A 72,089-nucleotide genomic window follows, 5' to 3' on the forward strand; every position below is an offset into this window, starting at 1 on the left:
CATTGGTAGATGTCCGATCAATATGTTATCGTTTTTTTTTGTACTCCCTCTGTTTCAAAATATAAGAACGTTTTTAACACTACACTAATATCAAAAACGTTCTTTATATTATGGGATGGAGGGAGTACTTTCATGTTTAGGTCAGATGGATATGTTAGTTGACTTAGAAATAACTATTTCGAAAGAAGCAAAACTGATATGTTGACTGATTCAAGATAATAATGAATAAATGGACTAAATGTCACTTATTTGCTGTACATAGATCACAACATCGTACTACGCGCATCTCCGTGGTTTCGCGAACAGTACGAGAGGGTTCTTCCTGTACACGGTCAACCCGTTCTCCTCCTCAGCGTCCACCTTGCCGAGCGGCGGGCTCCAGTCAAAGGAGAAGAGCAGGTTGGCCAGCACCAGCTCCACCACGGCCGTCGCGAAGTGCACGCCGGGGCAGCTCCTCCGCCCGATCCCGAACGGCACCAGCGCGAAGCTGTCGTGCCACGGCTTGAAGTCGCCGAGGTCCTCGCCGTGCTCATGCCGCTCGGGGACGAACTGCGCCGCGTCGGCGCCCCACGCGCCGGCGTGCGCGCCGATGGCCTTCGCGTTGACGAGCACCCGCGTCCCGGCCGGTATCTCGCAGCCGTGGACCGTGCATGCCTCGGTGGTCTCCCGGGGCACCAGGAGCGGCACCGGCGGGTGCAGCCTCATGGACTCCTTGATGACCAGCTTCAGGTAGCTGAGCCCCGGGAGATCGGGTTCCCGGACCATGCCGTTGTCGCCGACCACGCTGCGCACCTCGTGGTGCGCCTTGGCGAGGATGTCCGGGTGGTTGACCAGCTCCGTCATCGTCCATTCCACCGTCGCCGCCGACGTATCGGTCCCGGCAATGAACATGTCCTTCAAAGTTACGTAAAAGCCAAACTTTTCAACGAAATGCTTGTGTGCGTGTGCATTTGTTCTTATTGAGGTGCACGAGTACGTACCGTGAGGATGCCTTTGATCTGGTCGCGACTGCTGAACGTGCTCCGGTGAGCCGGGTCGGCATGCAGGCGGAGGAGCACGTCGACCAAGTCCTCCTCCTCGTCGGCGGAGGAGGATGCTCGCCTTTTGAGGTGACTGTCGATCACGCTCTCGTAGAACGCATCGAGCTGGTGGAAGTTCCGCTCCAGACGCCCCCGCAGGCCACGCGGCGCGTCCAGCCACCTGAGCCACGGCACGTAGTCGGCGACCCAGAAAGCACCAAGAAGCCTCTGCGTCTCCTTGAGGACAGCACTCGCCTCCGCGCCACCTTCGCCGCCGTCGTCGCCGCCGAAGGCGACACGTCGCACAATCTTGTTGCTTGCGGCGAGGAGAAGCTCGCTGAGGTCCACAGCAGCGCCGGCTCCGGACGCGTCGGCCACGGCGGCGACGAGCGCGGCGGCCTCGCCCTCCCTGGCCTCGCGGAACCCGCGCACACGCGGGGCGCCGAGGAGCTCGGACAGGCAAGCGCGGCGCGCGGCGCGCCAGAAGGCGCCTTCCGGCGGCGCGAAGGAGATGTTCTGCAGGCCGTAGGAGAACCTGGCGGCCGCGTAGAGCGCCGGGCGGCCGGACATGGCGCGGTCGTTGTGCTGGAACGCGGCGCGCGCCGCGTCGGCGGAGGAGACGACGAGCGTCGGCACGGAGCCGAGGCGGAGCAGCATGAGAGGCGCGTCGTGCTTGGCGGCGAGCGCGGCGAGGGAGTCGTGCGGGAGTGCGCCGAGCTGGTGGAGGTTGCCGATGAGGGGCAGGCCCCTCGGGCGCGGGATGGAGGGTGAGGCGGAGTGTCTCTTGCTTGGCGCGAGCAGTTGCTTGAGGAGGAGGAGGAGGGTGGCGACGACGACGACGAGGCATGCCAAGAGCTCGGGAGCTTGGAGCGACGCCATGGCAAACTGTTGTCGCAGAGTCGTGGTGGTGCGGATTGAGGCCGCCGCTGTCTAAAGCGGCTGCTTACTCCATACATACGGATAATCAAACGGAAATACTAATGCCCATACAAGTGAGCGGTTGCATCTTGCCCACACGCGTGGATCCACGTCCGTTTGTGGTTGCACGAATCTTAACATGTTTGTGGTATCACGTAAGATTGAGCTGGTGTGTGGGCATTCATCCGGTCGTCCACACGTCAGTTTCAACACACGGGAGGGCCGGTGTGTGGGCGTTTAGTAGTTCGTTCACACGTCTTTTTTCACTCACGCACAAGGGCTGGTGTGCGGGCATTGCCATCTCGCCCACACGTCCGTCTTCTCTCCCACACCCAAAGCTGTCAGTTGCCATGTGTTTTGCAGTATACATGGCAACTACGCTAGTGTGCTTGTAAGCAGATGGCAACTCTATTTTTTTACCCGAACATGTCAGTTGCCATGTGTTTTGCAGGGTACACGGCAACTGCCCTAATGTGCTTGTAAGCAGATGTCAACTCTCTTTTTACCCGAAACATGTTATTTTGCCATGTCTCTTTGTAGCGCTACACAACAACTGCCTAGTGTTAGTAGGTGGCAACGCATAAGGTTTTCAAATCATGGCAACTGTAGTAAATCAGACCATACATGACAACTGCCTAGTGTTAGTAGGAGGCAACCCCTAAAGTTTTCAAACCATGGCAACTATAGTAAACCAGACCATACATGGCAACAGCTGCAGTTGTCCAAAATGGCGTCTGACACTTGACATGAGATGGCAACTGCAGTTGAGCAACCATGGCAACCGTAGTTGTCCGACATGGCAACTGCAGTTAAACGGACATTGAAGAGGGTCCAGACCATGGCAACTTGTGAGGACGCGTGGTGACTGTCGGGGCGTGCGAGACCAGTGAGATAGGTGGCTGAGAGAGGTCGTGTGGATGTTATCCATTTTGCCCACAAGTAGGCGTGTGAGAGGGACCGCGAGGAAAAAAAAACGTGTGAGCGCTAGTTGTTTTACCCACACGTAGGCGTGTGGGCTGGTTCTTTTAGATACCACACAAAACATGTGGCCAGATCCCTTAACGCCCACACGTGTGGGCGTTATCGGCGTCCTAATAAAAAATGCTACATCTACGTAGACCTAGTAATGTTACATAACTTGCCTTATCTAATCTCTTCGGCCCCCTGATTTCAACCGGGGTAGGGCCCCTCCCCTTATTTCGAGTAATGCTAGACCTACATGCTGGTTGTTATGTGACTTGGCAGTTTTCTAGATACATTCTTTTTTATCCATTTTGATGACAAGTATTTTCGGACGGAGAAAGTATATGACTTGTCAGTTTTTAATGGGGTGTTAGTGAGGGGGCAGGGCCCACCCTGAAAATCAGAGGGGGAGGGGGGGGGGGGGGAGACGTTTGGTTTAGGCCAAGCAAGTTTACGTAGGATACGTAGAACTCTTTCGTAGGTGTAGCAATTTTGCCTTATTTCCTCTAACCAAAACGTGCCACCAAACCAGTTAGGTGAATTACGTAGGAATCTTTATGTAGGTGTAGCATTCTGATTTGACAACTTGGTGTACTTGCCGGCCGGATGACACTTGAAAGGTACTGCTTCTGTCGGATATGGAGATTTCTCACTAACCCGATGTGTACAGATAAGTGGCTATATCAGCAGCCGGGATTACATAAAAAATTGTAATGAGGCTAAACAAAAGAAATTAGACATGTGCGCATCCACGCGTCAGCTTTGTTGACAACAACACAAACTCACCAGAAGCAACCATAGGTTGGGCCATCAAAGTCGACCCAGCAAATGCCCGTCGTTGTGGCCAAGACAATGAGAGGAAACTGTGCTGCTCTGCATTTGAAAATTTTATAGAAGCGCAGCACAGTTTCTTTACAAGTTAAGTAGTAGTAAAATGCAACAGGTTTATTCCTCGTTTTGGCATTCATGCAATGCACAGCAATGTGCAGTCTGTACACACTCACAGTTCTCGCTCTTGAAGCTGCAGAACCAACTTCTGTTCTGGCAGGCTAGGAATCTTTTTTAACCGTTTTTTGAAGCGCACACCGTAGGACAATAGTTCTACGGTAAATTTTCATTAATAGTAGTATGTTACATGAGGTAAGGAGAAAAAGAAGAAAACTACAAAGATCCTATCCAGAAAAGGGAAAACAGATTAACCAACTCCGGTTTTGGGGAACTGAATCATCAGGTTATTAGAATGTCTGAGCTAACCAAGCCTCAAACTCTGCAGAGAATTTGCTATTGATCTTAATACCTAATAACTTGAGCTCCTGTTTGAGAGTGAACGGCATTGTCGTACTTACAGAGTGCTTTACAGCCTCTCTGGCTCAGGTGTGCCCGGTGTACATATACTTATCTAAGAGAAAAACCTTGACGAACAGAGAATCTGTACTCACCAGTAATCATTGCAGGAGCACAATCCATCCTTGAAATGGTGAAACCTGTTCCTGTCTCGAACAACAATCTCCCTGTTGTACACCTTGGAGATCAACTTCGTGGCGGAGTGGCAGTCCACGCACACTCTCAGGTTCTTCGACAGCCGGATCGTTGCGCCAGGGCGCGACTTCATCAGGCCAAACGCAATGGCCAGCTTCTCGCTGTGATGCGAAACGGACACTTGCTTCTCAGATTCATCAACATCTAGCCTTGCGTCAGCTGTATTTGGGACGTACCCCGCCATCTTGATGTTTTCAATCATCTCATCCACTTTCTCATATATCTCCCTCGACTGGGGGTGTTCGCTGTCTTCAGCAAAGAACTCGAAGATCGTCCCATCCAGCTCAATGAGACTGCACCCAGGAATTTTCTTGATCCCTCTCTCGTTCATTTCCTTCCGAATCATAGCTGCCTCTTTCCATTGTCCCACTGATGCATAGGTGTTTGATAGAAGTATGTAGTTACCACTGTGACAGGGATCTAGTGGGATGATCTGCTTCAGGGCTTCTTCTCCGATTTCAACATTTTTGTGAACCGTGCAAGCAGACAGCAGTGCCCTCCAGACAACTGCATTTGGCTCAATTGGCATATTCCTGATAAACTGGTGCGCCTCATCAATCAAACCTGCCCGTCCCAACAGATCAACCATACAGCCATAGTGCTCAATCCTTGGATGGATGCCATAATCCTGGGTCATACTATCAAAATGCCGGCGACCCTCCTCAACTAAGCAGTTGTGGCTGCAAGCTAGGAGAACACCAATGAATGTGACATCTGTAGGCTCAATATTGGCCTCCCGCATGGAAGAGAAGAGCTCCAGCGCTTCTCTGCCTCTTCCGTTGCTTGCCATGCCCTTTATCAAGGCTGTCCACGTCCAAGAATTCCTCACAGGCATCGACTCAAATGCCTTGACTGCATCTTCAATGCATCCACACTTTGCATAGAAGTCCACCAGCGCAGTGCCGAGAACAACTGTAAGGGGCAAGGCCTTTCTCCTTATGTATGAATGCACCCACTTGCCCATCTCAAGTGCACCCAGGACAGCACAGGCAGAGAGCACACTGACCATGGTTACGTCATTCGGGTTCACCTCGGTAGCCTGCATCTCATTGAAAATAGTAAGTGCCTCTCGACAACGGTCGGCTTGAGTGTAGCCAGAGATCATCGCGCTCCAAGCAACCACATCCCGGGAGTGCATCCTGTCAAACAATCTGCGCGCCTTATCAAGTTCTCCACACTTGGCATACATGTCAACCAGCGCAGTTGCCAAGTTTCTGTTCCTCACCATTCCCTTCTCCTCTGCATAAACTCCAATCCGCTCGCCGAGCTTAGAATCACCTATTTTTCCGCATGCTGTGGCAACACTCACCAATGTGACTTCATCAAATGGTGCCTGAACCTCAAGCATACCCTTAAACATCTCCACTACCTCCTTCCAGTCTCCATTCTTAACGTACCCCGCTATCATCGCATTCCATGTAACCACACCCTTTTCCTCCACTGTGTTGAACAGCACCTGTGCCGCTGCGACATCCCCACAGCTCGCGTACATATGTATCAAGCTGTTCAGCACAAACTGATCGGCCATGAACCCAAGCTTGACAGCGTACGCCTGAACACTGCGCCCTGTAGCCAAGGCATACATCCTGGCGCAGGACTTTACGGTGTTAGCAATGGTGTGCTGGTCGGGGCAGACGTTGGCAGCAATGGCAGCATCGAGCATTTCGACGAACAGGTGGAGGGCATCCTCCGGGTGGCCCGCGCGGAAGAGGGCACGGATAAGGATGTTGTACGACCGCGCGGAGAGGGGCGGGTGGGGGCCTAGGCGGAGCAGGCGGATCGCGTAGGAGAGGTGGGCCGCGGTGGTGGCCGGCGACGGCAGCGCGGTAGCCTCGAGGAAGGAGTGGAAGGACTCTGGCGAAGTGGTGAGCTCACCGGACTTGAGCAGAGCCGCGTGGAGCTGAGGCACGTCGCGAAGCGCCGCTCGGCGGGGTGTATAACGCACCGGCGACGGCGACGGCGCGGCGGGGAGAGCCGCCGCCGAGACGACGGCGGCGGTGGCCATTCGAGCTCGCTTGAGCTTAACCGCTTAAGCGCACCAAGCCAATCGCTGCTTGCCTTTCTTACTTATCCAAGCAGCAACCAATCCGTGCGACTGACGCGTGGTCCCCACACATAGTGGTCCCACATGTCATACCCATTTAAACTCCAGATCCGCCTCTCTGCTCTTCCAGTCCCAGTCCCAGTAATTACCATGGCTTCTTCCTCTCCAACTCAGCTGCTCCTCGGCCTCCTCCTCGTCCTCCTAGCGTCCGCGCGCGCCGCCTCGGTCTCGCTCCCGGCGCTGCCGCTCTCGACGACGTCGCGGTGGGTGGTGGATGCGGATGGGCGGCGCGTGAAGCTGGTCTGCGCGAACTGGGCGGCGCACCTGGAGCCCGTGGCCGCGGAGGGCCTGTCCCGGCGCGGCGTGGGGGACATCGCGGCGCGCGTCGCGGCGATGGGGTTCAACTGCGTGAGGCTCACCTGGCCGACCTACCTCGCCACCAACGCCACGCTCTCGTCGCTGCCGCTGCGGTGGTCGCTGGAGCGCCTCGGCCTGCGGGAGTCCGCCGCCGGCGTACGTGTCAACAACCCAGACCTCCTGGACCTGCCCCTCATCGACGTGTTCCGGGTAGGTGGTTGCTATCACCGCTTTAAATAACCGAGGTTATTTATCCCCTGAGAAGCCAAGATTGCATTTGTTTATTCGGATTCCTGCGTTGTTCTAGTTTCGACTTGATGTCGGTATTAATCAAACCTTGTTCATTTAGCTAGTATTCAAAGTGCAAGAAGCAATGGTCAAAGCATAATATTCTGAAATGGATGCTTACATATATCTTACTACCACCAAAGAATTGGCAAGTGTTGCTAGTGTTGCGAATTGGAAGGTTAAGTTATGCCAAAATTGAACATGTCTTTAATGCAACCTACAGGTTCTTTAAAGAAACAAAAATGAAAATTCGGAATATATTTGTTGCTGCTAGAGTGCCAGGTTAGCAGTGAACTGAACTTCACAACACAGTATGTCAATTATAGACATAAAGTAAATAACTGTTCCGGGGGGATAAACAAGAGAAATTATATTATCGAAAAAAGTGTATGTCATGAATCAATTTGTCTGTAGCTAAAGCAGCTGAAATTAGCACTATTTTGAATAACTAAAACTTGCTTCAGAAGTCCAAACATTGCATATTAGAGGAATTCTGAAGGCAAATAATTCATCAGAACTCACAAGGCTCGCCAAAGAACATCAGGGTATCCTTCTTTTCTCTTTATTAAGGACACCATCTGATGCAAGATGAGGGATAAATGCCAATATAGAAATAAGTGATCATTTTTGCTATTTCAGGAAATGTCATCGCTCTTGTTTAAAATATTGTCTTCCATTTTATTCGCCACTGTTTAGGTTGAACAGAGGTATACCTACTAGTCACCAAATTGATGGTCCAATATGAGGGTGCCTTGCAAGTCACAATGCTCTAGTGAGCACAAATATTGCTTGTAGGATTTGTTTGGATGATGGGGATACATGTCACTTCAAACGAATGGATTAGGTGAGCTGGTTCTTTTTCCATACCAGCTATCTAGTTGGGCGTGAGGGTCTATCGGGGAGGTATCTAGTTAGCTGACATGGTAATATAGAACAAATGATCTAGTTACCCAACCTGTATGTTTTTCTTGTGGCACACTAGTACCAGGCTAAACATGAAGTGAAAACAATATTTTTATTTTTGTCTATCAAGGGGTAAATCAATTATGATTATGATCATCCTTCTGATATGGGTCAAACTTAATAGGAAGTGGTGTCAGCTTTGTCCAGCAACAGTATTATGGTCATACTTGATAACCAAATGACCACTCCAGGATGGTGCTGTAGCAGAACTGATGGTAATGGCTTCTTTGGAGACAAATACTTTGACCCTGAAGAATGGTTGAAGGGCCTCAGTGCAATGGCAACAATGTTTAGGGACACAGAGAATGTTGTCGGCATGAGTTTGCGTAATGAGCTTCGTGGCCCCTACCAAAATGTTAGTTTGTGGTACAGGTACGTTACTGAGCAAAGGCCCTCATGAGTCATGCTATTGAGAAGGCTTTTCTATATAACTGATGATATTGAGAACTTGTATTACATTCTTTAGGTATATGCAACAGGGTGCTGAAGCTGTGCATGCAGCAAACCCTAATGTCCTTGTTATTTTGTCGGGCCTGGATTTTGATAACAGTCTCTCCTTCTTGTCCCCAAAGCAAGTTAAGCTGTCATTTACTGGAAAGTTAGTCTTCGAACAGCATTGGTATGGTTTCTCAGATGGAACCGATTGGGAAAATTGGAACCAAAATGATGCTTGTGGAGTGGCCGTCGAGTCCATAAGGACTAAAGGACTCTTTCTTCTTCAACAAGGATGGCCGTTATTTTTCTCTGAGATTGGGTTTGACATGTCTGGCACGCATATTGCTGACAATCGTTATCTTACGTGCTTCTTGAGTGTAGCAGCTGAAATGGATCTGGATTGGGCTGTTTGGGCTCTAGAAGGGAGTTACTATATCAGGGAGGGTATTCTAGCTTACGATGAAACATATGGTTTGCTAACATGGGATTGGTATACAGCTAGAAACCCCAGCTTAATTGAAAGGATCAATTCTCTGCAATCTCCATTTCAAGGTTTGAACTTTACCTATCTCTGTATACCTAGCGACGTCGTCAGACAAAAAATTTGTGCTGTCTGTTGCACATATTTGTCAAACCGTTTGTTTGCTGAACCAACACATAAGCCTTTCATGGTTATTCATTTAGGATAATTTACCAGTATGCATTTATTGGCTTTCAAAAATGATTGTAAATTGTAACTGCTATTGATGCACTTCGATGATGATATATGTAGTAGCCAAATAGTCAAGAAAGACTAAATTTACGCAAAGTATATTGCCAACACTTTGATAGTGGGAGAATTTATTTTAAGTCAGATCATAATGGATATGCATATATACTGCAGGTCCTGGTCTACCGAGCAGTCACAAACCATACAACGTAATATTTCATCCTCTAACCGGGCTCTGCGTGTTGGTGGAATCTACGAATGTTCTTAAGCTGGGTCCATGCCATGAATCGAACGCTTGGAACTACACCTCCGCGCATGAGCTTGTGCTGAAGCACACCGGGCAATGCCTTGAAGCCAAGTCTGTGGGTGATACTGCAAAGCTTGGGACTGGCTGCAGCAAATCCTGTTCAAAGTGGCAGCTAATATCTGATTCAGGAATGCATGTTTCGTCCGAAATCACTAAGAATGGGACCAGAGTGTGCTTGGAAGCCGGTCCTGACGGCGTCATCACCACAGATCAATGCAAGTGCCTGACTGAAGATCCAAGTTGCGACCCTGAGAGTCAGTGGTTCAAAGTTATATCGAGTAGTAGAGGCATACCAGGTGAGGCCTCTGTTCTGCGGTTGCCATCTCTTGGACCCTGGCCTCCAACCTCAAGTTCATCGCGGTAGCGACTTGAACACGCATCATGCATGTATCTAGTTGAGGACAAAGTTGTTCAGGCCAATTCGACGATCGTAATCTTGTGATCTGGGAAGTTACACGCAAAATGTCTGCAAGTTCACTTACTCTAGTGTGTATAATGTGTCACCCTTTAAGCACTTTTCTTTTTCTGTCAAAACAAACCACTTGTATGTTGCTTACGTTGTTGGATTCAGAATAAAACTACAGAGAATCTAGTGCTTGTTGGCTTACCGTTGTTTGGTTGAGTATGTATGTCACTTGCTGGCCACCGAGGCAGTCTAGGGTTGGATCTGAGGTTGCAATCGTGCTCAAAGGGAGCCGTGAGGAGGAGATAGAGCTTGAAGAAAAAGGAAGGCGTTTCACAATTTTTCTTGTTATATTCCTCCAAAAAAGAAAAACTGATTACCTTTATTCAGCTGAATGACAAGGAAGCAAACTCAAACCAAACTGAATCCTAAAGAACCTAACGTTATATATTCTTTTTTCTGCCTGCATCCGTTATGTCCTCAGAACTGAATTATCTAATAGCATGACTATCCTAGCCGTCCAATCATAAATTGAAGGACGAGATTGCCTGGCATGAGGACCAGAATTTAACATTGATATTCGAGTTCATGAGGCGAAAGCTGAAAGATCTAGTAGGATGCTAGCACAGGATTGGATTACGGTTGAAACACAAAATTCACGCTGTTAATCAATTATACGACAAAGATATTATTTCTGAATTGTTTTCATGTAACAAATCTCTTGTGATGAGAAAACTGTTTCTTCGTTCGATGGAAAAGAGTCTTACAAAAAGATCCAGACCTCCATCTCAAAAAAATAAAAATAAAATCCAGGACCTGGCCATGTGTGTTTAGCATTCCCCTTAATTTCGTCCAATTTTGCACTGCTTAAAGCAGCCACGGCATGAACAGGAAGGAAACCCACTTTTCCTCTGCTTGCTCAATTACCACGTCTCGCCTTGATTTGCTCTTCCTCAGCTCACGGACGCAAATCCTCATTCCGGTTGGCGACTCTCAGTTGATCTGGTTCGAGAGGTAGGGAAACCACACGTGGTTTGCACGATCTGGCAACACTAATCCAACTAATAACACAATTCTTAGATTAAAAGCAATCCTAAAACGGCATTGCCCTCGTACTTGGATTACCGGCACCGGCGTGAGGTTTTGGACGACCTCGTCATAATCACAAAGTGAATACATTATGCATGCGGGTACGCTTCTTGATTGCTTCTTGATAAATTCATTCAGACACGATTAGTGCTGCTATTAATAATCGGCTGCGCGTAATTTGGACTTCACACCAGGTACTGCGTTCGCGAAATCATTTCTTTCCTTTTCAGAGACTCGTATTGCTTCTATTTTAAAAAATGTGATGGATTATGGATGGGCTTAGGCCCATATAAGACAATAATCCCTAGTTAATCTCTAAGGTCTATGCATGTGTACAGCAAGTGGTGGAAAGTGTGGGAAGTTTAGTACCATACTGCTGCAGTAAGAAGAGTGAGACCTCTTTATAAGGGCTGCTCCATCACTTGCTATTGGGAGCTTGAAAATAGGAGTTGTACACACGCGCTCCTCCTCCGCCGCCCGCCATGCCGCGACGCGACGCGACGTGGTTTGCCGGGCCGTCATACAATGCATCGCTAAGGAGCTGGAGCTCCTGAAGTGTGAGTTACCGGACAAGTTTGTCCGCGTTGCATTATTGCAAAACACCCTCCTGGATGGAGGAACTTTGCTACTTCTCTCAAGCATTTGAGACGTAAACTTTGCTATTTCTCTCAAGCACTTGAGACGTGAATTCTCTGTTGAGGATGTCATTGGTCACTAAGTGTTGAGCAGAACTCGAGAGCAAAGAACTCACACGTGAAAGGGGCAGAGGGTTCTTCTAGCACCTGGATGGAGGAACATTGAGCAAACAAGTGCCCAAGCAACAATGATGGGGCATCTGGGTATGGTAATTTGTTTACCATACTTTCAGTTTGTTAGTCCACCCATTGATGGGTTGACACTGGGGCCAATATGCATGTGTGTGCTGACGTGACTATGTAAAAAGGGGTTTAAGTTAGTATTTGAGTCTAACAAAGTAGTCATATCTAGGTATGGACTATTTGTTGGAAAAGGATATGATTGTGGTGGTTTGTTCCGCCTTTCCCTGGAGGATTTTTGTAATAAAGTCGTGAACCAAATTCATTCTAATGTGAACGAATGTGAGATTTGACATTCACGTCTTTGTCACATAAATTTCGGTTGTATGACGCGGGTAGCTAAGATGAATCTAATTCCGAGTTTCACTTTAATCAAAGGCTCTAAGTGCCATGCGTGTGTGCAAGCAAAGCAACCTCGTAAGCCTCACAAGCCTGCAAAGGAGAGACACCTGACACCACTAGAGCTCATACATTCAGATCTCTGTCAGATGAATGGTGTGTTGACTAAAGGTGGAAAGAAATCCTTCATGACTCTGATTGATGATTTCACTAGATTCTGTTATGTGTATTTGTTAAATACAAAGGATGATGCTCTACACTACTTTAAAATCTATAAGGCTAGAGTTGAGATCCAACTTGAGAAGAAAATAAAACGAGCCCGGTCTGATCGTGGTGGAGAGTACTTTTCTAGTGAGTTTGAGTTATTCTGTGCGGAACATGGTATTATTCATGAGAGGACGCCTCCCTATTCACCCCAGTCAAACGAGGTTGCCGAACGGAAAAACCGTACTCTAACAGATTTGGCTAACGTTATGTTAGATATATCGGGGTTATCCAAGGCATGGTGGGGGAGGCTGTATTGACATCATGTCATGTGCTGAATAAAGTTCCCATGAAGGATAATGAGACTACTCCCTATGAGCAGTGGGAAAAGAAAAGAACTACATTCTCTTACTTACGCACTTGGGGCTGTTTGGCGAAAGTCAATGTGCCGATCCCCCAAAAGCATAAGCTTGGACCAAAGACCGTGGAGTGCGTTAATTTGGGCTATGCTAAGAATAGCATTTGCTATAGATTTCCAGTAGTGAAATCTGAGGTACCTGACCAGAAGGTTGGTACAATTATAGAGTCTAAGGATGCTACATTCTTTGAGGATATTTTTCCCATGAGAGGTATGCAAAGAACTTCTAGACTGGAATTTGATGAGACTCCTGAACCTGCCATTCCGATGGAATACTATGAACACAAAAGTGATGGAAGTTTCACAGAGGATGACGAGGAAGCTCCTATTAGGAGCAAGAGACAAAGGACTGCAAAGTCTTTTGGTGATGATTTCCTCATGTATCTCGTGGATGATGACACTCCCAGTTCCATTTCAAAAGCTTATGCATCTCCGGATGCTGACTACTGGAAGGATGCGGTCTGTAGCCAGATGGATTCCATCATGGCTAACGGGACATGGGAGATCACTGATCGTCCTTATGGTTGCCAACCATTCGGATGTAACACTATAAAAAAAATACACTTCCGTGATGATACGTGTTTGTCACGGTAGGTCATGTTTTCTGTCATGCATGTACATCCATAATGATTTTATGACAGAATCAAGATAGTCATACATGTGATGTCGTAGAAGTGTTGCATGACATTACCAAAATTATCATCACGGAAGTGTCCACTTCCATGACGATAAATCGCGCGTCATAGAAGTGCTTTCGTCAAGAGTGACCGACACGTGACATCGACCATAACGGGTCGCTGTTAAGCTATCGGGTCCGGTTTTGGATCCGATAACCCATTAACAGTAACAACCCAGACCAATGAGGATTTTCCACGTGTAAAATTCTCATTGGCCAGAGGAAACACGTGCTGGCTCACCGTTGGGACAGATGTCATCCACTCATTGGACAGGAGGCGCCTATGATACGTCGACATGTGGCACGGCCCAACAGAGGCCCATCCCGGTGAAAAGGCCGGCCCAGCTAAAGGCCCACCATGTTTTTTCAGACACTAGTGGGCTGGCCGGTTAATAGCCTGCCATGTTTTGGATCAAATTGAGGCCCATACCAGATCAGGCCCGTTCATAGCCTGCCATGTTTTGGGCCAAATTACGACCTATATCGGACCAGGCCCGTTAACATGCCACTGTTCTTTTGGGCCCATTCTAAGACAGGTTTGTATTTCAGCCTGTTAAATGCCCGTTTACCAGTTCGGCCCGATAATAGTTTCGGCCTGTTAGCAGCCCTGGTGCATCTGGGACGTCGTCGTCCCGGTTTAACTTTAGGCCATTTAACGGCCCATGTAGAAACCGGGCTATTTCTTGTTCGAAGTAACTTTAGGCCTCTTAACGGCCCGTAGTCTTCATGGATAAATTTCAACCCAACTGGGCCATCGGCCTGTTAATGGCTCGTATAACAGTTGGGCCTAATTACATCCTGCGTTGAATTCGGCCTGCTTACAGCCCATCCGATAATGGCCCGTGACACTTTTAGGCCCATGGCCCGCGTAGATACCGGCCTGCTTAAAGCCCATAATTTTATTGGGCTAAACAGGCCTGAGATATATTTTGGCCTGTTAACTGCTCGTCCTATTTGGGCCAAACATGTGCCTTAGGTAGTTTTGGCCTGTATTGGCCCGTGAATTTTTCGGCTCAATGCTAGCCCAATCTATGTTTTAGCCTGTTAAAAGCCCATGGTATTCTCTGGCCCAGCTGGACAGAACTTTTCTTGGCCTGTTAAAGGCGGGAAACAACTATAGGTTTAAACCTGCTAATGGCCCAAGATGATTATAGGCCCACGTTTTGGCCCATATGAGTAACAAGCCGGCCTGAAGACCGACGACACTGAAATCCCCTGAACCTTTCGGCCTAAATTACAGCATACCGACCAAGAATAAACCTAGACTATACAACAAAGAAATTACAGCATATTGCTACGTCTTGAGCATGCGTTGGTTTTCCCTTGAAGAGGAAAGGGTGGTGCAGCAAAGTAGCATAAGTATTTCCCTCAGTTTCTGAGAACCAAGTTATCAATCCAATAGGAGACAACGCGCAAGTCACCTAGTATCTGCACAAACAATCAAGAACCTTGCAACCAATGCGATAAAGGGGTTAGCAATCCCTTCACGGCCACTCGCAAAAGTGAGATCTGATAAAGATAGTAAGATAAATATTTTTGGTATTTTTGTTGTATAGATTGGAAAGTAAAGATTGCAAAATAGTAAACGAGATGCGATGTAAATAAAGGAGATGCAATATAATAAGAAAGAGACTCGGGGGCCATAGGTTTCACTAGTGGCTTCTCTACGTTCGGTGAACAAATTACTATCGAGCAATTGATAGAAAAGCGCATAGTTATGAAGATATCTAAGGCAATGATCATGAATATATGCATCACGTCAATGTCAAGTAGACCGAAATGATTCTGCATCTACTACTATTACTCCACACATGGACCGCTATCCAGCATGCATCTAGAGTATTAAGTTCATAAGAACGGAGTAGCACATTAAGCAAGATGACATGATGTAGAGGGATAAACTCAAGCAATATGATATAAACCCATCTTTTTATCCTTGATGGCAAAAATACAATGCGTGCCTTGCTTCCCCAGCTGTCACTAGGAAAGGACACCGCAAGATTAAACCCAAAGCTAAGCACTTCTCCCATTGCAAGAAATATCAATCTAGTAGGACAACCTAAACGATAATTCGAAGAGACTTGCAAAGATATCAAATCATGCATATAAGAATTCAGAGAATAACCAAATAATATTCATAGATAATCAAGTTCATAAATCCACAATTCATCGGATCGCGGCAAACACACCGCAAAAGAGTATTATATCGAATAGATCTCCAAGAACATCAATGAGAACTTTGTATTGAGAACCAAAGAGAGAGAAGAAGCCATCTAGCTAATAACTATGGACCCGAAGGTCTATGGTAAACTACTCATGCTTCATCGGAGAGGCTATGGTGTTGATGTAGAAGCCCTCCGTGATCGATTCCCCCTTGGCAGATCATCAGAAAAGGCCCCAAGATGGGATCTCACGGGTACAGAAGGTTGCGGCAGTGGAAAAGTGGTTTCGTGGCTCTCCCTGATGTTTTTAGGGTATAAGAGTGTATATAGGCAAAAGAAGTACGTCGGTGGAGCTCCGCGGGGCCCACGAGGGTGGGGGCGCGCCTACCCCCCCTGGGCGCACCCTCCTGCCTCGTGGATGCCTTGCGGAGTTCCAGACTTCAACTCCAAGTCTTCTGGATTGCGTTTGTTCCAAGAAAGATTATCCTGAAGGTTTCATTCCGTTTGGATTCCGTTTGGTATTCCTTTTCTGCAAAACACTGAATAGGCAAAAAAAAACTGGCATTGGGACTTCGGTTAATAGGTCAGTCCCAAAAATAATATAAAAGAGCATATTAAAGCCCATTAAACATCCAAAACAGATAATATAATAGCATGGAACAATCAAAAATTACAGATACGTTGGAGACGTATCAAGCATCCCCAAGCTTAATTCCTGCTAGTACTCGAGTAGGTAAATGATAAAAACAGAATTTTTGATGTGGAATGCTACCTAGCATATTTTTCAATGTAATTTTCTTTATTGTGGCATGAATGTTCAGATCCGAAAGATTCAAAACAAAAGTTTAATATTGACATAAAAACAATAATACTTCAAGCATACTAATAAAGCAATCGTGTCTTCTCAAAATAACATGGCCAAAGAAAGTTATCCCTACAAAATCATATAGTCTGGCTATGCTCTACCTTCATCACACAAAATATTTAAATCATGCACAATCCCGATGACAAGCCAAGCAATTGTTTCATACTTTAGTATTCTCAAACTTTTTCAACTTTCACGCAATACATGAGCGTGAGCCGTGGACATAGCACTATATGTGGAATAGAGTGGTGGTTGTGGAGAAGACAAAAAAAGGAGAAGATAGTCTCACATCAACTAGGCGTATCAATGGGCTATGGAGATGCCCATTAATAGATATTAATGTGAGTGAGTAGGGATTGCCATGCAACGGATGCACTAGAGCTATAAGTGTATGAAAGCTCAAAAAGAAACTAAGTGGGTGTGCATCCAACTCGCTTGCTCACGAAGACCTAGGGAAATTTGAGGAAGCCCATCATTGGAATATACAAGCCAAGTTCTATAAAAGATTCCCACTAGTATATGAAAGTGACAACATAGGAGACTCTCTATCATGAAGATCATGGTGCTACTTTGAAGCACAAGTGTGGTAAAAGGATAGTAGCACCCCTTCTCTCTTTTCCTCTCATTTTTTTATTTGGGCCTTTCTCCTTTTTTATGGCCTCTTTTTTTTCGTCCGGAGTCTCATCCCGACTTATGAGGGAATCATAGTCTCCATCATCCTTTCCTCACTGGGACAATGCTCTAATAATGATGATCATCGCACTTTTATTTACTTACAACTCAAGAATTACAACTCAATACTTAGAACAAAATATTACTCTATGTGAATGCCTCCGGTGGTGTACCGGGATGTGCAATGAATCAAGAGTGACATGTATGAAAGAATTATGAAGGTGGCTTTGCCACAAATACGATGTCAACTACATGATCATGCAAAGCAATATGACAATGATGGAGCGTGTGATAATAAACGGAACGGTGGAAAGTTGCATGGCAATATATCTCGGAGTGGCTATGGAAATGCCATAATAGGTAGGTATGGTGGCTGTTTTGAGGAAGGTAAATGGTGGGTTTATGGTACCGGCGAAAGTTGCGCGGTACTAGAGAGGCTAGCAATGGTGGAAGGGTGAGAGTGCGTATAATCCATGGACTCAACATTAGTCATAAAAAACTCACATACTTATTGCAAAAATCTATTAGTTATCGAAATGAAGTACTACACGCATGCTCCTAGGGGGTAGATTGGTAGGAAAAGACCATCGCTCATCCCCGACCGCCACTCATAAGGAAGATAATCAAAAAATAAATCATGCTCCGACTTCATCACATAACGGTTCACCATACGTGCATGCTACGGGAATCACAAACTTTAACACAAGTATCTCTGAAATTCACAACTACTCTACTAGCATGACTCTAATATCACCATCTTCATATCTCAAAAAAATCATAAAGAATCAAACTTCTCATAGTATTCAATGCACTTTATATGAAAGTTTTTATTTTACCCATCTTGGGTGCCAATCATATTAGGACTAATTTTATAGCCAAGGAAAATTACCATGCTGTTCTAAAAGACTCTCAAAATAATATAAGTGAAGCATGAGAGATTAATAATTTCTATAAAATAAAACCCCACCGTGCTCTAAAAAGATATGAGTGAAGCACTAGAGCAAAATTATCTGGCTCAAAAAATATAAGTGAAGCACATAGAGTATTCTAATAAATTCTGATTTAAGCGTGTCTATCCCAGAAGGTGTGTACATCAAGGATGATTGTGATAAACTAAAAAGCAAAGACTCAAATCATACAAGACGCTCCAAGAAAAACACATATCATGTGGTGAATAAAAATATAGCCTCAAGTAAAGTTACCGATAGATGAAGACGAAAGAGGGGATGCCTTCCGGGGCATCCCCAAGCTTAGGCTTTTGGTTGTCCTTGAATTTTACCTTGGGGTGCCTTGGGCATCACCAAGCTTAGGCTCTTGCCACTCCTTTGTGACGCCCGGGTAATCAAGCTACAGCAACCCTCGGCTAATGATGCCACATCACCTCGATTACTATTGGTAATCGCGCGTTAGTTCGAAACCTATTCAAATTCAAATTCAAAATCAAGCAAACAATAAAACTTTTCAAATATTAAAACTAAAATGTTCGGAGTGAACCAAATAATTCATAGGAAATTATGGTGGAGAAACCACATTTTTATAAAATGTTTAAATACCCTTAGGTGAATAAAACAGTAGCAAAAACCAATATTTAAATGCTTTTGTAATTAACAAAATACTAAACTAAATTGTGTTGGGTAAAACCTTTTGCTGTAGTGGGTTTTAATGTATTACTAAATTAGGGATCATTTTAATATTAGATAAAAGCTAAATGTAAAATAAACTTTAAATGAAAATAGAAAAGAAAATTAAATAAAAGGAAAAGATAAAACTGTAAACAAAAACAAAAATAAAAACAAAAGGCAAACTCCCTCCCCCTGGGCTGTTTTGCCCAACTGGGCACCCAGCTGGTCGGCCCACCCCTTGGGCTATACCCCCTCACCCCCACTACGTGAACTAGCCCACACCCCACACCCCCCCCGAAATATCTCCCCCTCTTCCCTGATTGGATCGGGATCGAGAGGAGGAGACCGCTGGACGTCACCGCCCGATGGCCGCCGCCAGCCGGCGCGACCTCCGCCCTCGCGCCACTGCTGACCGGCGCCTGCTCTTCCCCGTCCCCCTGGCCAAGCTCTGGCCATGCCCCGGCGAGCGCGCCCGCGCTTGAGGACTGCCGCCATGACCCCGACGCCAGCGCCACCCGGATTGCCACCTCGCCGGACACCATCGCCGGACTGCCTCCCCGTCATCCTCTCCGTCGCCTACTCGTCCCCATCCTCCTACTCGCTGGACCACGTCGTGCCTCGCCGCTCCCTCTCCCCATCAACGCTGGTGAGGCCCCGGGCCTCCCTCTCTCCGTCTCCCCGTGCCGTTCAACGCACACACCGCCGCGCCGAGCGCGCTCCGGCCTCCTCACTCAGGCGGCCGTGGCTGCGTTCCCCCACTTCTCCCGCTACTGCTTGCTGTTGCACGGTTGCGGCTCACTATCGCTGCGGACACCGGTTGCCGCGCCCGCCTCGCTGCGCTCGTCTGCCGGCGACCATGGCCGCGCGCGTGTCCAGGCGCCCCCGCGCTTGCTCGGGTGCCCAGTCGGGCTCCGCCAGATAACTCGGCGCCCAGCGCCCGCCCCGTTAACCACCGCCCAAACCCGCTATGGCCCCTAGGGCCAATGACATGTGGGGCCGCCCCCTCTAAAACGTTAAAAAATATGATAATAAAAATAATAACAATTAATTAATTAATTAGGATAATTAATTAACTTAATTAACTTAGTTTAGTTAACTAACTAAATCTAATCAACCTGCTAATTAAAATGTTAGCTGATAATTAGTGAACAACCTATGACATGCGGGACCCACACGTCAGCCACCAAGTCAACACCTCTGTTGACTGCTGACATCATGCTGATGCAATAATACTAATTTTGAAATAATTTAATAATAATAATTTAGAAAATGTTTTAAAAACTTTAAGAATTAATAATAAATAAACCATAGCTCGGATGGGAAAACTTTCTACATTAAAGTTGCTCAGAACGACGAGACGAAACCGGATAAGCAGCCCGTTCGTCCGCCACGCGTCCCTAGCATAGTGAACCTGCAACATTTCACCTCCGGTTCATCTGTCCGAAAACACGAAACACCGGGGATACTTTCCCAGATGTTTCCCCCCTTCACCGATATCACCTCCTACTGCGTTAGGGCACACCTGGCACCATTACTTGTTATGTCATGCATCGTTATGCATCTGTTTGCATTGTATTCATTGTTTCTTCCCCCTCTTCTCTCCGGTAGACTACGAGACCGACGCTGCTGCTACCCAGTACGACTACGGTGTTGACGACCCCTCTCTCTTGCCAGAGCAACCAGGCAAGCCCCCCCCCTTGATCACCATATATCGCCTATTCTCCTCTATACTGCTTGCATTAGAGTAGTGTAGCATGTTACTGCTTTTCGTTAATCCTATTCTGATGGATAGCCTGACATTGTTGCTACATCTGCTGATACCTTACCTGCAATCCTAAATACTTAGTATAGGATGCTAGTTTATCATCATTGGCCCTACATTCTTGTCAGTCTGCCTTGCTATACTATTGGGCCGTGATCACTCGGGAGGTAATCACGGGTATATACTATACATACATACATACTATACAGATGGTGACTAAAGTCGGGTCAGCTCGTTGAGTACCCGCAAGTGATTTTGATGAGGGGGCTGAAAGGACAGGTGGCTCCATCCCGGTAGAGGTGGGCCTGGGTTCCCGACGGCCCCCGACTGTTACTTTGTGGCGGAGCGACAGGGCAGGTTGAGACCACCTAGGAGAGAGCTGGGCATGGCCCTGTTCGGCGTTCGCGGATACTTAACACGCTTAACGAGATCTTGGTATTTGATCTGAGTCTGGCTACTGGCCTATACGCACTAACCAACTACGCGAGAACAGTTATGGGCACTCGACGTCGTGGTATCAGCCGAAGCCTTCGTGACGTCAGCGACTGAGCGGCGCGCGCCGGATTGGAACGTAAGCCTGCTCTTGTATTAAGGGGGCTAGTTCTGCTTTCGGCCGCGTACGCAACGTGCAGGTGTGCTATGGGCGATGGGCCCAGACCCCTGTGCGCTTAGGTTTAGACCGGCGTGCTGACCTCTCTGTTGTGCCTAGGTGGGGCTGCGACGTGTTGATCTTCCGAGGCCGGGCATGACCCAGGAAAGTGTGTCCGGCCAAATGGGATCGAGCGTGTTGGGTTATGTGGTGCACCCCTGCAGGGAAGTTAATCTATTCGAATAGCCGTGATCTTCGGTAACAGGACGACTTGGAGTTGTACCTTGACCTTATGACAACTAGAACCGGATACTTAATAAAACACACCCTTCCAAGTGCCAGATACAACCCGGTGATCGCTCTCTAACAGGGCGACGAGGAGAGGATTGCCGGGTAGGATTATTGCTATACGATGCTACTTGGAGGATTTCAGTCTACTCTCTTCTACATGCTGCAAGACGGAGGCTGCCAGAAGCGTAGTCTTCGACAGGATTAGTTATCCCCCTCTTATTCTGGCATTCTGCAGTTCAGTCCACTAATATGGCCCTTTACACATATACCCATGCATATGTAGTGTAGCTCCTTGCTTGCGAGTACTTTGGATGAGTACTCACGGTTGCTTTCTCCCCCTTTTCCCCCTTTCCTTTCTACCTGGTTGTCGCAACCAGATGTCGGAGCCCAGGAGCCAGATGCCACCGTCGACGACGACTACTACACTGGAGGTGCCTACTACTACGTGCAGCTTGCTGACGACGACCAGGAGTAGTTTAGGAGGATCCCAGGCAGGAGGCCTGCGCCTCTTTTGATCTGTATCCCAGTTTGTGCTAGCCTTCTTAAGGCAAACTTGTTTAACTTATGTCTGTACTCAAATATTGTTGCTTCCGCTGACTCGTCTATGATCGAGCACTTGTATTCGAGCCCTTGAGGCCCCTGGCTTGTATTATGATGCTTGTATAACTTATTTATGTTTTTAGAGTTGTGTTGTCATATCTTCCCGTGAGTCCCTGATCTTGATCGTACACGTTTGCGTGCATGATTAGTGTACGATTGAATCGGGGGCTTTACATCCTTATTCCATAATCCATCAAATCTTTACCCAAAAACTTGAAAACTTCACAACACAAAACTTAAACAGAAAATCTCACGAGCTCCGTTAGTATAAGAAGAAAAACCACCACTTTAAGGTACTGCAATGAACTCATTATTTGTTTATATTGGTGTTAAACCTACTGTATTCCAACTTCTCTATGGTTCATACCCCCCGATACTACTCATAGATTCATTAAAATAAGCAAACACCACAAGAAAACGAATCTATCAAAACAGAACACTCTGTAGAAATCTGTTATTTTCTAATACTTATGTAACTCTAAAAATTCTGAAATAACTTGGTGGACATGAGGAATTTTCCTATTAATCATCTGAAAAAAGAATCGACCTAAAAGCACTCTCCAGTAGAAAATGAAAGCTAATCTCGTGAGCGTAAAAGTTTCTGTTTTTTACAGCAAGATCGCAAAGACTTCACCCAAGTCTTCCCAAAGGTTCTACTTGGCACAAACACTAATTAAAATATAAAACCACACCTAAACAGAATCTAGATGAATTATTTATTACTAAACAGAAGCAAAAAGCAAAGAACAAAAATGAAATTGGGTTTAAACCCAACAAGCGCTATCGTTTAACGCCCCTAGCTAGGCATTGATAAATTCAATGATGCTCACATAAAAGATAGCAATTGAAACATGAAGAGAGCATCATGTAGCATATGAAAATCACATCTAAGTCTAACATACTTCCTATTCATAGGCATTTTATAGGAAAACAATTAGCAAGACAAGCAAGTTCTAGCATATGCAACAAAGAAGAAAGAAACATTAGCAATCTCAACATAACGAGAGGTAATTTAGTAACATGAAAATTTCTACAACCATATTTCCCTCTCTCATAATAATTACATGTGAGATCATAATCAAATTCAACAATATTACTATCACATAAAATTTTCTCTTTATGATCCTTATGCATGCAAAGTTGACACTCTTTCGAAATAGTGGGATTATCATAAAATAAAGTCGTAACCTCTCCAAACCCACTTTTATCAAAAAAAATCATAAGAGTGAACATCCTCCAAATATGTGGGATCTAAAGTTTACACTCTTCCAAAACCACTTTCAATATTATTGCAAACATTATTATAAATCTCATATTCATCATGGGGCCTAAATAAATTTTCAAGATTATAAGAAGAATCACCCCAATCATGATCATTGCAACAAGTAGTGGACATAGCAAAACTAGCATCCCCAAGCTTAGGGATTTGCATGTTATTAGCACAATAGACACAAATAGAATTTATAGTAAAACCATTGCAATCATGCTTTTTATTCAAGGAGCTATCATGAATCACTTCATAGATTTCTTCATCACAATTTTAGATTCATGAAGTTCAAGCAAAAATTCGTAAAGATAATCTAGTGCACTCAACTCACTAGCAATTGTTGAGGAACGTAGTAATTTCAAAAAATTTCCTACGCACACGCAAGATCATGGTGATGCATAGCAACGAGAGGGAAGAGTGTTGTCCACGTACCCTCATAGACCGTAAGCGGAAGCGTTATGACAACGCGGTTGATGTAGTCGTACGTCTTCACGATCCGACCGATCCAAGCACCGAACGTACGACACCTCCGAGTTCTGCACACGTTCAGCTCGATGACGATCCCCGGACTCCGATCCAGCAGGGTGTCGGGGATGAGTTCCGTCAGCACGACGGCGTGGTGACAATGATGATGTTCTACCGACGCAGGGCTTCGCCTAAGCACCGCGACGATATGACCGAGGTGGAATATGGTGGAGGGGGGCACCGCACACGGCTAAGGAACGATCACGAAGATCAACTTGTGTGTCCTGGGGTGCCCCCTGCCCTCGTATATAAAGGAGCAAGGAGGAGGGGGCCGACCAAGGGGAGAGGCGTGCCCTAGGGGTGTCCTACTCCCATCGGGAGTAGGATTCCCCTTTTCCTAGTCTAACTAGGAGTCCTTCCAAGTAGTAGGAGTAGGAGACAAGGAAGGGGAAGAGGGAAGAGAAGGAAGGAGGGGGCGCCGCCCCTCCCCCTAGTCCAATTCGGACTAGTCAATGGGGGGGGGGGGGCGGCCTGCCTCTTCCTCTCCCCTAAAGCCCAATAAGGCCCATATACTTTTCCCCCCGTATTCCCGTAACTCCTCGGTACTCCGAAAAATACCCGAATCACTCGGAACCTTTCCGAACTCCGAATATAGTCGTCAAATATATCGATCTTTACGTCTCGACCATTTCGAGACTCCTTGTCATGTCCCCGATCTCATCCGGGACTCCGAACTCCTTCGGTACATCAGAACTCATAAACTCATAATATAACTGTCATCGAAACCTTAAGCGTGCGGACCCTACGGGTTCGAGAACTATGTAGACATGACCTAGAACTATTCTCGGTCAATAACCAATAGCGGGACCTGGATGCCCATATTGGCTCCCACATACTCTATGAAGATCTTTATCGGTCAAACCGCATAACAACATACGTTGTTCCCTTTGTCATCGGTATGTTACTTGCCCGAGATTCGATCGTCGGTATCCAATACCTAGTTCAATCTCGTTACCGGCAAGTCTCTTTACTCGTTCCGTAATACATCATCTCGCAACTAACTCATTAGTTGCAATGCTTGCAAGGCTTAAGTGATGTGCATTACCGAGAGGGCCCAGAGATACCTCTCCGACATTCGGAGTGACAAATCCTAATCTCGAAATACGCCAACCCAACAAGTACCTTTGGAGACACCTGTAGAGCACCTTTATAATCACCCAGTTACGTTGTGACATTTGGTAGCACACAAAGTGTTCCTCCTGTAAACGGGAGTTGCATAATCTCATAGTCATAGGAACATGTATAAGTCATGAAGAAAGCAATAGCAACATACTAAACAATCGGGTGCTAAGCTAACGGAATGGGTCATGTCAATCAGATCATTCAACTAATGATGTGATCCCGTTAATCAAATAACAACTCTTTGTCCATGGTTAGGAAACATAACCATCTTTGATTAACAAGCTAGTCAAGTAGAGGCATACTAGTGACACTCTGTTTGTCTATATATTCACACATGTATTATGTTTCCGGTTAATACAATTCTAGCATGAATAATAAATATTTATCATGATATAAGGAAATAAATAATAACTTTATTATTGCCTCTAGGGCATATTTCCTTCAGTCTCCCACTTGCACTAGAGTCAATAATCTAGTTCACATCGCCATGTGATTTAACACCAATAATCATATCTGTATATGATTAACACCCATAGTTCACATCGTCATGTGACCAACACCCAAAGGGTTTACTTGAGTCAATAATCTAGTTCACATCGCTATGTGATTAACACCCAAAGAGTACAAAGGTATGATCATGTTTTGCTCGTGAGAGAAGTTTAGTCAACGGGTCTGTCACATTCAGAGCCATATGTATTTTGCAAATATTCTATGTCTACAATACTCTGCACGGAGCTACTCTAGCTAATTGCTCCCACTTTCAATATGTATCCAGATTAAGACTTAGAGTCATCTGGATCAGTGCCAAAACTTGTATCGACGTAACCTTTTATGACGAACCTTTTTTCACCTCCATAACTGAGAAACATATCCTTATTCCACTAAGGATAATTTTGACAAATGTCCAGTGATCTACTCCTAGATCACTATTGTACTCCCTTGCCAAACCAGGGCAGAGTATACAATAGGTCTGGTTCACAGCATAGCATACTTTATAGAACCTATGACTGAGGCATAGGGAATGACTTTTCATTCTCTTTCTATTTTCTGCTATGGTCGGGTCTTGAGTCTTACTCAACTTCACACCTTGCAACACAGGCAAGAACTCCTTCTTTGACTGTTCCATTTTGAACTACTTCAAAATCTTGTCAAGGTATGTACTCATTGAAAATCTTATCAAGCGTCTTGATCTATCTCAATAGATCTTGATGCTCAATATGTAAGTAGCTTTACTGAGGTCTTTATTTTAAAGAACTCCTTTTAAACACTCCTTTATGCTTTGCAGAATAATTCTACATTATTTCCGATCAACAATATGTCATTCACATATACTTATCAGAAATGCTATAGTGGGAGAACTCACTTTTTTGTAAATACAGGCTTCACCGTAAGTCTGTACAAAACTATATGCTTTGATCAACTCATCAAAGCGTATATTCCAACTCCGAGATGCTTGCACCAGTCCATAGATGGATCGCTGGAGCATGCACATTTTGTTAGTACCTTTAGGATTGACAAAACCTTCTGGTTGCATCATATACAACTTTTCTTTGAGAAAACCATTAAGGAATGCAGTTTTGACATCCATTTGCCAGATTTCATAAATTGTGGCAATTGCTAACATGATTCGGACAGACTTAAGCATCGCTACAGTTGAGAAAATCTCATTGTAGTCAACACCTTGAACTTGTCAAAAACCTTTTTGCGACAAGTCAAGCTTTGTAGATAGTAACACTACTATCAACGTCCGTCTTCCTCTTGAAGATCCATTTATACAATATGGCTTGCCGATCATCGGGCAACTCCACCAAAGTCCACACTTTGTTCTCATACATGGATCCCATCTCAGATTTCATGGCCTTAAGCCATTTTGCGGAATCTGGGCTCATCATCGCTTCCTCATAGTTCGTAGGTTCATCATGGTCTAGTAACATGACTTCCAGAACAGGATACTGTACCACTCTAGTGCGTACCGTACTCTGGAAGACCTACAAGGTTCTGTAGTAACTTGATCTGAAGTTTCATGATAATCATCATTAGCTTCCTCACTAATTGGTGTAGAAATCACTGGAACTGATTTCAGTGATGAACAATTTTCCAATTCGGGAGAAGGTACAGTTACCTCATCAAGTTCTACTTTTCTCCCACTCACTTCTTTCGAGAGAAACTCCTTCTCTAGAAAGTATCCATTCTCAGCAACGAATGTCTTGCCTTCGGATCTGTGATAGAAGGTGTACCCAACTGTCTCCTTTGGGTATCCTATGAAGACACATTTCTCCGATTTGGGTTTGAGCTTATCATGATGAAACTTTTCCTTATAAGCATCGCAACCCCAAACTTTAAGAAAAGACAACTTTGGTTTCTTGCCAAACCACAGTTCATATTGTGTCGTCTCAACGGACTTTAGACGGTGTCCCTTTTTAACGTGAATGCAACTGTCTCTAATGCATGACCCCAAAACGATAGTGGTAAATTGGTAAGAGACATCATAGATCGCACCATATCAATAAAGTGCGGTTACGACGTTTGGACACACCATAACTTTGTGGTGTTCCAGGTGGCGTGAGTTGTGAAACTATTCCACATTGTTTTAATTGAAGACCAAACTCTAACTCAAATATTCGTCTCTGCGATTAGATCGCAGAAACTTTATTTTCTTGTTACGATGATTTTTCCACTTCACTCTGAAATTCTTTGAACCTTTCAACTATTTCAAACTTATGTTTCATCAAGTAGATATACCCATATCTGCTCAAATCATCTTGTGAAGGTCAGAAAATAACGATACTTGCCACGAGCATCAACACTCATTGGGTTGCATACATCGGTATGTATTATTTCCAGTACGTCAGTAGCTTATTCCATTGTTCCGGAGAATGGAGTTTAAGTCATCTTGCCCAAAAGGCACGGTTCGCAAGCATCAAATGATTCATAACCAAGTGATTCCGAAAATCCATCTTTATGGAGTTTCTTCATGCGCTTTACACCGATATGACCAAAAACGGCAGTGCCACAAATAAGTTGCACTATCATTATTAACTTTGCATCTTTTGGCATCAATATTATGAATATGTGCATCACTACGATCGAGAGCCAACAAACTATTTTCGTTGGGTGTATGACCATTGAAGGTTTTATTCATTTAAATAGAACAACAATTATTCTCTGATTTCAAATGAATAACCGTATTGCAATAAACATGATCAAATCATATTCATGCTCAACGCAAACGCCAAATAACATTTATTTAGGTTTAACACTAATCCCGAAAGTATAGGGAGTGTGCGATGATGATCATATCAATCTTGGAACTACTTCCAACACTCATCGTCACTTCCCCTTCAACTAGTCTTTGTTTATTCTGTAACTCCTGTTTCAAGTTACTAATCTTAGCAACCGAACAAGTATCAAATACTCAGGGGCTACTATAAACACTAGTAAGGCACATATCAAGAACCTGTATATCAAATATACCTTTGTTCACTTTGCCATCCTTCTTATCCACCAAATGTTCAGGGCATTTCCGCTTCCAGTGACCATTTCCTTTGCAGTGTAAGCACTCAGTTTCAGGCTATGGTCCAGCTTTGGGCTTCTTCGTAGGAGTGACAACTTGCTTGTCTTTCCACTTGAAGTTCCTTTCTTTCCCTTTGCCCTTTTCTTGAAACTAGTGATCTTGTCAATCATCAACACTTGATGCTCTTTCTTGATTTCTACCTTCGTCGATTTCAATATCACGAAGAGCTCGGGAATTGTTTTCATCATCCCTTGCATACTATAGTTCATCACGAAGTTCTAGTAACTTAGTGATGGTGACTAGAGAATTCTGTCAATCACTATCTTATCTGGAAGATTAACTCCCACTTGATTCAAGCGATTGAAGTATCCAGACAATCTGAGCACATGCTCACTAGTTGAGCGATTCTCCTCCATCTTTTAGCTATAGAACTTGTTGGAGACTTCATATCTCTCAACTCGGGTATTTGCTTGAAATATTAACTTCAATTCCTGGAACATCTCATATGGTCCATGATGTTCAAAACATCTTTGAAGTCCCGATTCTAAGCCATAAAGCATGGTGCACAAAACTATCAAGTAGTCATCATATTGAGCTAGCCAAACGTTCATAACGTCTGCATCTGCTCCTGCAATAGGTCCGTCACCTAGCGGTGCATTAAGGACATAATTCTTCTGTGCAGCAATGAGGATAAACCTCAGATTGCGGATCCAATCCGCATCATTGCTACTAACATTTTTCAACACAATTTTCTCTAGGAACATATCAAAATAAACATATGAAAGCAACAACGCAAGCTATTGATCTTACAACATAATTTGCAAAATACTACCAGGACTAAGTTCATGATAATTAACTTCAATTAATCATATTACTTAAGAACTCCCACTTAGACAGACATCTCTCTAGTCATCTAAGTGATCACGAGATCCAAATCAACTAAACCATAACCGATCATCACGTGAGATGGAGTAGTTTTCAATGGTGAACATCACAATGTTGATCATATCTACTATATGATTCACGCTCGACCTTTCGGTCTCCGTGCTCCGAGGCCATATCTGCATATGCTAGGCTCGTCAAGTTTAACCTGAGTATTCCGCGTGTGCAAAACTGGCTTGCGCCCGTTGTAGATGGACGTAGAGCTTATCACACCCGATCATCACGTGGTGTCTGGGCACGACGAACTTTGGCAACGGTGCATACTCAGGGACAAAACTTCTTGATAATTAGTGAGAGATCATCTTAAAATGCTATCGTCAATCAAAGCAAGAATTAGATGTATAATAGATAAACATCATATGCAATCAAATATGACATGATGGCCATGATCATCTTGCGCCTTTGATCTCCATCTCCAAAGTACTGTCATGATCTCTATCGTCACCGGCACGACACCATGATCTTCATCATCTTGATCTATATCAATGTGTCATCACATGGTTGCCTCACCAACTATTGCTCTTGCAACTATTGCTATCGTATAGCGATAAAGTAAAGCAATTATTTGGCACTTGCATCTTATGCAACAAAGAGACATCCATAGGGCTTCTGCCAGTTGCCGATAACTTCGACAAAACATGATCATCTCATACAACAACTTATATCTTATCACGTCTTGACCATATCACATCACAACATGCCCTGCAAAAACAAGTTAGACGTCCTCTACTTTGTTGTTGCAAATTTTACGTGGCTGCTACGGGCTGAGCAAGAACCGTTCTTACCTACGCATCAAAACCACAACGATAGTTCGTCAAGTTAGTGCTGTTTTAACCTTCGCAAGGACCGGGCGTAGTCACACTCGGTTCAACTAAAGTTGGAGAAACTGACACCCGCTAGTCACCTGTGTGCAAAGCACGGCGGTAAATCCAGTCTCGCGTAAGCGTACGCGTAATGTCAGTCCGGGCTGCTTCATCCAACAATACCGCTGAACCAAAGTATGACATGCTGGTAAGCAGTATGACTTATATCGCCCACAACTCACTTGTGTTCTACTCGTGCATATAACATCAAACCATAAAACCTAGGCTCGGATGCCACTGTTGTGGAACGTAGTAATTTCAAAAAATTTCCTACGCACACGCAAGATCATGGTGATGCATAGCAACGAGAGGGGAGAGTGTTGTCCACGTACCCTCGTAGACCGTAAGCGGAAGCGTTATGACAACGCGGTTGATGTAGTCGTATGTCTTCACGATCCGACCGATCCAAGCACCGAACGTACGGCACCTCCGAGTTCTGCACACGTTCAGCTCGATGACGATCCCCGGACTCCGATCCAGCAGGGTGTCGGGGATGAGTTCCGTCAGCACGACGGCATGGTGATAATGATGATGTTCTACCGACGCAGGGCTTCGCCTAAGCACCGCGACGATATGACCGAGGTGGAATATGGTGGAGGGGGGCACCGCACACGGCTAAGGAACGATCACGAAGATCAACTTGTGTGTCCTGGGGTGCCCCCTGCCCCCGTATATAAAGGAGCAAGGAGGAGGGGGCCGACCAAGAGGAGAGGCGCGCCCTAGGGGTGTCCTACTCCCACCGGGAGTAGGATTCCCCTTTTCCTAGTCCAACTAGGAGTCCTTCCAAGTAATAGGAGTAGGAGACAAGGAAGGGGAAGAGGGAAGAGAAGGAAGGAGGGGGCGCCGCCCCTCCCCCTAGTCCAATTCGGACTAGTCAATGGGGGGGCGCGCGGCCTGCCTCTTCCTCTCCCCTAAAGCCCAATAAGGCCCATATACTTTTTCCCCCGTATTCCCGTAACTCCCCGGTACTCCGAAAAATACCCGAATCACTCGGAACCTTTCCGAACTCCGAATATAGTCGTCCAATATATCGATCTTTACGTCTCGACCATTTCGAGACTCCTCGTCATGTCCCCGATCTCATCCGGGAATCCGAACTACTTCGGTACATCAAAACTCATAAACTCATAATATAACTGTCATCGAAACCTTAAGCGTGCGGACCCTACGGGTTCGAGAACTATGTAGACATGACCTAGAACTATTCTCGGTCAATAACCAATAGCGGGACCTGGATGCCCATATTGGCTCCCACATATTCTACGAAGATCTTTATCGGTCAAACCGCATAACAACATACGTTGTTCCCTTTGTCATCGGTATGTTACTTGCCCGAGATTCGATCGTCGGTATCCAATACCTAGTTCAATCTCGTTACCGGCAAGTCTCTTTACTCGTTCCGTAATACATCATCCCGCAACTAACTCGTTAGTTGCAATGCTTGCAAGGCTTAAGTGATGTGCATTACCGAGAGGGCCCAGAGATACCTCTCCGACATTCGGAGTGACAAATCCTAATCTCGAAATACGCCAACCCAACAAGTACCTTTGGAGACACCTGTAGAGCACCTTTATAATCACCCAGTTACGTTGTGACGTTTGGTAGCACACAAAGTGTTCCTCCGGTAAACGGGAGTTGCATAATCTCATAGTCATAGGAACATGTATAAGTCATGAAGAAAGCAATAGCAACATACTAAACGATCGGGTGCTAAGCTAACGGAATGGGTCATGTCAATCAGATCGTTCAACTAATGATGTGATCCCGTTAATCAAATAACAACTCTTTGTCCATGGTTAGGAAACATAACCATCTTTGATTAACAAGCTAGTCAAGTAGAGGCATACTAGTGACACTCTGTTTGTCTATATATTCACACATGTATTATGTTTCCGGTTAATACAATACTAGCATGAATAATAAACATTTATCATGATATAAGGAAATAAATAATAACTTTATTATTGCCTCTAGGGCATATTTCCTTCAGGAATAGGTTCATCATAATTGGATCACTTAAAGAGATTAGCAAGCGGATGAGGATCCATAAACTTTTAGCAAGCAAAGATGCAAGCAAAAAGAAGGCACATGGTAACACAATATCGAATGAAAGAAGGGCGAAAGAAAAGGGCAAAGGTTTTCAAAAATCGTTTTAGAAGTGGAGGAGAGGAAAATGAGAGGCGAATGGCAAATAATGTACTGCGAGGGAGAAGAGTTTATGAAGGGTACTTGGTATATCTTGGCTGGGCATAGATCTCCCAGGCAACGGCGCCAGAAATGGCTAGTTAACGGGAGATCAAATCTTGACTTGACTTGGCGCAAATCTCCCCGGCAACGGCGCTAGAAATCCTTCTTGATACCTCTTGAGCATGCGTTGGTTTTCCCTTGAAGAGGAAAGGGTGATGTAGCAAAGTAGCATAAGTATTTCCCTCAGTTTTTGAGAACCAAGGTATCAATCTAGTAGGAGACAACGCGCAAGTCACCTAGTACCTGCACAAACAATCAAGAACCTTGCAACCAACGCGATAAAGGGGTTGTCAATCCCTTCAGGGCCATTCGCAAAAGTGAGATATGATAAAGATAGTAAGATAAATATTTTTGGTATTTTTGTTGTATAGATTGGAAAGTAAAGATTGCAAAATAGTAAACGAGATGCGATGTAAATAAAGGAGATGCAATATAATAAGAAATAGACCCGGGGGCCATAGGTTTCACTAGTGGCTTCTCTACTGTGGGTGAACAAATTACTGCCGAGCAATTGATAGAAAAGCGCACAGTTATGAAGATATCTAAGGCAATGATCATGAATATAGGCATCACGTCTGTGTCAAGTAGACCGAAACGATTCTGCATCTACTACTATTACTCCACACATCGACCGCTATCCAGCATGCATCTAGAGTATTAAGTTCATAAGAACGGAGTAATGCATTAAGCAAGATGACATGATGTAGAGGGATAAACTCAAGCAATATGATATAAACCCATCTTTTATCCTCGATGGCAGCAATACAATACGTGCCTTGCTTCCCCTGCTGTCACTGGGATAGGACACCGCAAGATTGAACCCAAAGCTAAGCACTTCTCCCATTGCAAGAAAGATCAATCTAGTAGGCCAAAGTAAACCGATAATTCGAAGAGACTAGGGGGAGAAGGAAAGGAGGAGAGAAGGAGAACGAAAGGGGGGCACCGCCCCCCCTAACCTAGTCCAATTCGGACTAGAGGGGTAGGGGGCACACGACCTGCACTGGCCACCCCTCTCTCTCTCCACTAAGGCCCATAAGGCCGATTACACTCCCCGGGGGGTTCCGGTAACCCCCCGGTACTCCGGTATATGCCCGAACTCACTCGAAACCCTTCTGATGTCCAAACATGGTCATCCAATATATCGATCTTTATGTCTCTACCATTTCGTGACTCTTCACCATGTCTGTGATCATATCCGGGACTCCGAACCATCTTTGGTACATCAAAACACATAAACTCATAATACCGATCATCACTGAATGTTAAGCGTGCGGACCCTACGGGTTCGAGAACTATGTAGACATGACCTAGACAAGTCTCCGGTCAATAACCAATAGCGGAACCTAGATGCTCATATTGGTTCCTACATATTCTACAAAGATCTTTATCGGTCAAACCGCATAACAACATACGTTGTTCCTTTTGTCATCGGTATGTTACTTGCCTGAGATTCGATCGTCAGTATCTCAATACCTAGTTCAATCTCATTACCGACAAGTCTCTTTACTCGTTCTGTAATGCATCATCCCGAAACTAACTCATTATTCACATTGCTTGCAAGGCTTATAGTGATGTGCATTACCGAGAGGGCCTAGAGATACCTCTCCGACAATCAGAGTGACAAATCCTAATATTGATCTATGCCAACTCAACAAGTACCATCAAAGACACCTATAGAGCACCTTTATAATCACCTAGTTACGTTGTGATGTTTGGTAGCACACAAAGTGTTCCTCCGGTATACGGGAGTTGCATAATCTCATAGTCATAGGAACATGTATAAGTCATGAAGAAAGCAATAGCAATATACTAAATGATCAAATGCTAAGCTAACGGAATGGGTCCAGTCAATCACCTCATTCTCTAATGATGTGATCCCGTTAATCAAATGACAACTCATGTCAATGGCTAGGAAACTTAACCATATTTGATTTAACGAGCTAGTCAAGTAGAGGCATACTAGTGACACTCTGTTTGTCTATGTATTCACACATGTACTAAGTTTCTGGTTAATACAATTCTAGCATGAAAAATAAACATTTATCATGATATAAGGAAATATAAATAACAATTTATTATTGCCTCTAGGGCATATCTCCGTCAGTCTCACACTTGCACTAGAGTCAATAATCTAGATTACACAGTAATGATTCTAACACCCATGGAGTCTTGGTGCTGATCATGTTTTGCTCGTGAGAGAGGCTTAGTCAACAGGTCTGCAACATTCAGATCTGTATGTATCTTGCAAATCTCTATGTCTCCCTCCTTGACTTGATCGCGGATGGAATTGAAGCGTTTCTTGATGTGCTTGGTTCTCTTGTGAAATCTGGATTCCTTTGCCAAGGCAATTGCACCAGTATTGTCACAAAATATTTTCATTGGACCCGATGCACTAGGTATGACACCTAGATCGGATATGAACTCCTTCATCCAGACTCCTTCATTTGCTACTTCCAAAGCAGCTATGTACTCCGCTTCACATGTAGATCCCGCCACGATGCTTTGCTTAGAACTGCACCAACTGACAACTCCACCATTCAATATAAATATGTATCCGGTTTGTGACTTAGAGTCATCCGGATCAGTGTCAAAGCTTGAATCAACATAACCATTTAGGACGAGCTCTTTGTCACCTCCATAAACGAGAAACATATCCTTAGTCCTTTTCAAGTATTTTAGGATGTTCTTGACCGCTCCTGGATTACTTTGGTACCCCCTGCTAAACTAATAGCATGGCACACATCAGCTCTGGTACATAGCATTGCATACATGATAGAGCCTATGGCTGAAGCATAAGGAACACCTTTCATTTTCTCTCTATCTTCTGCAATGGTCGGGCATTGAGTCTGATTCAACTTCACACCTTGTAACATAGGCAAGAACCCTTTCTTTGCTTGATCCATTTGGAACATCTTCAAAACTTTATCAAGGTATGTGCTTTGTGAAAGTTCAATTAAGCGTCTTAATCTATCTATATAGATCTTGATGCCCAATATATAAGAAGCTTCACCGAGGTATTTCATTGAAAAACTCTTATTCAAGTATCCTTTTATGCTATCCAAAAATTCTATATCATTTCCAATCAACAATATGTCATCCACATATAATATTGGAAATGCTACAGAGCTCCCACTCACTTTCTTGTAAATACAGGCTTCTCCAAAAGTCTGTATAAAACCATATGATTTGATCACACTATCAAAACGTTTATTCCAACTCCGAGATGCTTGCACCAGTCCATAAATGGATTGCTGGAGCTTGCACACTTTGTTAGCATCCTTTGGATCGATAAAACCTTCAGCTTGCATCATATACATCTCTTCTTCTAGAAATCCATTCTGGAATGCAGTCATTACATCCATTTGCCAAATTTCGTAATCATAAATGCAACAATTGCTAACATGATTCGGACGGACTTAAGCATCGCTACGGGTGAGAAGGTTTCACAGTCAACTCCTTGAACTTGTTGAAAACCTTTTGCAACAAGTCGAGCTTTGTAGACGGTAACATTACCGTCAGCGTCAGTCTTCTTCTTGAAGATCCATTTATTCTCGATGGCTTGCCGATCATCGGGCAAGTCAACCAAAGTCCACACTTTGTTCTCATACATGGATCCCATCTCAGATTTCATGGCCTCAAGACATTTTGCGGAATCTGGGCTCATCATCGCTTCCTCATAGTTTGTAGGTTCGTCATGGTCAAGTAACATGACCTCCAGAACAGGATTACCGTACCACTCTGGTGCGGATCTTACTCTGGTTGACCTACGTGGTTCGGCAGTAACTTGATCTAAAGTTACATGATCATCATCATTAGCTTCCTCACTAATTGGTGTAGGAGTCACACGAACATATTTCTATGATGGACTACTTTCCAATAAGGGAGTAGGTATAGTTACCTCATCAAGTTCTACTTTCCTCCCACTCACTTCTTTCGAGAGAAACTCCTTCTCTAGAAAGGATCCATTCTTAGCAACGAATATCTTGCCTTCGGATCTGTGGTAGAAGCTATACCCAACAGTTTCCTTTGGGTATCCCATGAAGACACATTTCTCCGATTTGGGTTCGAGCTTATCAGGTTGAAACTTTTTCACATAAGCATCGTGATAACCCACAAGTATAGGGGATCGCAACAGTTTTCGAGGGTAGAGTATTCAACCAAAATTTATTGTTTCGACACAAGGGGAGCCAAAGAATATTCTCAAGTATTAGCAGTTGAGTTGTAAATTCAACCACACCTGGATAACTTAGTATCTGCAGCAAAGTATTTAGTAGCAAAGTAGTATGGAAGTAACAGTAATGGTGGCAAAAGTAACAGTAGAAACTTTGTAGTAATTGTAACAGTGGCAATGGTAAAGTAACTAAGCGAAGAGCAATATGTGAAAAGCTCATAGACATTGGATCGGTGATGGAGAATTATGCCGAATGCGATTGTTCATGCAACAGTTATAACATAGGGTGACACAGAACTAGCTCCAGTTCATCAATGTAATGTAGGCATGTATTCCGAATATAGTCATATGTGCTTATGGAAAAGAACTTGCATGACATCTTTTGTCCTACCCTCCCATGGCAGTGGGGTCCTAATGGAAACTAAGGGATATTAAGGCCTCCTTTTAATAGAGTACCGAAGCAAAGCATTAACACTTAGTGAATACATGAACTCCTCAAACTATGGTCATCACCGGGAGTGGTCCTAATTATTGTCACTTCGGGGTTGCCGGATCATAACACATAGTAGGTGACTATAGACTTGCAAGATAGGGTCAAGAACTCACATATATTCATGAAAACATAATAGTTTCAGATCTGAAATCATGGCACTCGGGCCCTAGTGACAAGCATTAAGCATAGCAAAGTCATAGCAACATCAATCTCAGAACATAGTGGATACTAGGGATCAAACCCTAACAAAACTAACTCAATTACATGATAAATCTCATCGAACCCATCAACGTCCAGCAAGCCTATGATGGAATTACTCACGCATGGCGGTAAGCATCATGAAATTGGTGATGGAGGATGGTTGATGATGACGAAGGCGACGTATTCCCCTCTCTGGAGCCCTGAACAAACTCCAGATCAGCCCTCCTGAGAGAGATTAGGGCTTGGCGGCGGCTCCGTATCCTAAAACGCGATGAATCCTTCTCTCCGATTTTCTCTCCCCGAACGTGAATATATAGAGTTGGAGTTGAGGTCGGTGGAGCACCAGGGGCCCCACGAGGCAGGGGCGTGCCCAGGGGGGCAGGCGCGCCCTCCACCCTCGTGGACAGGGTGTGGGGCCCCTGGCCTTGATTCTTTCACCAACATTTTTTATTAATTCCAAAAATATTCTCCGTGAAGTTTCAGGTCGTTCCGAGAACTTTTATTTCTGCACAAAAATAACACCATGGCAATTCTGCTGAAAACAACGTCAGTCCGGGTTAGTTCCATTCAAATCATGCAAGTGTTTGGAAACGTATATACGACAGAGACGTGTCAACTCCCCCAAGCTTAAACCTTTGCTTGTCCTCAAGCAATTCAGTTGATAAACTGAAAGTGATAAAGAAAAACTTTTACGAACTCTGTTTTCTCTTGTTGTTGTAAATATGTAAAGCCAACATTCAAGTTTTCAGCAAAGATTATGAACTAACCATATTCACAATAACATTTAGGTCACATGTTTACTCATATCAATTGCATAATCAACTAGCAAGCAATAATAATAAATCTCGGATGACAACACTTTCTCAAAACAATCATAATATGATATAATAAGATGGTATCTCGCTAGCCCTTTCTGAGACCGCAAAACATAAATGCAGAGCACCTTTAAAGATCAAGGACCGACTAGACATTGTAATTCATGGTAAAAGAGATCCAGTCATAGTCATACTCAATATAAATTAATAGTAATGGATGCAAATGACAGCAGTGCTCTCCAACTGGTGCTTTTTAATAAGAGGATGATGACTCAACATAAAAGTAAATAGATAGGCCCTTCACAGAGGGAAGCAGGGATTTGTAGAGGTGCCAGAGCTCAATTTTAAAATAGAGATGAATAATATTTTGAGTGGTATACTTTCATTGTCAACATAACAACCGAGATATCTCGATATCTTCCATGCTACACACATTATAGGCAGTTCTCAAACAGAATGGTAAAGTTTATACTCCCCCTCCACCAACAAGCATCAATCCATGGCTTGCTCGAAACAACAAGTGCCTCCAACTAGCAACAACCCTGGGGGAGTTTTGTTTGCAATTATTTCAATTTGATTTGCTTAAAGCATGGGACTGGGCATCCCGGTGACCAGCCATTTTCTTGTGAGTGAGGAGCTTAGTCCACTCCTCTTGAGAATAACCCGCCTAACATGGAAGATACAGACAACCCTAGTTGATACATGAGCTATTTGAGCATACAAAGCAGAATTTCATTTGAAGGTTTATAGTTTGGCACATACAAATTTACTTGGAATGGCATGTAGATACCACATATAGGAAGGTATAGTGGACTCATATGGAATAACTTTGGGGTTTAAGGGATTGGATGCACAAGCAGTATTCCTGCTTAGTACAATTGAAGGCTAGAAAAAGACTGGGAAGTGACCCACTAGACAGCGACAAAGTCATGAACATGCATTAAAATTAGTGAACATTGAGTGCAAGCATGAGTAGGATATAATTCACCATGAACATAAATATCTTGAAGGCTATGTTGATTTTGTTTCAACTACATGTGTGAACATGTGCCAAGTCGAGTCACTCGAATCATTCAAAGGAGGATACCACCCTACTATACCACATCACAACCATTTTAATAGCATGTTGGCACGCAAGATAAACCATTATAAACTCCTAGCTAATTAAGCATGTCATAAGCAACTATAATCTCTAATTTTCATTGCAAACATGTTTATTCATAATAGGCTGAATCAGGAACGATGAACTAATCATATTTACAAAAACAAGAGAGGTCGAGTTCATACCAGCTTCTCTCATCTCAATCAGTCCATCATATATCATCATTATTACCTTTCACTTTGCACGACCGAACGATGTGAATAATAATAATAATAGTGCACGTGCATTGGACTAAGCTGGAATTTGCAGGCTTTTAATTCAAAGGAGAAGACAAAATAGTATGGGCTCTTGGTTAAATCAACAATAATGCATATAAGAGCCACTTCAACATTTTAATTATGGTCTTCTCCTCTTGACCCCCAAAGAAAAGAAATAAAGTAAAACTATTTACACGGGAAAGCTCCCAACAAGCAAAAGAAGAACGAGAAATCTTTTTGGGTTTTCTTTTTAACTATTACTACTACAAGCATGAAAAGTAAACTACTAAAAGCTACAACTAATTTTTTTGGTTTTTCTTAAGGTTTTCCAAACACACAAGAAGAAAGCATAAAAAGGAAAATAAACTAGCATGGATAATACAATGAAAAAGTATGAGCACCGACAACTTGATTGAGTGTGAACATGAATGCAATGTTGGTGAGAAATACGTACTCCCCCAAGCTTAGGCTTTTGGCCTAAGTTGGTCTATCGCCACGGCTGGTCTGGCGGATATCCAAAGTTGTAGTTGGGGTTGTACTGTGAAGCAGCAGCTATTGCATCATGGGCTGCAGCTTGGAGGCGAGCTGCCTCAGTCCTCCTCTTATACTCATTCGCCTCCTCCCTGGTTATAGCAAATCTCCCTTTTGTATACGCGTCAAATTCCTCTTTAATTCCTGCTTGGACCATGAAATCGTCTGACGGCCATTCACAAGGTTGCACTTGAGCTTCTCTGGGTAGTTCATGGTCCGACTCACGCATTGCGGGCCTGGGTCCTTGCTTCCTTAAAGAACCACCTTGGTATAATTTCCTAAACATATTTCTTCCTCTGAAAAATTTCCAAAAATTTTAGTAACTCAAAATAAAAGTGAACCAAACTCAACAAAATTGATAGCAACTACTCTCACAAGTGCCTAGAGACTATATCATGCATTAGAATTACTTGGGACCATATAAATTTGACATGCAAGCTCAAGAACAGGGTCACCTAAGCAGAAAAAATTTGCAATGAATAAAGCACTAGAACAAAAACTAATTGGATCATTGGAGGAGTCACATACCAAAGAACAATCCCCCAAAGCAGTTTTGTGAGTGGAGGTTTGAGCAAGGAGATCGAAAATGGCAGCAAGATGAGCTAAAACTCGTGCTCGAGCTTGTTGGTGATTTTTTTGGGAGGAAGGAGGAGTGTGTGGTGGCTGGAATAAGTGGAGGTGAGCTACCAGGGGCCCACGAGGCAGGGGGGCGTGCCCAGGGGGTGGGCGCGCCCTGGACCCTCGTGGCCAGGTGCTTTCTCCCCCTACTGTGTTCTCAGTGCCAGATATTCTCAAATATTCTAGAAAAAAAATCATATTTCAATTTCGGGGCATTTGGAGAACTTTTATGTTCGGGGTATTTTTTATTGCATGGATAATTCAGAAAACAGGCAGAAAATACTATTTGTACTTTATTTAATCTAAATAACAGAAAGTAGAAGGAGGGTACAGAGAGTTGTGCTTTCTAACTTCATCCATCTCATGCTCATCAAAAGGAATCCACTAACAAGGTTGATTAGTCTTGTTAACAAACTCATTCCGAACCGCATAAAACCGAAGAATTTTCGAATAGCACTAAGTTACCTCAACGGGGATATGCACGTCCCCAATAATAAGAATATCATATTTCTTCTTGACAGTAGGAAGAGGAAATTCAAAACCTCCAAAAATAATCGATGGAATTTTTCCAATAGAATTGATACTGTGGACTTGGGGTTGTTTCCTCGGAAAGTGTATTGTATGCTCATTACCATTAACATGAAAAGTGACATTGCCTTTATTGCAATCAATAACAGCCCCTGCAGTATTCAAAAAGGGTCTACCAAGGATAATCGACATACTATCATCCTCGGGAATACCAAGAATAACAAAGTCCGTTAGAATAGTAATGTTTGCAACCACAATAGGCACATCCTCACAAACGCCGACAAGTATAGCAGTTGATTTATCAGCCATTTGCAAAGATATTTCAGTAGGTGTCAACTTGTTAAAATCAAGTGTACGATATAAAGATAGAGGCATCACACTAACACCGGCTCCAAGATCACATAAAGCAGTTCTAACATAGTTTATTTTAATGGAGCATGGTATAGTTGGTACCTCCGGATCTCCAAGTTTCTTTGGTATTCCACCCTTAAAAGTATAATTAGCAAGCATGGTGGAAATTTCAGCTTCCGGTATCTTTCTTTTTATTTGTAACAATTTCTTTCATATACTTAGCATAAGGATTCATTTTGAGCATATCAGTTAAATGCATACGCAAAAAGATAGGTCTAATCATTTCAGCAAAGCGCTCAAAAAATCCTCATCTTCCATTTTCTTGGATGGTTTGGGAGGAAAAGGCATGGGTTTCTGAACCCAAGGCTCTTTCCTTACCATGCTTCCTAGAAACGAAGTCTCTCTTATCATAACATTGATTCTTTGATTGTGGGTTAGCAAGATCAACAACAGGTTCAACCTCTACATCGTTGTTATTACTAGGTTGAGCATCAACATGAACATCATCATTAATATTATCACTAGGTTCATGTTCATCACCAGATTGTGTTTCAGCATCAGAAATAGAAATATCATTGGGATTCTCAGGTGTGTCAACAACAGGTTCACTAGCAGCATGCAAAGTCCTATCATTTTTCTTTTTCTTTCTCTTTGAAGGACTAGGTGCATCTACTTTAGTTCTCTGAGAATCTTGCTCAATTCTCTTAGGGTGGCCTTCATAATACAAAGGTTCCTGAGTCATTTTACCCCCTCTAGTCATAACTCTAACAACATTATCATTTTTCTTACTATTTAATTCACTGAGCAAGTCATTCTGAGCTTTAAGCACTTGTTCTACTTGAGTGGTAACCATAGAAGCACGTTTACTAATGAGTTTAAGTTCACCTTTAACTCTATACATATAATCACTCAAGTGTTCAATCATATAAGCATTGCATTTTCATTGTCTACCAACATAAGCATTGAAGTCTTCTTGCTTAACCATAAAATTATCAAACTCATCTAAGCATTGGCTAGCAAACTTAGTAGGAGGGATTTCAGCTTTATCATATCTATAGAGACAATTTACCTTTACTACCTGTGTCGGGTTATCAAGGCCATGTGTTTCTTTAACAGGCGGTAAACTAATACCATGTATTTCTTCAACAGGAGGTAAATTCTTAACATCTTCAACTTTTATGCCTTTTTCTTTCATAGATCTCTTTGCCTCTTGCATATCTTCAGGACTGAGAAATAGAATACCCCTTTTCTTCAGAGTTGGCTTAGGAGTTGGTTTAGGAAGTGTCCAATTAGTTTCATTAGTCAACATATTATTCAATAGAATTTCAGCTTGATCAACAGTTCTTTCCCTGAAAACACGACCAACACAACTATCCAGGTGGTCTCTGGAAGCATCGGTTAGTCCATTATAAAAGATATCAAGTATTTCATTTTTCTTGAGAGGATGATCAGGCAAAGCATTAAGTAATTGGAGAAGCCTCCCCCAAGCTTGTGGGAGACTCTCTTCTTCAATTTGCACAAAATTATATATATCCCTTAAAGCAGTTTGTTTCTTATGAGCAGGGAAATATTTAGCAAAGAAGTAATAAATCATATCCTGGGGACTACGCACACAACTAGGATCAAAAGAATTAAACCATGTCCTAGCATCACCCTTTAATGAGAACAGAAATAATTTAAGGATATAATAGTAGCGAGTTTTCTCATCATCAGTGAATAGGGTAGCTATATCATTTAATTTAGTAAGATGTGCCACAACAGTTTCAGATACATAGCCATAGAAAGGATCAGATTCAACCAGAGTAATTATCTCATGATCGACAGAGAAATCATAATCCTTATCAGTAACAAAGATACGTGAAGTAGCGTAAGCAGGATCATATTTCATTCTAGCATTCAGAGATTTTTCTTTCAGCTTAACTAATAATTTCTTAAGATCACTTCTATCGTTGCAAGCAAGAAAATCTCTATTAGTTTCTTCATCCATAACATAACCCTCAGGCACAAGAGGCAATTCATATCTAGGGGGAGAATCTTCATCATCACTTTCATCAATATTATCAGTTTCAATTATTCCATTCTCTCTAGCCCTAGCAAGTTGTTCATCAAGAAATTCACCTAGTGGCACAGTATTATCAAGCATAGAAGTAGTTTCATCATAAGTATCATGCATAGCAGAAGTGGCATCATCAATAACATGAGACATATCAGAATTAATAGCAGAAGCAGGTTTAGGTGTCGCAAACTTACTTAAAACAGAAGGTGAATCAAGTGCAGAGCTAGATGGCAGTTCCTTACCTCCCCTCGTAGTTGAGGGATAAATTTTGGTTTTCTCGCCTTTCAAGTTCCTCATAGTGACCAGCAGATATAAATCCCAAGTGACTCAAATAATAGAGCTATGCTCCCCAGCAACGGCGCTAGAAAGTAGTCTTGATAACCCACAAGTATAAGGGATCGCAACAGTTTTCGAGGGTAGAGTATTCAACCCAAATTTATTGATTCGACACAAGGGGAGCCAAAGAATATTCTCAAGTATTAGCAGATGAGTTGTCGATTCAACCACACCTGGATAACTTAAAATTTGAAGCAAAGTGTTTAGTAGCAAAGTAGTATGGAAGTAACGGTAACGGTGGCAAAAGTAACAGTAGCAGTTTTGTAGTAATTGTAACAGTGGCAATGGTAAAGTAACTAAGCAAAGAGCAATATGTGAAAAGCTCGTAGGCATTGGATCAGTGATGGATAATTATGTCGGATGCGATTCTTCATGGAACAGTTATAACATAGGGTGACACAGAACTAGCTCCAGTTCATCAATGTAATGTAGGCATGTATTCCGAATATAGTCATACGTGCTTATGGAAAAGAACTTGCATGACATCTTTTGTCCTACCCTCCCGTGGCAGTGGGGTCCTATTGGAAACTAAGGGATATTAAGGCCTCCTTTTAATAGAGTACCGGAGCAAAGCATTAACACTTAGTGAATACAAGAACTCCTCAAACTACGGTCATCACCGAGAGTGGTCCCGATTATTGTCACTTCGGGGTTGCCGGATCATAACACATAGTAGGTGACTATAGACTTGCAAGATAGGATCAAGAACTCACATAGGTTTAGATCTCAAATCATGGCACTTGGGCCCTAGTGACAAGCATTAAGCATAACTAAGTCATAGCCACATCAATCTCAGAACATAGTGGATACTAGGGATCAAACCCTAACAAAACTAACTCGACTACATGATAAATCACATCCAACCCATCATCGTCCAGCAAGCCTACAATGGAATTACTCATGCACGGAGGTGAGCATCATGAAATTGGTGATGGAGGATGGTTGATGATGACGATGGCGACGAATTCCCCTCTCTGGAGCCCCGAACGGACTCCAGATCAGCCCTCCCGAGAGAGTTTAGGGCTTGGCGGCGGCTCCGTATTGTAAAACGCGATGAATCCTTCTCTCTGATTTTTTTCTCCCCGAACGTGAATATATAGAGTTGGAGTTGAGGTCGGTGGAGCACCAGGGGGCCCATAAGGTAGGGGGCGTGCCCAGGGGGCAGGCGCGCCTCCCACCCTCGTGGACAGGGTGTGGCCCCCCTTGCCTTGATTCTTTCGCTGATATTTTTTATTATTTTCAAAAATACTCTCCGTGAAGTTTCAGGTCATTCCGAGAACTTTTATTTCTGCACAAAAATAACACCATGGCAATTCTGCTTAAAATAGCGTCAGTCCGGGTTAGTTCCATTCAAATCATGCAAGTTAGAGTCCAAAACAAGGGCAAAAGTGTTTGGAAAAGTAGAACGACGGAGACGTATCACATCGCAACCCCAAACTTTAAGAAATGACAACTTAGATTTCTTGCCAAACCATAGTTCATACGATGTCATCTCAACGGATTTAGATGGTGCCCTATTTAACGTGAATGTAGCTGTCTCTAATGCATAACCCCAAAAACGATAGTGGTAAATCGGTAAGAGACATCATAGATTGCACTATATCCAATAAAGTACGGTTATGACGTTCGGACACACTATTACGCTGTGCTGTTTCGGGTGGCATGACTTTGTGAAACTATTCCACATTGTTTTAACTGAAGGCCAAACTCATAACTCAAATATTCGTCTCCACGATCAAATCACAGAAAGCTTTATTTTCTTGTTACAATGATTCTCCACTTCACTATGAAATTCTTTGAACTTTTCAAATGTTTCAGACTTGTGTTTTATCAAGTAGATATACCCATATCTGCTCAAATCATCTGTGAAGGTTAGAAAATAATGATACCCGCCGCAAGCCTCAACACTTATCGAACCGCATACATCAGTATGTATTATTTCCAACAATTCAGTTGCTCACTCCATTGTTCCAGAGAATGGAGTCTTAGTCATCTTGCCCAAGAGGCATGGTTCGCAAGCATCAAATGATTCATAATCAAGTGATTCCAAAATCCCATCAGCATGGAGTTTCTTCATGCGCTTTACACCAATATGACCTAAACGGCAGTGCCACAAATAAGTTGCACTATCATTATTAACTTTGTATCTTTTGGCTTCAATATTATGAATATGTGTATCACTACGATCGAGATCCAACAAACTATTTTTATTGGGTGTATGACCATTGAAGGTTTTATACATGTAAACAGAACAACAATTATTCTCTGACTTTAAATGAATAACCGTATTGCAATAAACATGATCAAATCATATTCATGCTCAACGCAAACACCAAATAACATTTAGTTAGGTTCAACACTAATCCCGAAAGTATAGGGAGTGTGCGATGATGATCATATCAATCTTGGAACCACTTCCAACACACACCATCACTTCACCCTTAACTAGTCTCTGTTCATTCTGCAATTCCCGTTTCGAGTTACTAATCTTAGCAACTGAACTAGTATGAAATACTGAGGGGTTGCTATAAACACTAGTAAAGTACACATCAATAACCTGTATATCAAATATACCTTTGTTCACTTTGCCATCCTTCTTATCCGCCAAATACTTGGGGCAGTTCTGCTTCTAGTGACCAGTCCCTTTATAGCACTTAGGCTCAGGCTTAGGTCCAGACTTGGGCTTCTTCACTTGAGCATCAACTTGCTTGTTGTTCTTCTTGAAGTTCCCCTTCTTCCCTTTGCCCTTTTCTTGAAACTAGTGGTCTTATCAACCATCAACACTTGATGCTTTCTTTATTTCTGCCTTCGTTGATTTTGGCATCACGAAGAGCTTGGGAATTATTTCCGTTATCCCTTGCATATTATAGTTCATCACGAAGTTCTAGTAACTTGGTGATAGTGACTAGAGAACTCTGTCAATCACTATGTTATCTGGAAGATTAACTGCCACTTGATTCAAGTGATTGTAGTACTCAGACATTCCGAGCACATGCTCACTAGCTGAGCAATTCTCCTCCATCTTGTAGGAAAAGTACTTGTCAAAGGTCTCATACCTTTCGACATGGGCATGAGTCTGAAATACTAGTTTCAACTTTTGGAACATCTCGTATGCTCCGTGGAGTTCAAAACATTTTTCAAGTCCTGGTTCTAAGCCATAAAGCATGGTGCACTAAACTATCAAGTAGTCATCATACGGAGCTTTGTCAAACGTTCATAATGTCTGCATCTGCTCCTGCAGTAGGTCCGTCACCTAGTGGTGCATCAAGGACATAATTCTCGTGTGCAGCAATGAGGATAATCCTCAAGTTACAGACCCAGTCCATGTAGTTTCTACCATCATCTTTCTACTTAGCTTTCTCTAGGAACGCATTAAAATTCAACGGGACAACAACACGGGCCATCTATCTACAACAACATAGACATGCAAAATACTATCAGGTACTAAGTTCATGATAAATTAAAGTTCAATTAATCATATTACTTAAGAACTCCCACTTAGATAGACATCCCTCTAGTCATCTAAATGGTCACGTGATCCAAATCAACTAAACCATGTCCGATCATCACATGAGATGGAGTAGTTTTCAATGGTGAACATCACTATGTTGATCATATCTACTATATGATTCACGCTCGACCTTTCGGTCTCAGTGTTCCGAGGCCATATCTACATATGATGGGCTCGTCAAGTTTAACCCAAGTATTCTGCGTGTGCAAAACTAGCTTGCACCCATTGTATGTGAACGTAGAGCTTATCACACCCGATCATCACGTGGTGTCTCGACACGATGAACTTTCACAACGGTGCATACTCAGGGAGAACACTTATACCTTGAAGTTTAGTGAGATATCATCTTATAATGCTACCGTCAATCTAAGCAAAATAAGATGCATAAAAGATAAACATCACATGAAATCAATATAAGTGATATGATATGGCCATCATCATCTTGTGCATTTGATCTCCATCTCCAAAGCACCGTCATGATCACCATCGTCACCGGCGCGACACCTTGATCTCCATTGTAGCATAGTTGTCGTCTCGCCAACTATTGGTTCTTTGACTATCACTACCGCTTAGTGATAAAGTAAAACAATTACATGGTGATTGCATTTCATACAATAAAGCGACAACCATATGGCTCCTGCCAGTTGCCAATAACTTTGTTACAAAACATGATCATCTCATACAATAAAATTTAGCATCATGTCTTGACCATATCACATCACAACATGCCCTGCAAAAACAAGTTAGACGTCCTCTACTTTGTTGTTGCACATTTTACGTGGCTGCTACGGGCTGAGCAAGAACCATTCTTACCTACGCATCAAAACCACAACGATATTTCGTCAAGTATGTGATGTTTTAACCTTCAACAAGGACCGGGCGTAGCCACACTCGATTCAACTAAACTTGGAGAAACTGACACCCGCCAGCCACCTGTGTGCGAAGCACGTCGGTAGAACCAGTCTCGCGTAAGCGTACGCGTAATGTCGGTCTGGGCCGCTTCATCCAACAATACCGCCGAATAAGCAGTATGACTAGTATCGCCCACAACTCACTTGTGTTATACTCGTGCATATAACATCTACGCATAAACCTGGCTCGGATGCCACCGTTGGGGAACCTAGCAATTTCAAAAAAAATCCTACACACATGCAAGATCATGGTGATGCATAGCAACAAGAGGGGAGAGTGTTGTCCATGTACCCTCGTAGACCGAAAGTGGAAGCGTTCTGAAAACACGGTTGATGTAGTTGTACGTCTTCACAATCGACCGATCCTAGTACCGAACGTACGTCACCTCCACGATCTGCACAAGTTCAGCTCGGTGATGTCCCACAAACTCACGATCCAGTAGAGCTTCAAAGGAGAGCTTCGTCAGCACGACGGCGTGATGACGGTGATGATGAAGTTACCGGTGGAGGGCTTCCCTAAGCACTACGATGATATGACCGAGGTGGATTATGGTGGAGGTGGGCACCGCACATGGCTAAGAGATCAATGATCAACTTGTGTGTCTATGGGGTGCCACCTTCCCCCGTATATAAAGGAGTGGAGGAGGGGGAGGGCGGGCCCTCCTATGGCGCGCCCCATGGGGAGTCCTACTCCCACCGGGAGTAGGATCCCCCCTTCCATGTAGTAGGAGTAGGAGAGAAGGAAGGAGGAGAGAGGGAGAAGGAAAGGGGGGCACCGCCCCCTTTACCTAGTCCAATTCGGACTAGAGGGGGAGGGGTGCGCGACCTGCCCTAGCCGCCACTCTCTCTCTCCACTAAGGCACATAAGGCCCATTACACTCCCCGGGGGGTTCCGGTAACCTCCCAGTACTCCAGTATATGCCCGAACTCACTCAGAACCCTTCTGATGTCCAAACATAGTCGTCCGGTATATCGATCTGCATGTCTCAACCATTTCGTGACTCCTCGTCATGTCCGTGATCATATCCGGGACTGTGAACTATCTTCAGTACATCAAAACACATAAACTCATAATACCAGTCGTCATCGAACATTAAGCGTGCGGACCCTACAGGTTCGAGAACTATGTAGACATGACCGAGACACGTCTCCGGTCAATAACCAATAGCGGAACCTAGATGCTCATATGGGTTCCTACATATTCTACAAAGATCTTTATCAGTCAAACCGCATAACAACATACGTTGTTCCTTTTGTCATCGGTATGTTACTTGCCCGAGATTCGATCGTCGGTATCTCAATACCTAGTTCAATCTTGTTACCGACAAGTCTCTTTACTCGTTCTATAATGCATCATCCCGCAACTAACTCATTAGTCACATTGCTTGCAAGGATTATAGTGATGTGCATCACTGAGAGGGCCCAGAGATACCTCTCCGACAATTGGAGTGACAAATCATAATCTTGATCTATGCCAACTCAACAAGTATCATCGGAGACACCTGTAGAGCACCTTTATAATCACCTAGTTATGTTGTGACGTTTGGTAGCACACAAAGTGTTCCTCCGGTATTCGGGAGTTGCATAATCTCATAGTCATAGGAACATGTATAAGTCATGAAGAAAGCAATAGCAATATACTAAACAATCAAATGCTAAGCTAACAGAAGGGGTCAAGTCAATCACATCATTCTCTAATGATGTGATCCCGTTAATCAAATTACAACTCATGTCAATGGCTAGGAAACTTAACCATCTTTGATTCAACGAGCTAGTCAAGTAGAGGCATACTAGTGACACTCTGTTTGTCTTTGTACTGACACATGTACTAAGTTTCCGGTTAATAGAATTCTAGCATAACAATAAACATTTACCATGATATAAGGAAATATAAACAACACTTTATTATTGCCTCTAGGGCATATTTACTTCATGAATGGTAGTGTACTGTCAATTTATACCATTTCAGATTGGTAAATAAAGAGACACGATTTAAATAACATTTATATAATATGGCATTGTTCATAGTTGAGACATAGCAGGATATAGCATTGTGCTGTTGTTGGTAGTCTCACCACACCACTGGATTACAGATCAAGAACACAAGCATACATATAGTGCTAAAGAAGATAACTTGCTATGTTTAGTTTAATTTACGTGGTACGAATAAGGAACTAGATTGTACAACTATAGACTGAAATTGAGAAGGACAAACTTATGTTTATGTACTTCTACTTTATAAACTTTGAACAAGCAATTTGATGCAGACGATAAAAAAACAACATTTGCACTCATAGCTATCCAAATATAAACAACAAACTTTGAAGGCTCGAGGAGGACAAACTTACATTAGTAGTGAATACAGGCTCTATAAAGGCCTTGTCCATATTGCTGGGGGCGGCAACTCAAGAAGTTTACCGCACACTCTTCTTCAAGTGTATTGCCTTTATTCTAAATTTTGTTAAGAGTAAATATAGATGTGAAAATATAGGAACAAATGGCGATTATTTAACTTAAGATGTAGAGTAGAAATGTAAATATAGCATATAGGCAGAAGGCACTGACAAGAGCAATGCGGAGCTAAAGTTCTTCAGTAACATTGGTTTTATTCAATATTTTGGCAAGAGTAAATGTAGATCTGATGTGTACAAAAATGGAGGACAAGGGAAAATAAGCTGCAAAGTGTACATGAAGAACTAGCTGACAAATATAAGTACAGTGATGAAGGACAACAGATACTTACAAGAATAATGCAGAACTAAATTTCTTCATAGGCATTGGGTTTATTCTACATTAATTTAAGCATTAATATAGATCTGATAATTTAGAGTGAACAGTGGATAAGAAAGCTATAATGCACAATGATGTCACATAATCCACCAGATATGAATGTAAGGACAACGATAGGACAATAGGTACTCACAAGAGCAAAGCAGCGACCAGCATAGTTGCGATATCCTAGGTTTTGCGGCGCTGGTTCTATCACCAATATACGTCGGGTGCTATGTGATTTCTCCGGTATTACCACATTTTTCAAGGACTTTGCTTGTACTCTTTTAGGTTCTGCAATCACCCTCTTCCTTTTGGATGTCTGAAACACAAGAACATCATTTGAATGGAAAAACATGGTATGATGACAAATGGAATAGGTGTTGATAATGGATGGGCATGGCATCTTCACATATATCATGAGTAAACTAAGCAGATGGCGGTGCAACGAAGCAAAAGAAATGCAAGACACCTTATGCAAGATATATGCAACCAATAAAACCTTGCCAAATTAGAATAGGCACCTTATTGGGTGAACAGGATAGGCCATCTGCCTTTGACTCCTTGAGCTCAGAATAGTTATTAGGATCATATTCTGAATACGAATCTATAGGTCAGGAGCATGTGGGTTTCATTGCATCCACTGTGGACCTCAATCCCTTGATGCCAAGTTTGTTACCCATTGAACTGTTCCACAATATTCTTCTGATGTGCACATTCTTATATTCATTGTGATTATGTACAATATCTGTAAAGCATGAAAACACAAATAATAGTGAGATTATCTTTGTAATGCAGAGGATATTGTAATATAATAGAGGCTCCCTATAAACCCTTGTGTGCTATCACTGGATTTTGATGAGAGAGCCCATGTGTGCTGTAATATGGTGAGTAGATTAATATAATCTGGCACAACTACACAAAAAAATAAGCTCCCTGTTAGAGGCCCCAAATGTAAGGATAGTTGGCAGATGATAGGTTCATAATATACCGTATATAAAGTTTATTGCCAAACCATGATAACGAGAGCGCAGAGCCAGTAGGCAGATGATAGTGAGATAATAGGGGTACACCACAACCACCATAAATAAATCGGGAAAGCGGAACTGGCAGGAAAACATAGGGTTTTGCCGCTACTAATATGCAGCCTGTCAATCACCTACAGGACAACTCTATTCATCTGAGGTGCACAACTATTACTATCAGTTTAGTCTATCAAAGACCGCGCGGCTCCCACCGTTTCCAGAGTATTATGGCAGACCAACTCGAAGTTCAAAATCATTTAGCAGAACCGGCCCAATAGAGGTGTCGACTGTAGATGTCCCTGCTCCCCTTAATGACAAGGAACATACTGTGCTTACTAAAGAAGAACAGAATAGGAACATGTTAAAGAACATAAGAGGAAGCATATTCTACATGTCTGCATGCAAGTCGCGTGACTTTTGTCATTTGGGCCAGTCGACCATTTCAGGCTGTTGGATGAAGATCCTACGTCTCCTAAACCTTCTTCTTCCTCGTCTCTGATTCTTCCCATACAGAACACCGCATGGGCCACCGGCCGAACCACCGGCCCCGACCCCTCGCCCTCCCTTGAACCGCCCCCACCGCATGTGTTCCTCCGCCATCCCCACCCCCACCCTCGCTCCCACCCGCGTCGAGTTTTCTTTGTTCAGCGAGGCCCCACCACCACCCCCACAACCACCGTCCCCACCCGAGCCCCTTCCTTCGCATCGGTGAGCTCTGGGGAGCTCTCAAAAATTGACTGACCCAATTTTGAAATTTAGTCTACTGCCATTTAACTAGTGTGGAATATAAAAGGGGAAAACCATAAGCATTGCGAGTATAGTGTGGAGTGTGCCATGGCGGATCTGAAGGTGTAAACCAGACAAAGGCAACTTTGCAACCAATGTTTGCTTTCAACTAACAAGTAAGTGATGGACAAGAAATCAGAGTAAAGAAGTGGCGATCTATTTTCTTGCTGCGATAAATAAGTTGAATAGATAATAAAGAGTACCGCCTCTGATGCGGCACAGTGTATGCATCTACTGAGAATTTGACGGTGCTGCAATAGCGATGGCTGTCGGCAGTGTGGAAGAAGATCTAGGAGGGTAGACGGTGGCGGCGGGGTGCGGTGGACGAGAAGGTCGTAGGAGCGGCACCGGCAAGGTGGATGACGGCAGGGATGAAGCGAGAGGATGGGATGCAAGGATCCCGGTCCAAAGCCGTGGATGAGAGAGGTCGATCTCTTGTAATGGACGACGGCGTCGGGGTATCAGCTCCAGCATGGTGGAGGAGGACGATGGTGGATGGGGTGGCGGACGGAGGAGGCTGGGGTGGAGAGGGTGTTTTGGCGCCCACGGAGTACGAATGGGGAAATGGAGGGAGAGAGGAAGGGGGAACCATGTCTTCATGGCGCGCTTGTCTCAAATGCAAGGACATTTACAAACTTAGCCCCCGTTTAAAATTTCCTACATCACAACAATATTAGTTGGTTGGGGATAGGACAGTAATCTTGCATACACCAAATATTTGCCGACAAGAGTTTGTTTTTGGCGCCCACCGTGTATTAATCGGGGAGGAAGTCGATTTCGGCTGAGGAGACACTGTGTTTTGGCGCCCATCGTGTATGAATCTGGGTGAGAGGCGGTTATGTCATGTTTGAGTGAAATTACAAACCTACCCCTACCAAAACCTATAGAAATCGAGCCGATAGGCTTTGCGTGTCAGGGATAGGCAGTAATTTCCATCTCGCAGATTTTGGTTTCGGGCGCTTACTGCGACTTTCCCCGTTTCGTTCAATTTTTTGCAGAGCAAGAGTGCATGTTTACCGTGCCAACTCAATACGAATCCAGTTTGCATTCTATTTTTATTCGGGCAGGATCCATCTCCGATTGGAATAAAATTCTATATGCATCAATTTTATATATATACTTTCAAAAGCACAACACCCTTTATACATAAATATGGTTTACAAATGGCATGATCTCATATTCATAAGGCTGTATCCATCTTAATGTGGATTTCCAAATATTTGAAACCACTTTATGTTGAAATCCAATGTATGCATTCCTCGCTAACTGTCTCCAATTAATGTGTGTTTCATGCGGTGTTTTTACTTCTCAAACATGTATAATGTGTTTCACACACGCAACATATAGTCTAATCCCGTTTAGACATTAATTGCATATAAATCATGCATTGTCTCTAATTAAAGAATCTATGTATCACTAATATTGGTAAACTATATAACATTACACGTGTCCCCAAATTCAAATGAATATGCATGTTTGATACACCAATTTGCATTATGATATTATCGATGTCGTGATCACCAGTTTAAATATTTGAATCCCCTTTAATCCAGATATTCGTCTCATATAGCTATCACTCATGCTTATATAGTAGTATCTCCCTAGACCTATACGCGTTCATCGTCTCTCGGGTATCTCTCGTGCTACCTGTATGTCGACAATGATCTTTTATCTTCGCAACACACTGACGGTACTCTCTCCCTTGACCTTCATCACTCTATCTCTCTCTAAGTATATCTCGCTCCCTGCTATGTGTCCCACACTATGATTCTTCATGTGAAATCTCTTTCTCTCACACAGACGCAAACTTCGTCTCCCAAGGTCTCATTTCTCTCTACTATTCCCGCGTGTGCCACTCGCACACCCCCTCTCACACAGAGATGTCTTTCGCTCCTTAGGTAATAGAAGCTATGACTCTTCCTCTTAAATATCACCTTCTCACACACAAACACAAACTCTGTCTCCCAGGGTCTCATATCTCTCCACCATTCTCTTGTATGTCGCTCACACACACTCTCTCTCCCTAGAGATATGTTGCATTCCCTCATATGTCTCTCTAGCTATCACTCTCGTTGTGAAATATCTTTCTCTCTCGCAGACACAAAACTCCGTCTCTCGGGATCTCATTTCTCTCTGATATTTGTTTGTATGTGACTCACATGCACCCTCTCTCTATCTCTCTCGCACCCACACACATAACGCAGCCTTCTGATCCACTCGACTCCTATCTCTAACACACACTAGCTAGCATCTTTAGCTTTCTATTTATCTGTTTCTCCATCAACCTTCTTTCTCGCCCTCACTCTTGCTTCATATCATGCACACTATATATGTTTCTCTCTACATGCAGTCAAGCACCCTCCTTTTATCTTTCTCTCTCACACACATAACTTCACCCTCTGAACCACCCGGCGGTCATTTCCAACACTCAAACTAGCCGATGTCCCTCTAGCTAGCATCTCTATCTCTGTATCTATCTGTAGTTTCTCCGTCAACATTTCTTTCTCGCACGCACTCTTGCTTCCTATCAGCCACACTATATATGTCTCTCCATACATGCATTTATAGGTTGATCTCTTTTGCACAATCATTGTGTCTCGCTCCCTCTTCTCGCCATAGATGCATGCTCCAGCCCACGCCACTATCTCTTAAAGACAAAAACACATGCTCAATTATCGAGCCTTCTTCCCTGCACTCTCACATGCATGCATATTGTCATACGATCCGTCTCTCCCATGTCGTTGATCTTATGACTTATGTCTTCTTTCTTTTATCTCGATCATGCTCGGCGCGCACACACACATCCCACGTATACATGTATACCTCTCACACATGCACGTTCAAGGTCTCCTATGTCTCTACATAGTTAATTACCCTCAACCCTAACGCCACATCGAATCGTTCTCTTCTTGTGTGCACATAACTTCCGCCTGGATGGGTAAAACACACACTCACACTTAACAATCTCCTTCTAGCTACCCCCCCCCTCTCACTCTTCCCCTATATCCCCGAAACCAATAAGACCATCCCTTCATTTAATTCCCGCCTACATGCACCATCGATATATAGTAGTCTTCCTTGGTGTCTCTCGAACAAACACATTCTCTCGATGTCGACTCCTCTCACACGCACACGCCTTCTCTTCCCTCTCTACGGGTCTTTTCTCTCTCGCACCCCCTCGTTGGTGGCCTCTGCCATACACATCACCTCTCTATGATGAAGCCACACACTCTTAAATTACATCTGCCACTGAGGACCCCGCGTCACACACACACTAAGACTCCATCTCTCACACACACATGCTCTACGCGGAGCATTTGTTCCTACCACCCTTCGTCCAACCTTACTCGTATGATAAGCAATCACCTTAATTTACTTGTATAACATGGACAAATTCCACTTTACTTTAGTAGTTAGCAAACTTATCATCTCTACTCTTATAAAAAATGAGTTGGTGATGATGGTGTGCCTGCCATCTTGTAATATAGACCATCCGATCTATATCTGACGGATAGAAAGCAAAGTATGACAATTTTACAAAAGATACCCGCACCTCTCTCCACATTTAGAGCCTGATTGGTTTGCTGCCAATATTTGGCTAGCCAAATGTTGGAATTGCAAAATATTGGCAATACCAAGACTTGCCAAATATTGGCAACTTTATGTGAGATAGGCAAGACAACTTGGTAACCAACCAAGTAGTAGCGAATATTTGGCACAATGCCAAAACATTGGCATCCCTATTTTTGGCACCAACCCAATTATGCTCTTACAGACAAGGCCTTGCCTCGTTCATCCTTATCTCCCACAACCTCATTGTTGAGCAATTAAAAAAGGAAGTCTCTGGAACAATCTAGCATGGTGGCCGTTGCCGCCTGCTGGTGCCGTCCATCCCCATGCCTCCGCCCAGTCCGACCACCAGTCACCACTACGCTCCACTCCTCCTCACCTTATCTCTCATCTTTCATTTTTTTGATGAAATTGTCGAGATACTAGTTTCCAATAAATTCTCGAGATATCATTAGTTTTTACACATGGGATTACTCCTGCATGGGTCAATCACAACAGGTGTTTTGTAAAAAAATGCATATTGATGTTCCGTGCAATGCACGAGCATCTTGCTAGTAATTATATAACGCAAATCACGAGCATCTTGCTAGTAATTATATAACGCAAATCACGAGCAGGAAGTGACATTTTTTTACACAACCACGTTAACGTGGCCACGTAAATCACTAGCTAAAGTGTAACACCATTATACTTATATCTCGATGAAAAAGGTTGAGTACATGTCCGCAGAGTAGAGTCACACACACGCACTTGTCTCTCAGAATCTCTCACACACACCAGTTACGTGATGCCCACTTAAGCAGACACGTATGTTACAATTTGTGCACCCGTGGGTACACGTGATGGTGCGCATTTATTTAAGACGGACGGTGAACCCAAATAGTAGTTGCATTCATTCCTCTCCCGCCGCCTCTTCTCTGGTCACCGTATCCCGGTAGCCATGGCTCGGCCAAAGGTAACGACATACACCATACTCCCGCCGGAGCGTTGCTTTAATCTGGAAATTTTAGTGGTCATGCATGCATCTTTTTGTGCGAGCACTCCTGTATAAGGGTTGACCGGTCGCTTCCCGCGGACGTGCGCGGGCAGTGGAAGAGGAAGGAGAGGGGAAGCGGGCTGTGGAGTAACTTTTTTTTACCACATTTTCTTAGGAAACTGAGTGCAATAATTGATTAGTTTTGCAAACTACCAGTAGTACACCTAAAACGATTCAAAACCAATACCACCACCACGCCCGCGTATGACCGCCCTGGCCGACCCAACCCCCTCCCTTGTCGGCTCGCACTTCCCACGTGAAACGGTCAGTGTCTCCCCGGAACGTCAGTGCCGCATTAATGCCCGGCCAGAGCGGAGGCGACCTCTCACTAGTGCCGGCTTTGAAGCAGCGCGACGGCCGAGAGAGTGCCGCTTCCCGGTGCACGCGACTGCTCCGCGTCGAGGCTGGCCATAGTTTGGATGAGTCTCAATCATGGGGAGCCACACTAACTACGATCATATGGACTCCCGTTGCTCATTCCATCTATGAAGAACACGTGGGACTGGAACTACGAGATGGACATGTACCCAGGAGTGGACGTACGAACCTGAGTAATGTAGCGCAGTAAGTGAAGTAGAAAGGCACAAATAGTATGAATATGCGTGGCATATAGGCATTTGTCTCTTACTACCACTAAATGTTGTATGTGCAATGCTCGGTGATGTTATGGAGTACGTGCCTAAGTACTCTACTACTACTATATTAATTGGAGGCACATATTAGGTTTTATATTTGTTTACGTGTATGCCCCGAGACCTTCCAACTAGACGTGTCTTTCTCTTTGGGTCGCACTTTGTATCGTTCATATCACTAGTACTTACTACGTGTGGTCTCCGACCCAGAAGTGGAAGAAGTGGAGACGCTCTACCACATTGTTCATGTCCCACTCCTTTCACTGACGTGTGGGACATCGAGCACGTGCCGTGTTTGGCACTCCTTTGTCGTAAGAGTTGAAACACATCATTCATCAGAAATAAAAAATAAATATAAATCAGAAGTGATGCTATACCATGCGGTTTCCTTGCTCCTCGATATTGGAAAGAATACTTCCGTTCTCCGACATGGGGGATGTCGACCATCCTGGTCCACTGACCATGCCCGCAGAACTCCAAGGGAGAGTAACCGCGGTCGTCGCGCTGCAGTAATTACTAATGAGCCGTCAAATCACAGGCCCAACCTTTCCCACTGTGAAGTTGCTCGGACGAAGGAACCATCATGACTTCGTTGAATTCTGCTTCTTGAAGAAAACTAATGTACCAGCAGTAGTGCTATCTACAATAGTTACTCCAGCAGAGGCCTCCTTTGGTTCATAGGATAGGAATTTTATAGGAATATGAAAATCATAGGAAGTGACATGACATGCATCACAATTCCTATAGAGAACGAGATGACATTTGATGCATAGGATAGGAATTTTTCCATTGAGTCTAGACTAATGTACTGGTAATTTGCTCTGAAAACTATAGTAGTAATTAGTACTGGTACTTGCTCGCAATTAAGTAAACAAACGTATGGGCGACACAGACACACACACTAACTACTAGTGCTACTACTTCTCACATGCCGGCCAGACGCCGTCGTTCTCCTTCCCGGCTTTGTCGGCGACACCCCACCGTGCTTGGATCTCCGTTGACCTCTCCGTAGCAGCGCGTGCGTCCTCTTCTTTCTTGCAGCGGCGGGCCTCTCTTTTCTTGAGTGCTGTCTGACTTTTCCACTCCCTCTGTGCGGCTTTGGCCGCCTCTTTCTCTACCGCCCATTCGGCCTTGGCAGCTTCAAATTCCTCCCACATAGGTGTGAGGTCACGAGCGGCGATTAACTCGGCATGGCGGGATGCCATCACTTCCCTACCATTCTGTGTGTGGTCGTGGGCGGCGAGGAACTCGGCACGGCGGGATGCCGTTGCTTCCTTACCGGTTAGTGTTCGGCGCGGTGGCATGAACGACGCTTGGTGACAGCTCTGGGGTGGAGTGGCCAGACAACCTTATAGTGCATTGGTTTGTCAAGAGCTCAAGGACAGAAGACGAAGGAAATTTGGATTCCCCTTCGACCCTGGTCATTTATTACCGAGTAAAATGCATTTGCGGTCATCGAACTTGTCTTGATAGCTCACTTTGATCATTGAATACGAGATATGGTGATTATACGGTCACTAGCTCAGCGTATAGCTCCGTATTTGTCTGGTTGACAAGTCAAACAGTCCGCATGCGCCTCATAAGCCCGTGTTCTTTATCTATCTATCTATGCGGGCCTACCTATCAGTGGAGAAAGAAATAAAAACCAAAATTATGCATATCTGAGGAATCAAACCACGGACTCGTCGCTGCAACACACACTCATCATCCAAATGAAAATGAAATATTTTGCGTTAAATGCACAAACAGATTTTTTATATCATACATGATGCACACACGAGCGCACACTGTCCATAGAGGCAAGTAGCATGTACGCGTGCAGACACTCACGCTCATGCTGTCAAACCATGCTAATGCATGCACGTCGCCCTCCCAATCAAAGTCATGCTCATGGCGCAACGCAAACGGCGAGCCCGTCACCTGCGCGCCCCGATGGTGCCTGACATTACTGTTTAGACATTTGCTGGAGGCCTCCGCGAACACCGAGCATGTATTCACCTGGCTCAACACCAACGGTCATACTCGTGACTTGGCGCCTTGCTCATGTATATCGTCCATCACAATGACAATCTGTAAAACAGCCTAGCTAGAGAGGGTACTATGGTACGGAGTATGTACTATCGTGAGCGACCGATCATAGTGCCACTGCACACGAGTGTGTGTCTGATCGATTCGTCCATTATTCGTAAGTTATGCATGGTTGTGTGGTGTCTAATGGTGGTCGTCGAAGGCTATAGCTGGCGACATGAGCGATTGCATGGACGTCTAGTTGTCAATACGTGCCGCATACGCTTCAAAGGCTCATCATCCATGAGTTCACATTTTACCACAACACCAACATCTGACCACCCTGGCCTACTGAAACCCCTTCCATCGCTAGCGCGCGCTTCCCGCCTGAAACGGTCACCATCTCTCCAGAACGTCAATGCCGCATTCACTGGACTTAACTATAGGTGCAGTTGGTGTGTCACTAACATGCGGGCCAGATGCCAGTTGGGCACACATGTTAGTGACCCAACGCACCTGTGGTTAAGCCACTGAAGCAGCGTCCACATTCACGCCTGACGCGACCTCTCACTAGCGCCGGCATTGCAGCAGCGCGACGATCGAGAGAGCGCCACCCTCACGGCATCCTGGTGCAAGCAACTATTCCGCGTTAACGACACCACATCAATCCTTCCGTCTGCTGCCCACATTAATGACATGTGGCTGCCAATGAACCTACTCCAATGTTAGCCGTCCATCCATCTGTCGCGGCTCATTGCCATTCGCTCGCTATATTAACTTGAGCCCTAGCTCCCAGTCATAGCCAAAGACCCACACTCATTCTCCTCCAATCCCTTCCTTCTTTCGGCACCACTCCAACCATGGCCTCCTGGCGCTCGAAAGCTCTCTTGGACGTACTGTCGTAGGAGCAGACGAAGGACATCGGCGGCTCCACTTCGGGCGCGCTCCAAAGCTCTCTTGGACGTACTATCGCAAGAGCAGACGAAGGAGATCGTCGGCTCCCCCCGGCCACCCTTCGCCTCCACGGCCATGAAGCCGGCGCGCGTGTGCGGGCGCAGCCGGCGGCGAGGAAGAGTAGTACACGGTAGGTTGCCGCTGCTCTGGTCTCAGGAAGGCCACCGCTCCTCCACTCAGTCGACGCCAAGATTGGTGGGATAAACATCGGCGGCCGATTAACCGCTTGACGGTGATGTGGAGGCGGAAATCTTCAAAACCTTGTGCTCCGGAGGAGGAGGTTATCGAGGCGGATGAGGAGGAGGCAAAGGCAATGGCCGGCTTTCTCGGGTTCATGGCTGGACATGGTGGTCGGGCGCCGACGATCGTTTAGATTAGGATTACAGTAGGTTTTTGTACATTTTGTGCGAAATATGTAATGAATTTCGTCCAGTTTATAGGAAAAGTTTTTGAAATATAATGAATTTCATCCGGTTAATTTGAAATTTGCTTTGTTTTCACGAATTTCGTCCTGTTAGTTCATATAGTTGTTGATAACCCACAAGTATAGGGGATCACAATAGTTTTTGAGGGTGGAGTATTCAACCCAAATTTATAGATTAGACACAAGGGGAACCCAAATTTGAAGGTATTAGCAGCTGAGTTGTCAATTAAACCACACTTGGAGATTAATTATCTGCAGCAAAGTGATCGGTAACAAAGTAGTTTGATAGTTTTGATAGTAGTGACAACAACGATAGTAACAGTAACAGTGATAGCAGTAATTTTGTAGCAAGTGTAACAGTCATGATAGCAATAGTATTGCAGCAAGATCAATAAGGATAAATTCGTAGGCATTGGCTTGGTGACTTGTTGGATGACATTCATCATGTGACAGTTATAACCTAGGGCGATACGGCACTAGGTCCAGTTCATCGATATAATGTAGGCATGTATTCCATAAATAGTCATATGTGATTATGGAAAGAACTTGCATGACATCTTTTGTCCTACCCTCCCGTGGTAGCGGGGTCCATATTGGAAACTAAGGGATATTAAGGCCTTATTTTAATAGAGAACCAGAACAGAGCATTAACACATAGTGAATACATGAACTCCTCAAACTACGGTCATCACCGGGAGTGGGCCCGGTTGTTGTCACTCCGGGGTTGCCGGATCATAACATGTAGTAGGTGACTATAACTTGCAAGATCGGATCTCAAACATGGATATAATGATGAATTCGTAAACGGTTCAGATTTGAGTTCATGGCGCCCAAGCCCAAAGTGACAAGCATTAAGCATAGCAAAGTCATAGCAACATCAATCTAAGAACATAGTGGATACTAGGGATCAGACCCTAACAAAACTAACTCGATTACATGATGAATCTCATCCAACTCCTCACCGACCAGCGAGCCTACGAAGGAATTACTCACTCCCGGTGGGGAGCATCATGGAATTGGCGATGGAGATTGGTTGGTGATGACGAAGAACGAAGATCCCCTTCTCCAAAGCCCCAAACGGACTCTAGATCTGCCCTCCCGAGGAAGAAGAGGGCTTGGCGGCGGCTCCATCTCGTGGATTGCGATAATTCTTTCTCCCTGATTTTTTTGGAAATATGTGATTTTATAGTATCAGGGGGGTCGTCAGCGGGGCCACCAGGTGGGTACAACCAACCTGGGCGTGCCAGGAGAGGGGGGCGCGCCCTGGTGGGTTGTGTCCACCCAAGTGCCCCTCTCCGGCAGGTCTTGGCTCCAGAAATTCTTATTATTGATATAAAAAATCCTCACAAAGTTTTGTTCCATTCCGAGAACTTTTATTTCTGCACAAAAACAACATCATGGTAGTTCTGCTGAAAACAGCGTCAATCCGGGGTTAGTTTCATTCAAATCATGCAAATTAGAGGTCCAAAACAAGAGGAAAAGCGTGAGAAAAAGTACATACGTTGGAGACATATCAACTCCCCCAAGCTTAAACCTTTGCTTGTCCTCAAGCAATTCAGTTGATAAACTGAAAGTGAGAAAGAAAAACTTTTACGAACTCTTTTGCTTTTGTTTGCATAAATAAGCTTAAACATCACCCGGGTTTTCAGCCAGCATTATAACTAACCATGTCGACAATAACTCTTAAAGATTATAATGACTCATATCAATGACATAATCAGCTAGCGAGCAATAATAAGATATGTCAAACAGCAACACGTTGTCAAAACAACCATGATATAATATGACAATAGTGGTATCTCGCTAGCCCTTTCTGAGACTAAACATTGTAATTCATGGTAGAAAAGATCCAGTCATGATGCACCCAACATTAGCAACACACAGTGCATAAATCATGACAACTGTGCTCTACTTAGTTTCCGGCGCTTGTTTTTAGAAGGTGGTGACACAACATAAAAGTAAATAGATAGTCCATTCATAGAGGGAAGCAGTGATTTGCAGAGGTGCCAGAGCTCAATTTTTAAAGGGATAATTAATTTGATGCCCTTAGTTGTGTCCCCCTCGGCAGTTTTGCCCCTAATTTTCAAAAACCCTTGGTCTTGCCCAAACATGTTTGGTCCCTTTATGTTTTTGCCCTTCCGTCCCGATTACGTCCAGTCAAAGACGTTTGACTGTTAGTCAGACTTTTTTCTGGACCATCTTGCCCTCCCCCTCCCTCTCCCCGTGCCTCCTCTCTCTATCCGTGCCCGCCTCATCTCTTTCTCTGCGTGCAACAGGAGCAGGCCGCCGCCCTGGTAGTTCTCTGCTGCCGGCGCTGCTGGCCATTTCGAGCGCCACCGCGGGCGGCCGTGCCAGATTCGTCGCCCCCACCTCCGGATCTACGCGACCCCGACCACGTCGCCTCGCTTGCCGCCCCATTCCCCGCTCCCTGTTAACCTCCGGCGTCTCTCCGTTCCCCACTCGCGTTCGTGCGACGGGGACACGCCGGCGCCCCGCTCCACCCTGATCTGTCATGCGTGAGGCCCGCCACAGCCAGCGCAGCCCATCAGCGCCATGGCCCTGCACCGACGGCTACCATGGCGTTGCGGGCAACGGGCTGCAGGACTTATCGCCCTTCTCCTTTTTCTTCCTCTATATCTTCTCATCTAAGCGCACCGCCATTTTTTCGCAGGTTCAAGCCACCATGCCCATGGCGCCCTGAGCTCCGGGACGAGCAGCTCCTACCCATCTGCCCCGCCGCCAGTCACCAGTGCCTCCCTGACCTCCGTCCCGGCTGGATCCAGTCCAGCCCGAGCCTCCCGCGTCCTGAACCGCCATCTCCGCCGCGCCCCCATGCCCCTCGCCGATCTTGGCCTCCCCTGCATCACACTGCCGCCCCCTGTAGTCGCTGTTGTTGGATTCCCGGCGGCAGAGAGAGAGAGGAGAGAGAGACTGATTTATCTTTTTGGTTTTTTTCTTTTCAATGTGGTTGGGACCCAATTGTAAATGTCACATTTTTTCTCTTCATTTTTTTATATTTTTGACTGGAGTTGTAAGGAGGGGCAAAATGGTCTAGAAAAATATCTCTCTAACGGTCAAACGTCTTTGACCGGACGGAATTGAGATGGAAGGGCAAAAGCATAAGCGAAGCAAAGTGGCTTGGGCAAGACCAAGGGTTTTTGAAAATTAGGGGCAAAACTGCCGAGTGTGACACAACTAAGGGCATAAATTCGTTTATCCCATTTTCAAAACAGAGATAAATGATATTTTGAGACATGCACCCTTCTTATTCACTTCACGACCATCAGTTATCAACATCTTCCTTGCTAAGCACGCTAGTGGCGGTTCCCAAGCGATAAAAGTAAAGGTTTCGACTCCGTTGGGAGTTTTTGTTTGATTATTTCAGAGATGAACTCTTTTTCATGTTCGCAGTTTGGGACTGGGCATCCCTATTAGCGCTCGTTTCTCGTGCGATGGCGAGTGAATAAACACTCCACATGAGAATAACCCGCTTAGCATGGAAGATACCGACTACGTCCTGTCATTCCATGAACGATCCAGGCTCACAAAACAGATATTTTTAGAAGTTTTTAGATGTGGCATATGCAAATTTTCTTAGGACGGCAGGGTAATACCGTATATAGGTAGGTATGGTGGACTCATCTAGAATAACTTGGGTTCAAGGTTTTTGATGTACAATCAGAATTTCCACTTAGTATAGGCGAAGGCTAGCAATTAAGATTGAGAAGCGGCCAGCTAGAGAGCAACAACGATCATAACCATGCATTATGCATAAGTAACACTGGACACCAACATGAGTAGGATATGAACACCATGAACATAAATATTATAGAGGCTATGTTGGTTTTGATTCAACTACATGCATGAACATGTACCAAGTAAAGCCACTCGAACATTCAGAGGAGGATACCATATCATCATACTACATCACAATCATCTTAATGCTATGTTGATATCCAAGATAAATCATTATCAACTCCCAGCTACTTATGCATGGCATGAGAAACCATAATCTCTAATATCATTGCAAACATGTTTAATCATAGTGGGCTGTGTCGGCGTCCTGGGAACGGGGGTCCCCAGACTTGCCTGCCTACGGCCCACGACGTGGCTCCACCGACAGCCCTATACGGCCCATCTTCACCAGCAGACACTCAAGACCCTCGCAAGGGGCCAAGCCTTGCAAGGAGGACGACACAAGACCTCCTCGGGCGCAGCCTCACCAGGCTGGCTCGCGAGGGGCAGAGAGATCAAGGCAAGGGGCACCTCGTGAGGTTCCTGTGACGTAAGCCATGACGACCAAGGCCAGGCAGGCGCCAGCGTGCGCAGTGTCCTTGTTTTCTCTTTGATGCTAAAGAGGCAAGCGCATGCAAGGAGTCCTGAGGCATCAAGCAAAGGTTTCCATATCAGTGCAACGAGACCAGGACCAGAAGGACGGCAGCATGGAGGTCACCGTGGAGCCCAAGACGGCGTCACCACCAGAGCCTTTGGCAGGCGAAGACCACCTTTAGTTAGGATAACTTGTACTAGTTGTCTGCCTTCGAATTTGGCCCTTGTGGCATCCCTTCCCGCCTAACATTTGGGAAGAGGACCAAGGCCTCTATAAATAGGACTAGCCACCACCATAGAAAGGGGATCGATTCCATCCAGACACGCACAAGCTCACCGAGCTCAAGAATGCCTCTCCTCAGGAGGCTGTTCTTCCCCTGTAACTGTTCATCCTCAGCCCAAGAGGCAATCCACCACACCACACTGGAGTAGGGTATTACACCACATCGGTGGCCCGAACCAGTATAAACCTTGTGTCCCTTGTTCTGTGAGTTCGACGTGCTAAGCTTTGAGATTGCGGTGAGGGTGTGAGCCAGAGGGGAAGAGATCTTCGTGCACACCCTAGTGTTCGAACCTCAAGGGTATTGCCGGAACCCAAAATCCAACATTTGGCGCGCCAAAGCCTTCGCCCCGCCAATCCGTGTCCCTTCGCTCCATCGCATCCATGGCGGATGCGCTAAACACCGGGCCGCCCTCGCGCCCGTGTCGCTCAGACATCCCCTGTTGGTGGGCCTCCCCGTCGTTCCCCGTAACTCGACGCCAACGCCGACACCGGTCCGGCGGGAAATGAGCAACAAGCTTCCTCGCTGCACCCCTCGGTGCGGCGGGATGGCCGTACCACGACTCCGTCGCTGACCCCTGCCGGCTCATCATCTCACGCTCGTCGCGCTCCCACAGACGCACTAGCCGCACTGCTCATGGCACGTGAGCTCCTGCGCTACCGCCCGGTCGACGACCTCTACGAGGACTGGTTGGACCTCATCGCTGAGCTCGTCAGCACCGCTGGGGGCTCCCCCACACCACCCCTCTTGCTTCCTCGTCCTCCTCCAGCTGCGGGCGATGTAGCTCACGGAGCACCCCCACTACCTCCTCAGCAAGACGGCGCTCTGGCGCCATGGCGCACGGCCCCCCGGCGTGACCCACTGCGTCAGGCGCCCGTGCGAGAAGAAGAAAGCTGCCAAGAAGTTCCTCGGCCGCAAGAAAACGCTCCTGCGCTCCCAGCGCCCCCGCGACAAGACCGCGTGCCGCTTGCAGCGGCGGCGCCATCAGGGGCACGCTCCGCGTCAGCAAAGGGACCCGGTGGCCACAACAGTCTGCCGCATCTTCACCCTGTACTTGCGTAGCATCGTCTGGTCGGGCAAGTTCAGGCCAGACCTACCTCCTCTTTATGACGGCACCCCCGACCCTGTGGAGTTCTTGCAGTTCTACGAGCTGAGCATGGAGGCGGCCAACGGCGATGAGAAAGTCATGGCGAACTGGTTCCCCATTGCTCTCAAGGATGGTGCTCGCTCATGGCTCCTGAACCTGCCCCTTGGCTCGGTCTCCTCCTGGGACGAGATGCGCGACCGCTTCATCGCCAACTTCCAGGGCACTCGCGACCGCCCTCCGGCCGCGGGTGACCTGCGCCGCATCAAGCAGCAGCCAGGAGAGACCTTGCAGAAGTACATCCAGTGCTTCAACAATGTTTGTCTCAAGATCCCCAAGGTGACGGATGAGGCCATCATTTCCATGTTTTCTGACGGCGTCCGCGATGTCAAGATGAAGGAGGAGCTCGCCATCCACGAGGAGCTATGCATGGCTCTGGAGCTATTCATCCTGGCGACCAAGTGTGCGAGAGCTGAGGAAGGGCGCCTTTCCCTCCTCGAGCTCCCAGCTACCGACCCGGAGGAGAAGAAAGCCAAGGCCAAGGACGTGAAGCGCAAGGGAGTGGCTGTGCTCGTGGTGGAGCCTGACACGAAGCGCAGCCGGGACCACCCCGAGTCGTGCAAGAGCAGCCGTCCGTTCTGCGCCTTCCACAACGTACACAACCACAACACCAACGACTGTCAAGAGCTCAGGGCCATCCGAGATGGGCGCTTTGGTCGACGCCCCGGGCGCAATGACCGGGGCTACGGCCGAGGAGGAGGATGAGGCAGAGGACGCTGGGATGATCATGAGCCCCGCCAGGAGTGGTGCAACCGGCCTCATGAGGACCGCTGGCAGGACCTGCCTCGTGAGGGCACCTGGAGGGATCAGCCTTACGAGGACCGCCCTCAGGGCAACGCTGGTCTTCCTCTGCTACCGCCACCAAGAAGGAACGATGACCACCATCAGGACAAGGGGGTTGGGGCTTCCAGGAACCGTGTGCTATCGCCTGCATCTTGGGCGGAGCTCAGGCCCCAGCATCTCAGCGTATCTTCAAGCAGTTTGCTCGCGAGGTGATTGCAACCCTTCCTAGGCTCTAGGCCACGTGCCCGCTCAGGTGGTCCAAGTGCGCCATCACTTTCAGCTCGGCGAACCAGCTCAAGTGCGCAGCCACTGCTGCACCCTCCCGATGCTCTGCTCACCCGTCATCAGCAACATACAAGTCACCAAGACGCTCATTGACGGCGGCGCAGGGCTTAACATCCTATCCGTCGAGACGTTCGACAGCCTCCAAGTGCCATACGATCATCTCCAGCCCACGAAGCCCTTCTCAGGAGTGACTGACGGCTCCACCACCCCGATAGGGCAGGTCTGCCTCCCTGTCACCTTCAGACAGCGCGACAACTACCGCGCCGAGCTCATCAACTTCGACGTCGCCCACATTCGTCTGCCATACAATGCCATCCTCGGGTACTCGGCGCTGGCCAAGTTCAGGGCAGTGACCCACCACGGCTACAACGTCCTCAAGATGCCAGGAAGCAGCGGGATCATCACAATCCCCTACGAAGAAAGAGATGCAGTGTTCTTCCTCGAGCGCCCCTTCCAAGCCACATCAATCGAAGACCCCGACAACCAAGGCACCATATACCCTCTTGCGGCCGCCCCAAGAAGAAGAAGCAACTACTCTGTACAGGGCCTTAGGGGATCGGCGCCTCTAGCGGTGCCACATCAGGATCGGTGCCCACGCCTGGGGCGCCTCCCTCCATCGCATAGGAAGGCACCCCTGGCGCCCTCCTCGGGCAAGGCTCGGGGGCTCTCTTCTAGAGGGCCTCAGACCTAGCCCACATCACGAGGGAGGCGCTCGGGCACCATGTGGAGGCGTGCTTTGCGGCATGTTTCCCTCAGGAGGGCGCTGGGCGAGGAGCGCCCGGTACTCAGGAGTTCATCGCCAAGACCACTCAAGAGATTCAAGAAGCAAGGGCCATGCGCGGCGACCGCCGCCCACCTAGCGCAGCTCCCCATCCAGGCGAGGATGGTGGGTTGCGCGTCTGCATTGACATCCCAGGGCTCAACAGGGCCGCTTCACAGGAGCACTTCTGGCCCTCGCGCGTGGGGCGTTGCGAGGGCCCACCTCACAGCTATGTTCGCATGCCAGTTGGCCTTCCGAGCATGGCGGCTGCCTTCCAACGCAACCTACGGAGCATTCTGGCAGCTTACGAGGCCAGGCATCACGCAGTCCTAGCGGAGAGGGAGACGGTCCTCAAGGAACCGCCCGAGCCCCCAGAGCCTCCAGAGGTTCAGGGCACTGGCAGCTCATGAGGAGCGACTCCTTCATCACGCGCCTTTGGCTACCCCACCACGCCTTCGACAACAAAACCAGGTGACATTTTCCAAGTTTATTTAGCTAGGAGCGCCCCTCGAGCTGCAACATTCCCAGGCCGCGTGAGCCTGTCCCTGTGGCATGTATCCTTTTGCATCTTTAGCTTACTCTGTTGGGGGCGCCCCTCGGGCTGCATCATCCCCAGGCCGCTCGGGTCCGTCCCAGTGGCATGTATCGTTCTTGCATTTACCTGAGCTAGTTCTCTTTCCATACATAAGCTATCTATGGTTATAACCTGCTTGATTACCCCCCGCAACGGGAGCCGCGCGCCAATCGTCTTTCTTCGGGATCCTTCGCATAAGAAGTCTAGGTACAGCGTCTGTGCTCGGGTTCGTCCCTGTAGCATCGATAAATCCAACGGCTGAGCTCTATCTGGCAGGCCGGTCCCGTCCACGTCACCTTCTAGGGTCGTTGGTGCTTGGCCTTCTCATGCGATAACCTCAGGAAATTCATTCGGCACAGGTTGCCTAACCATCTTGCAGGACCACCGCAGTCGACAAAAACCAAGACTAGGCGCAATCCGCCTTGAGGTAGGCCCTCGTGAGTCCCGCACTGGCTCACGAGTGCCCAGACACACCTCGTCTAGCCCTGCCATGCAAGCCACGTGTCAGGGCGGGGCTGTACACGCCCCGGGGGCTCCACTCAGAGGGAGCCCTCACCCACGCACTAGTGCAAGCACCATGCTTCATGCTGGCAGTCGACACGGCCGAGGAGCGGTTATGCCCGTGCAAGTGCGGAAGCACTACGCTCCGTGCCGGTGATAAACAACTAAGGGCGTCCCCATGGCCGTATCAACCTCAGGGAGCCCTTGAGCTCAGTGTTTGGCCTCATCGCAATACCTCCCCCCGGGAGATTCACGCGAGGGGGCTAGGCACGGGGGCTATGCGCGGGTCATGCCCAAGCGTACGCCACCCCGCCAGGTCCCTCGGGCCTGGTCGTCGCGCTCCCTCCCGAGCGGAGCCTCGGCAAGGGAAAAGGTATGAAGGTCGTTTGAGCGTCAAGGGGGACTCCTGAGCATCGCGACTCAGGAGCCTAACTGGCCACATAGCCCCTCACCCCCTGGTCTCGTCCTGGTGATCCGGACAGCCCAACAACGGCTAAGGTATGCGCGGGGTCGGGCCCTACCGACGTAGAACACTGGACCTATTCTTGCATCTCCTTTCTGTAAGCTGTTTGCGTGTCAAGGGGGACACCTGAGCATCGCGACGCAGGAGCCTAACTGATCACGTAGCCCCTCACCCCTTGGTCTCGTCCTGGTGATATAGACGACCCAATGGTGGCTGGGGTATGCGCGGGGTCGGGCCCTGCCGACGTAGAACGTAAAGCAAACAGGAAGGAAATCGCAAAATCTCAAGCAAATATTACAAGACATATTGTTCTCTCGATACCAAACAAAAGTTTAAACGCCTCAATGAGGCATGATGCATATTGCAGGAGCTAAAGAGGAAAGGAGCCACCAGCAAGTCATATCGTCATCCCCGGACGCTGCCGTCGCCCACAAGGGATGCCTCTCCCATAGCGGCGTTGCCCTCACCTGCACCACCCGCCGGAGTTGCAGGATCAGCAGCACCACCAGTCGAGGGCGCGGGATCGAAGGCGCGGAACCTCTTCAGCACGACCTCCACCTGGCCCTTCACGGCTTCGGCAGCAGCTGCATTGTGCTCGGCATCCACAGGCTCCAGCAGCTCGTCAAGGTGGGTGCGGCAGGATCGCGAAGATGGAGGTGGCTGAAGACACGCGTCAACGCGGCTGAGGAAAGAATGCGGGCTTCTACCTCTGCCAAGGGGCCGATACCACTCACGACTTCCTCAAGCGCCTCGACCAGATAAGGAAGCAGCTGGGTGAGGCCCTCCTCATCGGTAGCCAATGGCTCCTCCCAGCCCTTCTCGTAGAGTGCCCGCAGCGCCACGCGAGACCTCTCCTAGAGGAGCTTGAAGGCCGCGCGGTCCTGGGCCAGGACCTTTGCCTTGGCATCAAGCTCGGCTTTCTCCGCTTCCATCTTCTGCTTCCGCTTCTCCAGCCGGCTGCGCTCCGCGGCCTGCGCCTTCCCCAACTGCTCCAGCTCGGTGTCGCGACCCCTGATGGCGTCCTCTTGGGCCTTCATCTTCTCCTCCTCTGCCTTGCGGCCCCGCACCTCATCTGCACGCTCATTGCGCATTGTCTCCAGCTCGGCCTCCAGCGACCGGCAACGATCCTGGGCGGCCCCAGCATCTTTCAGTGCCACCTCGCGAGTGGCTCCGGCTTGGGCGGCGGCCTGCTTGTCCTTCTCGGAGGCTGCTGCCGCCTGGCTCAGCGCCGCCCGAACGGACACATCTCAGTGAAGACAACCAGAGACCAGCTCCAGGCGCCTGGCTACCAGGCGGGGGTCGGCGCCCTGAAGATCTTCTTGCAGCAGGGTCATCGTAGAAAGAGCGCGCTCCAGG

The 72,089-nt window shown here is 45.7% G+C and overlaps 3 protein-coding genes across 3 annotated transcripts; 1 reads left to right on the forward strand and 2 right to left on the reverse strand.

Moving 5' to 3' along the window:
• Window positions 1-206: 206 nt before the first annotated feature.
• On the reverse strand, window positions 207-1,959 carry LOC123041542 (cytochrome P450 71A9). Its single transcript, XM_044464141.1, has 2 exons — window positions 981-1,959; window positions 207-894 (listed from the first exon to the last, which is right to left on the reverse strand). The coding sequence occupies exons 1-2, from the start codon at window positions 1,896-1,898 to the stop codon at window positions 277-279; spliced, it is 1,536 nt and encodes a 511-aa protein (XP_044320076.1). The 5' UTR covers window positions 1,899-1,959; the 3' UTR covers window positions 207-276.
• Window positions 1,960-3,827: 1,868 nt separating this feature from the next.
• On the reverse strand, window positions 3,828-6,545 carry LOC123045769 (pentatricopeptide repeat-containing protein At1g08070, chloroplastic). Its single transcript, XM_044468945.1, has one exon. It carries the CDS (start codon window positions 6,442-6,444, stop codon window positions 4,336-4,338), a length of 2,109 nt encoding a protein of 702 aa, XP_044324880.1. The 5' UTR covers window positions 6,445-6,545; the 3' UTR covers window positions 3,828-4,335.
• Window positions 6,546-6,598: 53 nt separating this feature from the next.
• On the forward strand, window positions 6,599-10,134 carry LOC123045770 (glycosyl hydrolase 5 family protein). The gene is made up of 4 exons (XM_044468946.1): window positions 6,599-7,050; window positions 8,216-8,463; window positions 8,558-9,078; window positions 9,410-10,134. The coding sequence occupies exons 1-4, from the start codon at window positions 6,634-6,636 to the stop codon at window positions 9,904-9,906; spliced, it is 1,683 nt and encodes a 560-aa protein (XP_044324881.1). The 5' UTR covers window positions 6,599-6,633; the 3' UTR covers window positions 9,907-10,134.
• The last annotated feature ends 61,955 nt before the right edge of the window (window positions 10,135-72,089 follow it).

The sequence above is a fragment of the Triticum aestivum genome, chromosome 2B, assembly GCF_018294505.1.
Source record: "Triticum aestivum cultivar Chinese Spring chromosome 2B, IWGSC CS RefSeq v2.1, whole genome shotgun sequence".
Classification (NCBI taxonomy): domain Eukaryota; kingdom Viridiplantae; phylum Streptophyta; class Magnoliopsida; order Poales; family Poaceae; genus Triticum; species Triticum aestivum.

Bases quoted from the DNA above. Each gene is read 5' to 3' on its own strand.
- LOC123045769 (XM_044468945.1), bottom strand. From the start codon at position 6,444: ATGGCCACCGCCGCCGTCGTCTCGGCGGCGGCTCTCCCCGCCGCGCCG.
- LOC123041542 (XM_044464141.1), bottom strand. From the start codon at position 1,898: ATGGCGTCGCTCCAAGCTCCCGAGCTCTTGGCATGCCTCGTCGTCGTC. The intron at 895-980 runs GTACGTACTCGT...GTAACTTTGAAG, and splicing joins AGATCAAAGGCATCCTCACG to GACATGTTCATTGCCGGGAC.
- LOC123045770 (XM_044468946.1), top strand. From the start codon at position 6,634: ATGGCTTCTTCCTCTCCAACTCAGCTGCTCCTCGGCCTCCTCCTCGTC. The intron at 8,464-8,557 runs GTACGTTACTGA...TACATTCTTTAG, and splicing joins AATGTTAGTTTGTGGTACAG to GTATATGCAACAGGGTGCTG. The intron at 9,079-9,409 runs GTTTGAACTTTA...TATATACTGCAG, and splicing joins TCTGCAATCTCCATTTCAAG to GTCCTGGTCTACCGAGCAGT.